This window comes from Oncorhynchus kisutch, unplaced genomic scaffold, assembly GCF_002021735.2.
Source record: "Oncorhynchus kisutch isolate 150728-3 unplaced genomic scaffold, Okis_V2 scaffold1148, whole genome shotgun sequence".
NCBI lineage: Eukaryota > Metazoa > Chordata > Actinopteri > Salmoniformes > Salmonidae > Oncorhynchus > Oncorhynchus kisutch.
Genome location: NW_022263093.1, coordinates 11 through 71,040, shown reverse-complemented (window position 1 = coordinate 71,040; position 71,030 = coordinate 11). Strand labels below are relative to the sequence as shown.

The window sequence follows — 71,030 nt, the reverse complement described above, 5'->3', positions numbered from 1 at the left end:
CCCCAACCAGAAGCCATGAATTACAGGCAACATCTGTACTGAGCTAAAGGGTAGAGCTGCCTCTTTCAAGGAGCGGGACTCTAACCCGGAAGTGTTGTGTATTGATATTCTAGTGTTGTCCCATTAGGGCACCTGTAAACCCCCCTTGCTTACCTACGTTGAAATGCTTGGAATGTTCTCCCTGTGAAATGCATTAAACAATGCCCACGTTAATTTCTACTCCCGTCTCATGTCATGTCCTTATATTAGTTGTATAAGTAATACAGTGTGCTATACAACAGGAAGCTTATAAGAAATCCCACTATGCCCTCCAACGAACCATCAAACAGGCAAAATGTCAATACAGGACTAAGATCGAATCGTACTACACCGGCTCTGACGCTCGTCAGATGTGGCAGGGCTTGCAAACTATTACAGACTACAAAGGGAAGCACAGCCGAGAGCTGCCCAGTGACACGAGCCTACCAGATGAGCTAAATAACTAATATGCTCGCTTCGAGGCAAGTAACAATGAAATATGCATGAGCGCATCAGCTGTTCCGGACGACTGTGTGATCACGCTTTCCGTAGCCGATGTAAGACCTTTAAACAGGACAACATTCACAAGGCCGCAGGGCCAGAAGGATTACCAGGCCGTATACTCCGAGCATGTGCTGACCAACTGGCAAGTGTCTTCACTGACATTTTCAACCTCTCCCTGTCTGAGTCTGTACTACCAACATGTTTCAAGCAGACCACCATAGTCCCTGTGCCCAAGAACACTAAGGTAACCTGCCTAAATGACTACCAACCCGTAGCACTCACATCTGTAGCCATGAAGTGCTTTGAAAGGCTGGTCATGGCTCACATCAACACTATTATCCCAGAAACCCTAGATCCAATCCAATTAGCATACCGGCCCAACAGATCCACAGATGATGCAATCTCCATTGCACTCCACACTGCCATTCACACATGGACAAAAGGAGCACCTATGTGAGAATGCTATTCATTGACTACATCTCAGCGTTTAACACCATAGTGCCCTCAAAGCTCATCACTAAGCTAAGGACCCTGGGACTAAACCCCTCCCTCTACAACTGGATCCTGGACTTCCTGACGGGCCGCCTCCAGGTGGTAAGGTAGGTAACAACACATCCGCCACGCTGATCCTCAACACGGGGGCACCTCTAGGGTGCATGCTCAGTCCCGTCCTGTACTCCCTGTTCAGTCATGACTGCACGGCCAGGCACGACTCCAACACCATCATTAAGTTTGCCGGTGACAACAGTGGTAGGCCTGATCACCGACAACGACGAGAAAGACCATAAGGAGGTCAGAGACATGACAATGTGGTGCAAGGACAACAACCTCTTCCTCAATGTGATCAAGACAAAGGAGATGATTGTGGACTACAGGAAAAGGAGGACTAACCACGCCCCTATTCTCATCGACGGGGCTGTAGTGGAGCAGGTTGAGAGCTTCAAATTCCTTGGTGTCCACATCACCAAACTATCTTGGTCCAAACACACCAAGAGTCGTGAAGAGGGCACAACAAAGCCTATTCCCCCACAAGAGACTGAAAAGATTTGTCACGGGTCCTCAGATCCTCAAAAAATTCTACAGCTGCACCATCGAGAGCATCCTGACTGGTTGAATCACTGCCTGGTATGGCAACTGGTTGGACTTTGACCGCAAGGCACTACAGAGGGTAGTGCGTACGGCCCAGTACATCACTGGAGCCAAGCTTCCTGCCATCCAGGACCTCTATACCAGGCGGTGTCAGAAGAAGGCCCTAAAAACTATCAAAGACTCCAGCCACCCTAGTCATAAAATGTTCTCTCTGCTACCACATGGCAAGCGGTACCGGAACGCCAAGTCTAGGTCCAAAAGACTTCTTAACAGCTTCTACCCCCAAGCCATAAGACTCCTGAACAGCTAATCAAATGGCTACCCAGACTTTTTGCACCCCCCCCCACTGTTTTAAGCTGCTGCTACTCTCTGCATAGTCACTTTACCTCTATTACCTCGACTAACTGGTGCCCCCGCACATTGACTCTGTACCGGTACACCCTGTATATAGCCTCGCAATTGTTATTTTACTGCTGCTCTCTAATTATTTGTTACTTTTATTTAAATTATCTATTTTTTACTTAACACTTATTTTTCTTAAACTGCATTGTTGGTTAAGGGCTTGTATAAATAAGCATTTCACTGTAAGGTTGTATTCAGCGCATGTAACAAATAAAATTGGATTTGAGATTACCTTTGCTGACGAAACAACTTGTGTTAAAGATCTGTCACAAACTACATGCATACCATTTCAGTCCTGGCCAACCAAGCTGTTGAGGTAGTCTTTATGACGTACATAATGCTGAAAGGAGGAAAAGAGAGGAGAGGTCATCGTCATAGGAAATACTCTAACCTGCCTGAAAGGCTATAATAATATTTACATAAGGACAAATCTGACATGAGGCCACTTTGGGATACAAAAACATCTTCCAAGTTTTGATTTTGGGATGAACTATAATACAAGTATTATTACAGTACACCAACAGTGAATAACACTACACACTCAGTCACTCACGTCTATATATGCACTGTTGCTGTTCCGTCTCCTCTGGTCTGACGCCACACCTCCCTCTTCTCCCCCTCGGTCTCAACCTTGGGTGCAAACACACAAAACACAGTAAATGGCTGGGAATGTATGAATTCTGCTACCAAGTAAGTGACCCTTACTTGAGGTAGGGGTAAACCATTATGACTTCAGCAGGTGCGGGTCACTGGCCTGTAGGGCTCCTTGCCTTTGTTGAAGTCTGGTTTGATGGTAACCACTCCATTTCCATCTGCTCTTATCATGCACAACAAGCATTCCTTCTCCATTTGGCCAAGTCTGAGAAATACAATAATAAAATGCCACTTTTCAATGCCTGAATTGGAATCTACTTCAAAGTTATTACATACAAAGCAGTGTAATACGTGTATTGGCTACATAGTGGTTTTTCCCCTTGTGCTACTCACTTGCCCGCTGGTCCCAGGTTCCCCATGATGTGCATGGTCTGTACAGGTGTGTTGACCATGTGGCTGGTCTTCACAAAGTCCTCCGAGGGGTCCCAGGAAATCAGCCTGGACTTGGGGATGGTGCTGTCACTGCAGACCAACAGAATACCATAAACACATTTTGCATACAAGGGTATGGTGTAATGTGAACATACCGGTACACTGTTTGTCTTCAAAGCAGCACGACGCATCAATGCTGCTTCAATTACATTCACTTTAATAATAATTCCCTGTGAGTAACAGGGACCTACACTGGGCGTCTGTCCTGTCGTCTGTGTCTGACATTGGCCATCCTATGTGCCAGTAAGGTAGGATTGGACTTGTCCTGCGTCACCATACTCTGGGAATGCTGTAGTGAGTACATCAAAAACAGCTTTAAAACACTAACGTTTCTTTTGGACAGAAAATAGGTAAATGCTTTGTTTTGAATAATGAAATTGTCACGTCTGCTCCAGCTCCCTCTCTCTGGCGCTCGAGGTCGCCAGGCTGCTCATCATTACGCACACCTGTCACCATTTTTACACGCACCCGCGCTTCATCGGACTCACCTGGACTCCATCACGTCATTGATTACGTCCCCTATATCTGTCACTTCCCCAGTTTCATTCCCATGTCTGCATTGATGTTGTTTTGTTTCTCTTGTCCAGACTCTGTTCGTCTCTATTTTCATGTCTATTTATTAATAAATCCTCCCCCTATACTTGCTTCCTGTCTCCCAGCGTCTTTGGTTACAGAACTGTTACAGAAATTGACATTCTGTTGAAAACCACCCCTTCCCAATTGGTGTAGCAGTCAGAATCGGTGTAGGTGAAAATCCTGCAGTTCCATCTGCCCCTGGTCCGCTCCTGAGCCATGATCTGTGTGGTATTGTCTCTACAGCGGAGTCTGGCATACTGACTCTCTCTGGAACAAAACCACTTCATATTGTGTGCACACACACACACACCTTACAATGCAACATCAAACTATCCTAAACAGTAAATTCTTATTTGTGATAAGGACATTGACTGAACAGCTTCTCCTGCCAGCCTACCACTAATTCCTCATCATTTCTGGCTGAAAACAAAACCAAGATGTTGTGGTCCATATCTAGTCACCACAGAAATGACATCTACTCAACTAAGAAGCATCTGACATCTTTCTGTTTCAAAACATCTAACATCATCTTCCTGTTTCAAAACAGTGTTAACACCTGATTGAGCCTGTGAGTTGAGGGTGTCCAGCTCAATGCCTCCCCTCTCCTGTTGAGTCCAAACCTGCTGCTGAAGGTGTTGGGAGAGGGCTGCTGTGGAGGTGACTCTCTGAATACGGATCCTGTAAACACCATTGTAAATATAAACAAAGTAAACAGGATTCTAGCTAGCTAAATGCCATGTTTTCATGGCAAACTCAGGGATCAGGTCAAGCAATATACTGGGTGTTTATCATCATCATCTGCTTTGAGAGCTAACGACAGTGTCTTGCTTATATGGCAATGCAAGGACTAAAAGCCACACAACGGCCAACTGCAACTTACTTAATTGTAAGGTTTTTGACAGCATCCCGGGAACGATAGGCAGCCTCTCCAGTGTCGGTGCTCCAGCCATCTGCCATGTTGTAACATTAGGAACTTTATTGATGGCTAGCTAACTAGCTAGGTTAGCAACATACACACACGCGCGCTATGTATACAGCAGCAGGCATTTTTGCCAATTTTGTAGCAAGTACTTTTCGCAAGCGTCTGCTCGTTGCATGGTAACAACTGTCTGCCAGCCTGGTTGGGTTTCTGGCGAGCAATACAACTATTTATTGGTTCACTACCGCCACCTACCGTGGGATACAGTCCAGAGCAACAGAATAAATCCCCCCCACTGATAACAGGTAAGATAATATCAGTATAATAATATTCCCTTGATGTAAAAAGTTTAAGAACCCCTGATGTAATTAATTAAGACAAAAATCTGTCTGACACAAATAACTGCAATTTAAAAAGCTTTATTGGAAATGCACTTTTCAAACAGCACAATTCAAGTACAGATAAGTGTAGCTAAATCAGATACATGATAATTTAGTTTAAATGTGATGTATTCCTCCAGTCCCAGTTCATTTCTACTCTTTTGACATGCTTCAGACCAGATGCATGCTCCACTTCAGTGTATAATGGTCCTGAATATGCATATCAATGTGTTTGAAACTTTTACGTTCTGCATCTCTCTGCTGTCTTTCATCTGAAGCCATATCCTCCAGGGTCTAAACAGGTGTAGATTTCCATCTCTGTGTGGGAGACCAGATATTGCAAGGAGACCAGTAAGGGGCCCTCAACTCTTCACTTTGGCCAAAGGAGACCTATGACCCCAATACCAGTGACACTGCCCTAAGGTTGGTGCTGTCCTTTGCTTCTCCTGGCTATATTTCCAAGCCTAAGCATGTAAATCCAATTCATTATCATAGGCTGTATGGGGATCAATATATATGTTTTATTTAAATAATGCTGCATGTCTCAAAATATAAGAATGAGACCAATATATGTATTTTGCTAATCATAGTTCCTGTCTCTGAAATTACATTTGTGTGTGTTGTAGGAATAACCAATACTCAAAATCTGTGTGTGTGTGTGTTAGAAGTAATAGTTGTCCATTATTTCTTTGAACATCTCAGTTTGGACAGCAGCCACTGAAGAAACCTGTCAATTAAAAACCACAGGAGAATAAATAGTATTATAAACTGGGTGGTTCGATCCCTGAATGCTGATTGGCTGAAAGCCGTGGTATATTTAAGGAAAAAGGCACGAGGGGGTGTGGTATATGGCCAATATACCACAGCTAAGGGCTGTTCTTTCGCACAACACAACACGGAGTGCCTGGATACAGCCCTTAGCCGTGGTATATTGGCCATATACCACAAACCCCCAAGGTTTCTTATTGCTATGATGAACTGGTTAATGTAATTAGAGCAGTAAAATTAAATACTTTGTCATGCCTGTGGTATATGGTCTGATATACCACGGCTGTCAGCCAATCAGAATTCAGGGCGCGAACCACCCAGTTTATAACAGACTGTATACCACGGGTATGACAAAACATTTATTTTTACTGCTCTTATTACGTTGGTAACCAGTTAATAATAGCAATAAGGCACCTCGGGGGTTTGTGGTATATGGCCAATATACCACGGCTAAGGGCTGTATCCAGGGACTCCGTGTTGCGTCGTGCTTAAGAACAGCCCTTAGCCGTGATATATTGGCCATATATCACACCTCCTCGTGCCTTATTGCTTAAGTTTGCACGTACACATCAGATAGCTGCTCTTTCTCTGCTACCTCATTCTATTTCTCTAATTCTCTAGTCTAGTATTCCCTGGTTATGTTCCACTTCTCCCTCCTCTATTTCCTCACCTCTTCCTCAGACTCTTCTTTTCCTCTTTCTTGTCCTCCTCCTTACTTTCTCCAACATTTCCCATCTGTTTCGTCTTACTGGCCTTCTCTTGCTTCAATTCATTTTTGGCCTTGCTCTTCTTTTTCTTATTGACCTTCCCTTCCTGAATATTTTGGACAAGCAGATAAAGTAATGTAAGTTTATGGGTTCTCTCTTCTCTTGAGCTACTATACCTAGAGCTATACTATACTAGAGAAGGACTTATGCTATACTATAGAAGGACTTACGGCCAATATTCCCTTCTTGTATTTCCTCTCACCTGTGGGGTCACTCCAGCCATTTCCTGGAGCAGCTTCCTGCCGGTCTCGCTCAGGTTGGTGATGGGAGCCAGGCGAGGGCTGTGGCGGTATGGGAAGTTCTCTGTTCGGGGCGGAGCGATAATGACAGGGTTGAGAGGAGTCCGAGGCCTTGGAACATTTACTGGGTAGGGAGAGCCTACAGCAGAGGGCAGGGCCCGTAGGGCTTCAGCCAGTGTCCGGTGTGCTGAGGTTACAAGAGGAGAGAGGCCATTCTTGACAGATACAGGACCTGAGACCTTCCCTGGGCTCTGTAGGACCAGAAAGTTAGTAACATATCAGGAAAGTGCTATGTTCAACACAATCTGTAGAAATACTTTATAACTACTCTATACACATTGCAGATACATGACTACACTCAATAAGTAATTGTCTGCATCATTTCCAATTCCCCATGTATATATATAAAAATATTTAATATGCAGAACTTACCAGGAAGTCTGACTCATCGAAGGAGTGGAGAGACAGATCATCATCCTCGTCCATATCCCTCACATCAAGCTTTGTCACCTTTCCATTCTCAACTTTCAGCTTTGGTGTCCTCCTTTCATGATCCTCATCATCACACTGTGTATCAGAGTCAAATAGTCAGAGACCATCCTCCTCCCAGTGATGTCACTCAACAAAGACATGGACGGTAGGGTACAACTCTTTTACCTCAGATTCACAGTCAGTGAAGGAGTAGATGGAAAAGTCATCAGAACTGGAGGATGAGATCACGTCATGATATTTTCTCTCTATCAGCCGAGTCACCCTTCCAGACTGAGGAGACAGAGAAAGGCATGTACTCATGGCAGCCATAGAATACATAGAATATGTAGGCAATCCAACATGGTTGTACAAGTAGTGAGTAATACATGGGTAACTGAAAATGCAATAAATGCAACTCCCATAACATTAGGGGTGGGGCAAAAGATCTTCCATAGTACAGGATTCTTTAGCATCTCGAATGGATAATTGTCAATTCAACCAAGCCAACCAAAATGGCCATATGAATCAACAGATTGATCTAACTGTTGTGTCTTTATGGGAACAGCAGAGATGACCTGGCTGAGAGGCTCTAGATTGATGCTCCATCCATCCCCAGATGTCTGGTCCTGCCCATAGCTCACAATGATTGGCTGTTAACAGAAAATAATGAATTCAACACTGCTTTGCTCATATTGGCCTTGAATTGTGTATCAATAAATAATATAAGGACTGTTATGTGGTTGAATTTGACTTACAGGCCTTTTGTGGATCTGAGGGGTCTGCACTGAATTAGACTGTCAAGACAGCATTCAATGAAGTTAGATAGGGATATCTGCATTTGCTATAATTCTGAGAACTGCAGTTTGTACATGCAGAATGCATAACTAATGTGTATGTGTTTTTGTTTCAGGTCAGATATGACTTACAGGCTTTGGCCTTCTGTGCACCTTGCCGGTTGGCCACAACACGGAATCAGGGGTGTTCACCCTCACTGGTTTCAACTGTCAACACAACACTTAATTTAAAATGTGATAATATAACAAAAACAGGACAAAACAAACAAATATTTGATATTTACCACATAAGGGCGGCGTCTTAAAGCTCTTTTGATTCTCTCATCATTACGATCCATCTTTCTTTCTGAGGGAAACATTTCCATCAATTAATAGACACAAAACACATCCTGACTCACACACAGACACACACACAAAGATGGCATCCCAAATGGCACCCTATTCCCTATATATGTATATATATATGTTGGGAAGGAGGTGCCCCAAAAGACCAAAGATTACCTGCAACAACCTGAGTGAAGGAAACTATTGAACAGATTAAATCAAATCTGAACACCGTTTATGTAGTGAATTAATGCATGGTTACGTCATTTTGGGTCACAGCCCTATGACTGCGTTTAACACGTCACAAGAAATACGCTTGGTTGGAGCCGGACTGGTGGTATCATATTTTCACTGGTTGTAGCTCAATAACGAACGTGATGTGCTTATTATATCTTACTGACTGAGTAATGGTTGTATCGATGGTTGGTTGGACGTTTTACATAGATAGACCAACATGATATCAATAGGAAGAAACCATTCCTTGCCAAATATTTTGTTGTATTATTGTTTTACTTTGAGTAACATTAAGGGACCACAATAGAAACCGTTTACTTTATTGTGTTGTCCCTGGCCTGACACGTTTTATTTAATAAACGGGTTTTATTATTTTATGAAATTGTCCAATCAAATATATCTAACTTTCTATCTAACTCACATGAGCTGTTGAGGACTCCTTGGTCATCACATTTCAGGCACAAGCCAGCAGGTGGAAGGAAGTGTATTTAAATGCAGCACTGCCTTTAACGCACTTCATGGTCTGCGCAACAGTATCTTTGTGGTTGTGAAAGTGATTAATCCAAATGCGGAAGTCCAGTACATTTGTTTTGGTTTAGCAAGCTAACTTCTCAAGTCTTGGCTAAAGTGTTGTGCAATATTGGAGGAAAAGTGTCGTTACTGACATTTTGTATTGTGCTTGATTATCCTCTAGTAGTTTGACAAGTATGCACTGAGCATCAACATGATCACCCGAATAGTTTAGAAAGATGTGGTTCAGAGGTTCAAGAGTTTTACTCCTGAGTTCAGGCTAACAAGTGGCATTGTTGCTGTCATTATAGTATTGTAATGAAACAGACAGGGAGCAGGTCTCGAACCCTCGGACCTTCTAGCCCGAGGTCCGGCGCGCTATCGACTGTGCCGCAAAAGCATGCTCGTGCGGCAGAGTCAATTTCCGCGCTTATAAACCCAGGGCCGTTACAGTATCATCAGTTTTGTTTACAGTCACTACATATTTCGGTTTATCAGAAGATGTCTAAAGTCTTGGAACTGCAGTTTTTGCCAATGGGCATGGTACCTTAGCAAGGAGGGGTTGAGTGACTCAAGAATCATGCTCAGTAGCTAGCTAGCCACTTTGAATGGGTCTGTTGTAACGTTATCTAGCGTGCTACAACGTGTAGCTAACGTTAATGACGTAACAGATTGTGCCATTAGGCTACAGCAGCAAGCTAGAGCACAACACATCAATGCCGCTGATGTCTGTCAACCCGATAACATCCGTTTAATCCTCTCATCTTCCTTTGCGGTACACAAGCCCATCACATACTCCTTCCACCACCAGACAGAGACCCAGATACTCCTCAGCATTGGGGTTCTGGTGCTCCTCTGTGGTGGGATTGAGAAGACTGTGGGCACTGTTTGGTTCCTCCTCATGTTTCAGCTGCTCTCTATCAACACAGGGGTGTTGTACACAACCATGGGGCTGGTACTGTTTGGTGCATCTGCCCAGAATCAAGTGGAGGGGTTAGTTCCTGTATCCCCCTCCCTTCTGGGTATGGCCACAATGTACTCACTTATGGTTAAGGGCTTTCTTTTTGGGGTCAGTGTACCCATGTTAGCCCTGGCCTGGCTGTTTCTGGTCATAGTAACACTTTTGGTCCCACACTCTCTTCCTCTGCAACCCCATCATAGCAGGGGGATCTCTATCCTTACTCCAACCTTATTGTGGTTGAAAATAACTGTGATACACTGCAGTATGTCACAGCTTTAAGTGGGCTTAATAGTGTAGTTAAGTGGTAATATGTTTATGTGCGGTGCTGTGGTCTAAGGCACTGCATCTCAGTCTACAGTCCCTGGTTCGAATCCAGGCTGTATCACATCTGGCCGTGATTGGGAATCCCATAGGGCGGTGCACAATTGGCCCAGCTCTGTCCGGGTTTGGCCAGAGTAGGCCATCATTGTAAATAAGAATTTGTTCTTAAACTGACTTGCCTAGTTAAATAAAGGTTCAATTAAAATAAATAATATGCTTGAAATGTGTGTTGAGTCCTCATGCTGAACATAGAGCATCAGTCCTGGATAAGAAGATGCCTTTCAGGCTTCTGAGGGACAACTTTGGTTTTAGAAGTGTTTTTTCTCCCCATCCGGTCAGATAAATAGTCCAAACAGCCAACCCAACCGCATCCTCAAAGCCCTAAAGCACACTTTTGCCTCGTTTTGTATCACCTTTCAATGATACATCTGGGGGGGACAAAAATGCAATTTCAGAATGGGGGGGGATGTCTCCCTGTCCCCAGTGAAAGTTGTGCCCCTGAACATTGATGTCCTGTATGACCCTACATCAATAGAGAAGGAAGACGGTCCACCCACCCTGAGTACTGAGAAAGCACTAGACGCATCATTTATCCTACAAGACGAGAGGTCATTAAATTAACATGATTGCTGGGTGCAAGCCAGAGTACATGATGTACTACAGTATAATGAGCAGTTTCAATAGATGATCCTCAGCTGTAATTGAATACTGTACAATAGGCACCTAGTGGTCCCCCATGATTATTTAGAGAATCACTGTTTAGTTAGATAAGCTCTCTGTAAACTCTCCACATTCTCATTGGTTCCAGAATCATTCCTACCCAGTCCAAGCCTACGCTCCAGTTTCCTCCAACCTACAGGCTACCGAGACCACACCAAAGTCATTTGAAGGCTGGGCCATGGACATAGTCACGGACACAGTCATTGGCAGACATCTGCCTCTCAAACCAGCAGTCACTGGGCTCCAGTGGCTCAACATCTACATTCTCAACATTCTCTCCAGTCTGTCTGTCAGTGCCCCCCAGAGTTTCACAGCAAACATGCCCGAGTCTGTGATGGTTCACCCAGGGGCAACGGTGTCTTCATTGACAGATTGATAACATAGACAACTCGTTGAATGATAGCTCTCTCACATTTGTTATACGTTGAAATGTAAAATACTTGGGCATGGGGTTTGAGGTAGTACTTAAAAGGTACACGGTTTCTTCACTAATGATTTTGGTTTGAAGAGTCAATCAAACTCTGAATGTTCAGGGTCAAATCAATGCAAGACGTTTTTGATTGTCAGTTGAATGAAAGACCACTCCTTTTGGCTTGTACTTTGTGTTGTTCTACACATACGGTAGACATAGCTCTTGGCACTCTTGATTTATACATCCTTTATAAATCCGGCAATTTATATTCCACAGATGTATTCAGTTTTTCTTTCCTTAACTACTTACAGCAATGAAATGAAATAGCATCCACTAGCCAGTAAATTAGATCCATTACATGCAGTTTGTTGGGCAATGCATCATTCAACATTATTGTAAATTCTGGAGCAGGGAGCAGTGGTTGAGGTTATCAAGAGTGTGGGCTACAAGGGCAGATTATGATGTCATCTTTAGAAAATAAGGTAGTTGAGCCTCCCAAGTGGCGCAGCGGTCTAAGGCACTGCATCGCAGTACTTGAGGTGTCACTACAGACCTGGGTTCGATCTCAGGCTGTGTTACAGCCGGCCGTGACCAGGCACAGATGGCCCCGCTGACTTTGGTCACCAGCTGGACGGTGTTTCCTCCAACACATTGGTGCGGCTTCCGGGTTAAGCGAGCAGTGTGTCAAGAAGCAGTGCAGCTTAGCAGGGTCCTGTTTCAGAGGATGCATGGCTCTTGACCTTCGCTTCTCCCGAGTCCATAGGGGAGTTGCAGTGATGGGACAACACTGCAACTACCAATTGAATATCATGAAAATTGGGGGATTAAAAAAAATAAAAGTGTTGTTTGTGTCATTCGTTTCGGGAAAGTACCTGCTTAATTGCTCACCCAACTCACTCAGGTGCTTCGCTATTTTACATTGTCCGTAAGCTGGAGTTCATTTGCACGCAAAAAAAACGTACAATGATGGAAATACCTGTGTGTTGTCCTTGTAATGCTGACAGAGAAGAGCGCCAACTTCTTAATCATAGCCTCAATTTTGTCCCGCACCCTCAAAATTGTTACGGAGTGTCCCTGTAATCTTAGATTCAGATCATTCAGGAGAGAAAAAACATCACCTAGATAGGCCAGTCGTGTGAGAAACTCATCATCATGCAAGCAGTCAGACAAGTGAAAATGATGGTCAGTAAAGAAAACTTTAAGCTCGTCTCTCAATTCTAAAAAAATGTGTCAATAGTTTGCCCCTTGATAACCAGCGCACTTCTGTTTGTTGTACAAACGTTACATGGTCGCTGCCCATATCATTGCAAAGTGCAGATAATACACGAGAGTTCAGGGGCCTTGCTTTAACAAAGTAAACCATTTTCCCAGTAGTGTCCAAAATGTCTTTCAAGCTGTCAGGCATCCCTTTGGCAGCAAGAGCCTCTCGGTGGATGCTGCAGTGTACCGAAGTGGCATCGGGAGCTAACTGCTTGCATGCGCATTACCACTCCACTAGGTCTCCATGTCATGGCTTTTGCGCCATCAGTACAGTAGATACCAACACAGTACAGATACCAGCCACATGCACACACGCACGCTATGCATACAGCAGCCAATTTTGGAACTAGTACTTTTCACAAGTATCTCCTCGTTGCATGGTAACAAAAGTCTCTGCCTGCCTTCTTGGGTTTTTGGTGAAAAATCCAACTATTTATTGGTGCTCTACCACCACCTACTGTGGGATATAGACCAGAACAGCAGATTAAACACCCCCCACTGGTAACATTTAGGTAATGTCAGTACAATAATATTCCCTTGCTGTAAAAAGTTTAAGAACCCCTGATGTAATTCATTAAGACAAATCTGTCTGACACAAATAATTGGAATATAAAAAGCTTTATTGGAAAGTCACATTACAAACAAAAAAGTACAGATGAGTGTATCTAAATTAGATACATGCTAATTTAGTTTACATGTGATGTATTCCTCCAGTCCCAGTTCATTTCTACTCTTTTGACATGCTTCAGACCAGATGCATGCTCCACTTAAGAGTTCAATGGTCCTGCATTTGCATATCAATGTGTTTGAAGCTTTTACGTTCTGCATCTCTCTGCTGTCTTTCATCTGAAGCCATATCCTCCAGGGTCTAAACAGGTGTAGGTTTCCATCTCTGTGTGGGAGACCAGATATTGCTAGGAGACCAGTAAAGGGCCTCTTCTCTTCCCTTTGTCCAAATGAGACCTAAGACCCCAATACCAGTGACACTGCCCTAAGGTTGGTGCTGTCCTTTGGATGAGACTGTGGAGACAGAGGTCTTATCTCTCTGTGGTTACTAAATATGTCATGGCACTTATGGCATGAGTAGAGGTGTTGACCCTGCTTCTCCTGGCAAAAATTTTCCAAGCCTAAGAATGTGAAAGCGCTTCTAAGCACTATGTAAATCCAACTCATTATCACAAGCCACCTGGCTAGGCAGTATGGGGACCAATATCTTCTTTTTTTTAAAGAATGATGCATGTCTCAAAATATAAGAACGAGACCAATATAAGTATTTGCTAATCATAGTTCCTGTCTCTGAAATTACATTTGTGTGTGTTGTAGGAGTAACCAATACTCAAAATCTGTGTGTGTGTTTACAACAGACCGTATACAACGGGTATGACAAAACATAATTTTTACTGCTCTAATTACGTTGGTAACCAGTTAATAATAGTATTAAGGCACCTCAGATAACTGCTCTTTCTCTACTACCTCATTCTATTTCTATAATTTTCTAGTCTAGTATTCCCTGGTTATGTTCCACTTCTCCCTCTATTTCCTCACCTCTTCCTCAGACTCTTCTTTTCCTCTTTCTTGCCCTCCTCCTTACTTCCTCCAACATTGTCCATCTGTTGCATCTTACCGGCCTTCTTTTGCTTCACTACTTTTTTGGCCTTGCATTGACCTTCCCTTCCTGAATATTTTGGACAAGGAGATAAAGTAATGTAAGCTTATGGGTTTTCTCTTCTCTTGAGCTACTATACCTAGAGCTATACTATACTAGAGAAGGACTTACGGGAAATATACCCTTCTTGTATTTCCTCTCACCTGTGGGGGCGGTTACACTCAGGTTGGTTGTGGGGGCCAGCCAAGGGCTGCGGCGGTATGGGAAGTTCTCTGTAGAGGACGGAGTGATAATGACTGGGCTGAGAGGAGTCAGAGGCCTCGGGAAATTATCTGGGGAGGGAGGGGCCACAGCAGAGGGCAGGGCCCATAGGGCTTCAGCCAGGGTCCGGGGTGCTGAGGTCACAAGAGGAGAGAGGCCAGTCTTGCCAGACACAGGACCAGAGACCTTCCCTGGGCTCTGTAGGACCAGAAACAAGTCAAATATCAAGAAAGTGCTATGTTAAAAACAAACACATTAAACACATTGTAGATACATGACTACACTCAATAAGTAGGAGTAACTTACAAAGCTCTGGACATGGTTATTTTCTTCAGACTTGAGGAGCCTGTTCTCGACTATACTGGACTGCATTTCTGCCATGCTGTCTATAATTTCAGCCATCTCTCCAGTGCATTTCTTGAATGCCACTTTCAACCTCCAAGTCATTCAGCCAACTGTCCAGGTCTACTGCCTTAAGATCACCTTCACTGCAGTTTCTCTTCATCACTTGGATCAGTGCCCTCACCTTCTCACACATCCTCTTACCACCCTAGCCATTTCTTCATCCCTCAGTCTATCCTTCCTCCTCCCCATCCACTTTGCAATCCATCCTCTACAGCATCCCTCATTCTTCTTCGGCCTCTTGATTGATGTCCTGACCATCATTGTGCATCTTCAGATCTTCCTCCAGGTTGAGTTCTATTGAGGTCAGGTTCTCTTTGATCCTCCTCAGACTCTCCTCGTTGGTGTTGGTCCACTGTGTCTTCTTATCCAGCTGCTGTCCGCAGGGCCGGACAGTGGGGACCACCTCAATCTGGCGTGACACCTTATTCATTGAACTCACAGAGGCAGGGAGGAGGAGGTTGGCCTTGGCCACAATAATCTCTACAGACATAGGGTTAAACCATTGAGATGTGACACACACACACAAATTGAAAAGATGCCTACCAGTCGATGGTCCTTCAGTGGTCCTTGTGGTTCCTTTGGAGGCTCTGGACTGTCCTCAGTAGAGGCATCATTGCCATCATCGAGCTGTGTGTCAGAGAGCTAGCTGGTCATAGTCCATTCTCCACATTCAGCAAGAGTTATTCAAAAACGTGTGTGGGGGAGAGGGGGGGTAGATCTGCTTTAATATTGCAGATACATTTTGAGATCTGTCAATATAATTGTCTGTATCATTTCCAATCCCCCATGCAATATGCAGAACTAACCAGGAAGTCTGACTCGTCGTAGGAGTGGAGAGACAGATCGTCGTCTTCTACCATATAACTCACTTCAAGCTTTGTCATCTTTTATATCCTCCTCATCCTTAACTTTCAGCGGTGGTGTCCTCCTTACATGATCCTCATCATCACACTGTGTATTAGTCAACTTGTCAGAGACCATCCTCCTCACAGTGATGTCACTCAAGAAAGACATGTACGGTGGGGTACAACTCTTTTATCTCAGATTCACAGTCAGTGAAGGAGTAGATGGAAAAGTCATCAGAATAGGAGGACGAGTTCACCTCATCATATTTCCTCTATCAGCCAAGTCACCCTTCCAGACTGAGGAGACAGAAAGGCATGTACTCATGGCAGCCATAGAATACACTGGCATTTACTCTCAAGGACCTTCCATAGTATATGATTCTTTAGCATCTTGAATGGATGATTGTCAATTCAACCAAGCCAACCAAAATGGCCATATGAATCAACAGATTGATCTATCTGTTGTGTCTCTATGGGAATAGCAGAGATGACCTGCCCACAGCTCACAATGATTGGCGGTAAACAGTAAAGAACAAATTAAACACGGCTTTTCTCATTGCAGAATGCATAACTAATGTTTGTGTTATTGTTTTTAGATCAGATACAGTGGGGCAAAAAAGTATTTAGTCAGCCACCAATTGTGCAAGTTCTCCCACTTAAAAAAATGAGAGAGGCCTGTAAATTTCATCATATATACACTTCAACTATGACAGACAAAATTAGAAAAAAAATCCAGAAAATAACATTGTAGGATTTTTAATGAATTTATTTGCAAATTATGGTGGAAAATAAGTATTTGGTCAATAACAAAAGTTTATCTCAATACTTTGTTATATACCCTTTGTTGGCAATGACAGAGGTCAAACGTTTTCTGTAAGTCTTCACAAGGTTTTCACACACTGTTGCTGGTATTTTGGCCCATTCCTCCCATGCAGATCTCCTCTAGAGCAGTGATGTTTTGGGGCTGTTGCTGGGCAACACAGACTTTCAACTCCCTCCAAAGTTTTTATATGGGGTTGAGATCTGGAGACTGGATACGCCACTCCAGGACCTTGAAATTAGTTTGTTTCCCGGTCGGTGTGTTTGGGATCATTGTCATGCTGAAAGACCCAGCCACATTTAATCTTCAATGTCCTTGCTGATGGTAGGCTTTGTTACTTTGGTCCCAGCTCTCTGCAGCTCATTCACTAGGTCCCCCCGTGTGGTTCTGGGATTTTTGCTCACCGTTCTTGTGATCATTTTGACCCCACGGGGTGAGATCTTGCGTGGAGCCCCAGATCGAGGGAGATTATCATTGGTCTTGTATGTCTTCCATTTCCTAATAATTGCTCCCACAGTTGATTTCTTCAAACCAAGCTGATTACCTATTGCAGATTCAGTCTTCCCAGCCTGGTGCAGGTCTACAATGTTGTTTCTGGTGTCCTTTGACAGCTCTTTGGTCTTGGCCATAGTGGAGTTTGGAATGTGACTGTTTGAGGTTGTGGACAGGTGTCTTTTATAGTGATAACAAGTTCAAACAGGTGCCATTAAAACAGGTAACAAGTGGAGGACAGAAGAGCCTCTTAAAGAAGAAGTTACAGGTCTGTGAGAGCCAGAAGTCTTGCTTGTTTGTAGGTGACCAAATACTTATTTTCCACCATAATTTGCAAATAAATTCATTAAAAATCCTACAATGTGATTTTCAGTATTTATTTTATCATATTGTCTGTCATAGTTGAAGTGTACCTATGATGAAAATTACAGGTCTCTCATCTTTTTAAGTGGGAGAACTTGCACAATGGATGGCTGACTAAATACTTTTTTGCCCCACTGTATGTTTGTTCTGACAATCACTACCTCTGGTGTGTAGTATACAAAACATTAGGAACACCTCCCCAATATTAGTAACAGCCTCAATTTGTCAGGTATGGACTCTACAAGGTGTTGAAAGCGTTCCACAGAGATGCTGGCCCATGTTGTCTCCAATGCTTCCCACAGTAGTCAAGTTGTCTGGATGTCCTTTGGGTGGTGGACCATTCTTGATACACACGGGAAACTGTTGAGCGCTAAAAACCCAGTAGCGTTGCAGTTCTTGACACAATGAACCCGATGCACCTGACACCTACTACTATGCCACTCAGTAAGTATTTTATCGAGGTGTCTTTCTATGCTGTTGGTTGGTGGTCCGATACAAAATATTTACTTCAACTTGAGGTTCTGCTGAACATTAACTGTATGAAATGGATGATATAAGGGTGATGTTCAGCAGTTTCTTTTAATAGAGAAACCCCTAAACTATTGTAGTGATATGGCAGGGTTCATGTTTTCATTTGTGTGCCTTTGAACTTTTTCTCTTGCATTACTGATATTGAATAACGTGTTCCATCATGACCTGTTACATGACTATTACCACTTCATCCAGTTGTTTATGCAAAATAGCTATTTGTATATGAACAGTGTAACTTGAAGACATGCAATTGTAAATAAATAATAATTATTGATTTGCTATACTTAGACTAGGGAGTAATTTATGGCTTCTCTTTACTGTGCACAACGACCAATTTATTATAAAAATGTTTTGGTGCTTTTAAACATTTTTTTGTGACATCCAATTGGTAGTTACAGTTTGTCCCATCGCTGCAACTCCTCTACGGACTTGGGAAAGGCAAAGGTCGAGAGCCATGCGTCCTCCGAAACACAACCCTGCCAAGCCACACTGCTTCTTCACACAGAAGCCAGCCGCACCAATGTGTTGGGAGGAAACTGGCGACTGCAGAGTGCATCAGTTATTTGGAGTAAGGATACAGATCCTGCCCTGTGATGATGACCTTGCAGAGTAAGACAATGTGTGGGACTAAAAATGTTATGAGCAGAAACAGCCAGGGCAGGGCTAACATGGGTACACTGACCCCAAAAAGGAAGCTCTTAATCATAAGTGAGTACACTGTGGCCATACCCATAAGGGAGAAGGATACAGGAACTAACCCCTCCACTTGATTCTGGGCAGATGCACCAAACAGTACCAGCCCCAGAATTGTGTACAACACCCCTGTGCTGATCGAGAGCAGCTGAAACATGAGGAGTAACCAAACAGTGCCCACACTCTTCTCAATCCCACCACAGAGGAGCACCAGAAGCCCAATGCTGAGGAGTATCTGGGTCACTGTCTTGTGGTGGAAGGGGTATGTGATGAGCTTGTGTCACTCAGACCCTCCTTGCTAACTTACCATGCCCATTGCAAAGAACTGTAGTTCCAAGACTGAAGGCATCCTTTGATAACCTGAGACATGTATTGACAATAAACAAAACAAATTACATGATAATAACAGGATCAATGCCACTCGTTAGCCTCAACTCAGGAGTAAAACTCTTGAACCTCTGAACCACAGTTGTGGAAAATTCTATTCCAAGATTAAGGCAGGGTTTACTTACTGACTTTATTGTCCCCATGGGGAAATGTTGTTGCAGTGTCATGTACACGTTTAAAGTGGCGTTTAAATACAAAACAACATTTACAATACAACTTTCATAACAGTTACATACCAATGAAACATTTAAAAAATGACTAGCCTGCTGGGCTTACTGATTTGATAGGAACATCAGCCCGAGCTATTTAGGAGGGATATCACACCTGGCACAAATGAGTGTCTAGTTCTGTTTTTCTTGCTGAGGGGTGCCCTATACCTGTGCCCAGTGGGGAGTAGTTCAAAGTCCCGGGACAAGGGGTGGCTTGGGTCTAAAATGATTTTGTGAGACTTGCGGAGGGCCCTGACCTTAAAAGTACTTTGCTTGCTGTGGTGATAATCCTATATTTAACAATGTAATAAACATATTTAATACAAGCAGCTGCAGAGGAGAGCCATCTCTAATTTCACAGCAAGGATGAAATGGTTACATGTCCCTTATATAGTGGGAGGTGATAATACAATCATATTGTATTCACACAACAGTTTCTTCTATAAATCAATAGTTCCGGAACACAATGGCCTTGTGTTAGGACGCAGACATACCAGTAGTCTATGAAACGCATAACATCATAGTCCAACACAGAACATATCCCTTGAGAAGTTACAACAGCTCACCCCAAATTCTTCCACATCTTTCAAAACTGATTTTTGATGCTCAGTACATATGTCAAACTAATACCAGTGGATAATCAAGCACAATACAAAAATGTCAGTTACGACACCTGTCCTCCAATATTGCACGACACTTTAACTAAGACAGGGTAGATAGATTGCTAAACCAAATCAAATGTAATGGATTTCCGCATTTTTATTAATAACGTTCACAACCAAAGTTATTTGATGCGCAGATCATGAAGTGCACTAAGGCAGTGCTGCATTTAAAGACACTGCCACCTGCTGGCTTGTGCCTGAAATGTGATGATCAGAGTTCCCAACAGCCCATTTGAGTTAGATAGAAAGTGAGATAGATATATTTGACAGTTTAGTAAAAACAACAACTGTTTAATAAAATGTGTCAGGGACAACGCAATAAAATCAACGAATTCCATTGTGGTCCCTTAGTGCTTGTTACTCAAAGTGCAAAATTATTTTTTGGGGGGCAAGGAATGGTTTCTTTCTATTGATATCCTGTTAGCCTATCTATGTAAAAAAAAAAACATCCAACCAACCATCGATACAACCATTACTCAGTCAGTAGGAAATATGTACATCACTTTCATTATTCAGCTAGCTACAACCAGTGAGAAGACAATACCACTAGTTAGGCTCCAAACAATCCTTTCTCTTGCGATGTATTATGTATTATGTAACTTCAGCCCTGCCCCTAGGAGCCTGTTTCAAACCATCCTCACCCTGCACTTCACCTCAGCTGCATTTGCCATTATTTTTGTAGGTTAACTGCCTTGATTCATATGGCCATTTTGGTTGGCTTGGTTGAATTGACAATCATCCATTCGAGAATCCTATACTATGGAAGGTCTTTAGCTCCACCCCTAATGTTATGCCAGTTTTCAGTTACCCATGTAACTGCATTTTCAGTTACCCATGTATTACTCACTACTTGTACAACCATGTTGGATTGCCTACATATTCTACATTTCCTTGAGGGTCAATGCCAGTGTATTCTATGGCTGCCATGAGTACATGCCTTTCTCTGTCTCCTCAGTCTGGAAGGGTGACTCGGCTGATAGAGAGAAAATATAATGATGTGATCTCATCCTCCATTTCTGATGACTTTTCCATCTACTCCTTCACTGACTGTGAATTGGAGGTAGAAGAGTTGTACCCTACCGTACATGTCTGTTGAGTGACATCACTGTTAGGAGAATGGTCTCTGACATGTTGACTCTGATACACAGTGTGATGATGAGGATCATGAAAAGAGGACACCACCGCTGAAAGTTGAGGATGGAAAAGTGACAAGTTTGAAGTGAGGGAAATGGACGAGGATGATGACCTGTCTATCCCCACTTACACACGCACACACACACATTTTTGAGTAACTCTTTCACTGAATGTGGAGAATGGACTATGACCAGCTAGCTCTCTGACACACAGCTCGATGATGGCAATGACGCCTCTACTGAGGACAGTCCAGAGCCTCCAAAGGAACCACAAGGACCACTGAAGGACCATCGACTGGTAGGCATCTTTTAAATTTGTGTGTGTGCGTGTCACATCTCAGTGGTTTGACCCTATATCTGTTGAGATTATTGTGGCCAAGCCCAACATCCTCCCCCCTGCCTCTGTGAGTGCCCTGAAGAAGGTGTCACACCAGATGGAGGTGGTCCCCACTGTCCGGCCCTGCAGGCAGCAGCTGGACAAGAAGACACAGTGGACCAACACCAACGAGGAGAGTCTGAGGAGGATCAAAGAGAACCTGACCTCAATAGAACTCAACCTGGAGGAAGGTCTGAAGACGCACAATTTTATTTTTTTATTTTTTTTATTTCACCTTTATTTAACCAGGTAGGCTAGTTGAGAACAAGTTCTCATTTGCAACTGCGACCTGGCCAAGATAAAGCATAGCAGTGTGAGCAGACAACAAAGAGTTACACATGGAGTAAACAATTAACAAGTCAATAACACAGTAGAAACCAAAGGGGGAGTCTATATACAATGTGTGCAAAAGGCATGAGGAGGTAGGCAAATAATTACAATTTTGCAGATTAACACTGGAGTGATGAATGATCAGATGGTCATGTACAGGTAGAGATATTGGTGTGCAAAAGAGCAGAAAAGTAAATAAATAAAAACAGTATGGGGATGAGGTAGGTGAAAAAGGGTGGGCTATTTACCAATAGACTATGTACAGCTGCAGCGATCGGTTAGCTGCTCAGATAGCTGATGTTTGAAGTTGGTGAGGGAGATAAAAGTCTCCAACTTCAGCGATTTTTGCAATTCGTTCCAGTCACAGGCAGCAGAGTACTGGAACGAAAGGCGGCCAAATGAGGTGTTGGCTTTAGGGATGATCAGTGAGATACACCTGCTGGAGCGCGTGCTACGGATGGGTGTTGCCATCGTGACCAGTGAGCTGAGATAAGGCGGAGCTTTACCTAGCATGGACTTGTAGATGACCTGGAGCCATTGGGTCTGGCGACGAATATGTAGCGAGGGCCAGCCGACTAGAGCATACAAGTCGCAGTGGTGGGTGGTATAAGGTGCTTTAGTGACGAAACGGATGGCACTGTGATAGACTGCATCCAGTTTGCTGAGTAGAGTGTTGGAAGCCATTTTGTAGATGACATCGCCGAAGTCGAGGATCGGTAGGATAGTCAGTTTTACTAGGGTAAGCTTGGCGGCGTGAGTGAAGGAGGCTTTGTTGCGGAATAGAAAGCCGACTCTTGATTTGATTTTCGATTGGAGATGTTTGATATGAGTCTGGAAGGAGAGTTTGCAGTCTAGCCAGACACCTAGGTACTTATAGACGTCCACATATTCTAGGTCGGAACCATCCAGGGTGGTGATGCTAGTTGGGCATGCGGGTGCAGGCAGCGACCGGTTGAAAAGCATGCATTTGGTTTTACTAGCGTTTAAGAGCAGTTGGAGGCCACGGAAGGAGTGTTGTATGGCATTGAAGCTTGTTTGGAGGTTAGATAGCACAGTGTCCAAAGACGGGCCGAAGGTATATAGAATGGTGTCGTCTGCGTAGAGGTGGATCAGGGAATCGCCCGCAGCAAGAGCAACATCATTGATATACACAGAGAAAAAGAGTCGGCCCGAGAATTGAACCCTGTGGCACCCCCATAGAGACTGCCAGAGGACCAGACAGCATGCCCTCCGATTTGACGCACTGAACTCTGTCTGCAAAGTAATTGGTGAACCAGGCAAGGCAGTCATCCGAAAAACCGAGGCTCCTGAGTCTGCCGATAAGAATATGGTGATTGACAGAGTCGAAAGCCTTGGCAAGGTCGATGAAGACGGCTGCACAGTACTGTCTTTTATCGATGGCGGTTATGATAACGTTGAGTACCTTGAGTGTGGCTGAGGTTCACCCATGACCGGCTCGGAAACCAGATTGCACAGCGGAGAAGGTGCGGTGGGATTCGAGATGGTCAGTGACCTGTTTGTTGACTTGGCTTTCGAAGACCTTAGATAGGCAGGGCAGGATGGATATAGGTCTGTAACAGTTTGGGTCCAGGGTGTCTCCCCCTTTGAAGAGGGGGATGACTGCGGCAGCTTTCCAATCCTTGGGGATCTCAGACGATATGAAAGAGAGGTTGAACAGGCTGGTAATAGGGGTTGCGACAATGGTGGCAGATAGTTTCAGAAATAGAGGGTCCAGATTGTCAAGCCCAGCTGATTTGTACGGGTCCAGGTTTTGCAGCTCTTTCAGAACATCTGCTATCTGGATTTGGTTAAAGGAGAACCTGGAGAGGCTTGGGCGAGGAGCTGCGGGGGGGGCGGAGCTGTTGGCCGAGGTTGAAGTAGCCAGGCGGAAGGCATGGCCAGCCGTTGAGAAATGCTTATTGAAGTTTTCGATAATCATGGATTTATCAGTGGTGACCGTGTTACCTAGCCTCAGTGCAGTGGGCAGCTGGGAGGAGGTGCTCTTGTTCTCCATGGACTTCACGGTGTCCCAGAACTTTTTGGAGTTGGAGCTACAGGATGCAAACTTCTGCCTGAAGAAGCTGGCCTTAGCTTTCCTGACTGACTGCGTGTATTGGTTCCGGACTTCCCTGAACAGTTGCATATCACGGGGACTATTCGATGCTATTGCAGTCCGCCACAGGATGTTTTTGTGCTGGTCGAGGGCAGTCAGGTCTGGGGTGAACCAAGGGCTGTATCTGTTCTTAGTTCTGCATTTTTTGAACGGAGCATGCTTATCTAAAATGGTGAGGAAGTTACTTTTGAAGAATGACCAGGCATCCTCAACTGACGGGATGAGGTCAATGTCCTTCCAGGATACCCGGGCCAGGTCGATTAGAAAGGCCTGCTCACAGAAGTGTTTTAGGGAGCGTTTGACAGTGATGAGGGGTGGTCGTTTGACTGCGGCTCCGTAGCGGATACAGGCAATGAGGCAGTGATCGCTGAGATCCTGGTTGAAGACAGCGGAGGTGTATTTGGAGGGCCAGTTGGTCAGGATGACGTCTATGAGGGTGCCCTTGTTTACAGAGTTAGGGTTGTACCTGGTGGGTTCCTTGATGATTTGTGTGAGATTGAGGGCATCTAGCTTAGATTGTAGGACTGGCGAGGTGTTAAGCATATCCCAGTTTAGGTCACCTAACAGAACAAACTCTGAAGCTAGATGGGGGGCGATCAATTCACAAATGGTGTCCAGGGCACAGCTGGGAGCTGAGGGGGGTCGGTAGCAGGCGGCAACCGTGAGAGACTTATTTCTGGAGAGAGTAATTTTCAAAATTAGTAGTTCGAACTGTTTGGGTATGGACCTGGAAAGTATGACATTACTTTGCAGGCTATCTCTGCAGTAAACTGCAACTCCGCCCCCTTTGGCAGTTCTATCTTGACGGAAGATGTTATAGTTGGGTATGGAAATCTCTGAATTTTTGGTGGCCTTCCTGAGCCAGGATTCAGACACAGCAAGGACATCAGGGTTAGCAGAGTGTGCTAAAGCAGTGAGTAAAACAAACTTAGGGAGGAGGCTTCTGATGTTGACATGCATGAAACCAAGGCTTTTTCGATCACAGAAGTCAACAAATGAGGGTGCCTGGGGACATGCAGGGCCTGGGTTTACCTCCACATCACCCGCGGAACAGAGAAGGAGTAGTATGAGGGTGCGGCTAAAGGCTATCAAAACTGGTCGCCTAGAGTGTTGGGGACAGAGAATAAGAGGAGCAGGTTTCTGGGCATGGTAGAATATATTCAGGGCATAATGCGCAGACAGGGGTATGGTGGGGTGCGGGTACAGCGGAGGTAAGCCCAGGCACTGGGTGATGATGAGGGAGGTTGTATCTCTGGACATGCTGGTAGTAATGGGTGAGGTCACCGCATGTGTGGGAGGTGGGACAAAGGAGTTATCAGGGGCGTGAAGAGTGGAACTAGGGGCTCCATTGTGAACTAAAACAATGATAACTAACCTGAACAACAGTATACAAGGCATGTTGACATTTGAGGGAGACATACAGCGAGGCATACAGTAATCACAGGTGTTGAATTGGGAAAGCTAGCTAAAACAGTAGGTGAGACAACAGCTAATCAGCTAGCACAACAACAGCAGGTAAATGGCGTAGACTAGGCAACGGGGCCAACAGATAGAACAAACAAGCAGAATGGAGTACCGTGATTAATGGACAGTCCAGCGTGCATCAGCTATGTAGCCAAGAGATCAGTGTCCAGGGGGAAGCGGTGGATGGGGCAGGGAAGCTGGCCTGGCGAGTGTTATCCAGGTAAAAAATAAAATAAAAAAACTAACAATGACTAAATAGCTTGTAGCTAGTTAGCTGGTTAGCTTCTGGAGGTTCTTGAGTGTGTTCTAAAAATAAATTTAAAAAATAATAGCGATTCCGTATCACATTGGGTGAGGCAGGTTTCCGGAAGGTATAAACAAATTAAAAGTCAAAAGAGATAGAAAGTAAATATGGGTCCGGTGAGCGTTTGAGATGCGGCGATTCAGGCGGTTAGCAGACCTGTGCTAACAAGCTAACAGTTTGTAGGCCCGGGCTAGACAAGGTAGCAGTTAGCGGGCCGGAGCTGGACAAGCTAGCAGTTAGCAGGCCGAATTAGCAAGCAGGGAGATAGCGAGGGCTAGAGAGTTAGCCTTTGGGGGACGTCGCGATGGGGTGAGTCTGTTTATTCCTCTTCATGCGATGACATCGGTAGACCGGTCGTGGGCCCGGGTATTGTAGCTCAGGAGTATGCTACGGTGGTAGCGCAGGTGCTACGGCCGGGCTAGCTTCAAGCTAAGTGGCTGGAAACGCTAGCCAGGAGTAATCCGAGGTTGCGGTTTAGCTAGATAGCTAGTTGCTGAAAAATCCAGCTGAAAGATGTTCCGTTTGCGGTGGGAATCCGGGGATGAAAAATAAATAGGTCCGTTGTGCTCTGGTTAAAGTCGCGTTGTACGAACAGGCGAGAGATTTCCGAACTACAGGTTAGCTGATGACCGGTTAGCTGGAGACCGCTAGCATACCCGCTGGTTAGCTGGCTAGCTTCAGTTGAGGGGTCCGAAGTAAATATAAATACTTTAGGAAAAATAGCTACATTGGGTGAGTCGGGTTGCAGGAGAGTATTTGGAAGCTTAGGGTTTAGCAAAATGTTTTCAAAGAGATATGCGGAGAAAATATGTAAAATGAAAAATAAACGATATATACAGGGACACGACAGGACAGGACGACCTACTGCTACGCCATCTTGGATCACAACCAATGATGGTCAGCACATCAACCAAGAGGCAGAAGAAGAATGAGGGATGCTGTAGAGGATGGATTGCGAAGTGAATGGGGAGGAGGAAGGAGAGACTGAGGGATGAAGACGTGGCTAGGGAGGTCAAGAGGATGGGCGAGCAGGTGAGGGCACTGATCCAAGTGATGAAGAGAAACTGCAGTGAAGGTGATCTTAAGGCAGTAGACCTGGACAGTTGGCTGAATGACTTGGAGGTTGAAAGTGGCATTCAAGAAATGCACTGGAGAGATGGCTGAAATTATAGACAGCATGGCAGAAATGCAGACCAGTATAGTCGAGAACAGGCTCCTCAAGTCATAAAAAAAGAACAATGTCCAGAGCATTGTAAGTTACTCCAACTCCTCTTTGTAAGTAACTTATTTTTATTTCTACTTTGCACATTCTTCCATTGCAAAACTACCATTCCAGTGTTTTACTTGCTATATTGTATTTACTTTGCCACCATGGCCTTTTTTGCCTTTACCTCCCTTCTCACCTCATTTGCTCACATTGTATATAGACTTGTTTATACTGTATTATTGACTGTATGTTTGTTTTACTCCATGTGTAACTCTGTGTCGTTTTATCTGTCGAACTGCTTTGCTTTATCTTGGCCAGGTCGCAATTGTAAATGAGAACTTGTTCTCAACTTGCCTACCTGGTTAAATAAAGGTAAAATTAAAAATGTAAATTAAATTGAGTGTAGTCATGTATCTGCAATGTGTATAGAGTAGTTATAAAGTATATCTACAGATTGTTTTTAACATAGCCTTTTCCTGATATTTTACTTTACTTTCTGGTCCTACAAAGCCCAGGGAAGGTCTCTGGTCCTGTGTCTGGCAAGACTAGCCTCTCTGCTCTTGTGACCTCAGCACCTTGACCCTTGCTGAAGCCCTACAGGCCCTGCCCTCTGCTGTGGCCCCTCCCTCCCCAGAGAATGTCCCAAGGCCTCGGACTCCTCTCAGCTCTGTCATTAACACGCCGTCCGCTACAGAGAACTTCCCATACCGCCACATGCCTCACCTGGCCCCCATCACCAACCTGAGCCAGACCGGCAGGAAGCGGCTCCAGGAAATGGCAGTAGTGGCCCCACAGGTGGGAGGAAATACAAGAAGGGTATATTGGCCACATGTCCTTCTACAGTATCGCATAGCTCTAGATTTTGCAGATCAAGAGAAGAGAACCCATAAACTTACATTACTTTATCTCCTTGTCCAAAGAATTCAGGAAGGGAAGGTCAAAAAGACAAAGGGCAAAGCAAAAAAAGTTGTGAAGCAAGAGAAGGCCAGTAAGATACAACAGATGGAAAATGTTGGAGAAAGCAAGGAGGAGGAAAAGAAAGAGGAAAAGAAGTCTGTGATCCCTTATTGATGTCACTTGTAGATGAAGGGGACAGGACAGGTTAAAGAATGATTTTTAAGCCTGGAGACAATTGAGACATGGATAGTGTAGGTGTGCCATTCAGAGGGTGAACAGGCAAGACAAAAGATTTAAGTGTCTTTGAACGGAGTATGGTAGTAGGTGCCAGGCACACCGGTTTGTGTCAAGAACTGCAACACTGATGGGTTTTTCACGCTCATGTTCCGTTCCACCAACCAAAGGACATCCAGCCAACTTGGCAACTATGGGAAGCATTGGCTTCAACATGGGCCTGCATCCCTGTGGAACGCATTCAACACCTTGTAGAATCCATACCCCGATAAATTGAGGCTGTTCTGAGGACAAAATGGGGTGGGGGGCTAACTTTGTACACTCAGTGTATAACCTATAGGCTACACTGCGCAGTTAAGGGCAGTCTGTAAAGGGACTATCTTTACCAGCATCATAAAAGCTGATATTATTTCATGGGCCTATTGCAACGAAGATTGGCCACTAGAATATTGCCAGTTTATATTCATAACTAAAAGTTCACCTAATTGTATCTTCTGTTATAAAGACCATATTCAAATGAATAAAAATGAAAATAGAAAACGGTTTCCCATCTCAAGAGATTAAATTTTAAAAAACGACTACAATAAGTGCCTATTAAGTAAAGGCTGACCATAACAGGGTTTCATATTATATTTTTTTGTTAATATTTTTCTTGTAACCCCTTTAGCTCCCCAATTTTTGTTGTATCCAATTGGTAGTTACAGTCTTGTCTCATTGCTGCAACTCCCTACGGACTCGGTAGAGGCGAAGGTAGAGAGGCATGCGTTCTCCACGAAACACAACCCTGACAAGCTGCACTGCTTCCTGACACAATGCCCGCTTAACCCGGAAGCCAGCCACACCAATGTGTCGGAGGAAACACCGTACACCTGGCGACCGTGTCAGCATGCATGCGCCCGGCCCGCCACAGGAGTTGCTAGAGCGCAATGGGACAAGGACATCCCTGCCAGACAAACCCTCCCCTAACCAGGACGATGCTGGGACAATTGTGCGCCAACCGATGGGTCTCCGGGTCGCAGCCGGCTGCGACAGAGCCTGGACTCGAACCAGGATCTATAGCGGCACAGCTAGCAACTGCAATGCAGTGCCTAAGACCACTGCGCCACTCGGGAGGCAGGGTTTCATATTAAATCATGCATAAATTCCTTGTGACAAGGGGAATGGAAGCTTTTGAATTGGACGTTTCAGACAAAAAATGAAATTGCAAAAAAATGTCTAGCCCCTTTATCTATTGGTAACAGGGTTGACGTATTATGCTCGACACACTAAGTTTTCCACCACAAACAAAAATAAAATAAAAAAACAGCAGAACTAGCTCACGAGCTCAACTAGCACCTGCATTTTGGAGCTATGTCTAAAAAGCTTTTTGTCTTTTACAACTCTCCCATTCACCTGTGTGAACTTCATCTTCGTGGCATGCTAGCCTTTTACCGGCTACGGAGAGCCTTTTCTGTTTCCATTTTGTTGTGCACCAGGTTTTCATGTCTTTCCATGTTCTGTTTGTGAGAGCTGGCTCTGACCCATAACAGTCAATCCTCTTTGCCGGGAACCTTCTTTAGCACTTTACATTTTCCCAAATGCTTCCAAACTGATGCTTTCTCACAGCTGCTCTTATTCTTGGGTTGAGAAGTCATTCTCCAAACCTAATCGTAAACAAAGAAACGATTAAACCACATGACGGTCCAACACAATAGGGGAGGGGGGCATAGGGAAGGTAAGGGAGAGGAGATAAAAAGAAAAGACTTCCTCCGTGTCAGGTAAGCAGTCTCGAAGTGTACCCTCACCAACTTAACGGACTGAGTGAGTTCTGAACATCCCTCGCTGTCCTCTGTTCCTGCGTCCAAGTCTTCTTGGGCCTCTTTCTGGTGTCTGTCTTGACTCTTTAGTACGTTTTCTCAGTTCTTTCCCAGGCTTGCCTGAAAAACACAAAAGGATGAAACATACATAAGAGTAACAACAAATCCACATATTAGCAAGCAACAACATTACATTTTTGTTCAGAACTCACTCAGCCTGGTAAGTTTGACGGTAGACTGCGGATGGTCCCTTGCTTACGAAAGCAGCCGGTGTCTACCGTCACAGAATTACCAGGCTGTGTGAGTTCTGAACACCTGTCACTCAAGCTTTTGCTGTCAGGTTCATACTCACAGATGCAGCCGGTGTCACTCAGCTGGTGTTTTGTATCATATTTGTACAACAGCTGATGAAACTATGAAAAAATGTTATCAGTGTAACTTCCTGATAGTTGCTGATTGAAAATACAATCTACATAAGACATTCTAAATCAGCAGGTTTTGTATTGGTGGAGTTTTGGCTTGCTTGGTGACATCACCAGGTGGTCTAAGTTAATAGACCAATTACAAAGAGTTTGAAATCTCTCTGCCAATAACAGCTCATTTTGAGGCTACATTTCCCTCCCATTAGTGGATTGATCCATGTTTAACCATGTTTTGAGGCTATAGAGTGTTTGTTTACATGTACTTTGTTTACCCACATTGAAGTAAAACAAGCTTATATGCTGAGTTCTGATGGGGTACAACTGTTGAACTAAGCTCATGAGGCATTTATAAGTTATATTCTTCAAGAATCAATGGGTATATATCATTCAATTGCAGGTTCAAAAATGGATTTTGCAACTGCCGATTGCAACTTTAAAATGCAGGAAATGAGGAGGTGGTTGACGGTTGGCTACATACCTTGGCACGAGAGATTCCTGCTTTTAGATTACAATTTTAAAATAATTCATTAATAAATGTATAGTATGACAGCAACAACTGTCTCTCCAAATCAAATCTTCCCTTCTAGCACCGCACTGCCTCTGCCAGTCCTGCAGCAAATAAAACATGTTTTCACAAAAAAAGAAATGTAATTGGACCATCCGGATATCCATATTTGAATAGTGAAATATTCCAAATGCCTTTCCCTAGCTGCCATTTCAAAATACAATCACCCACCTCTAAACAAAATGTCTCACATTGTGACTTGCGCAAATAACTCGGCATGTCACAGGAAAGCAACCGAGCTAGGACAACATTTGTATTACAATGTAGGTAGCTACCAGTAGCTAGTTTAACATTACTCCTATGGAGTTATTTAACATTATGCACAACACAACATTCTTCCATATGAGAACATCTAAGACATCATAGCAAAGATAAGCAATGCAATAATAATCCATTCCGAAATGTATTAATGTCTACTCCAGCAACCTTTAGCAGCTAGCTGGCTAATTAACCAGTATAGCCAGGAAAAATGGCTCGCTAGCTAACAAAATGCTACAACAGAGCTAATACTTTTCCATGCATCGACGAAATGTAGCCCGCTACAGCTACATTGGCCGAGTTATTGTTGAATAATAACGAAGCTAGGTAAATTCATTTAAAATAATATCGCTAGTAACTGCAAAATACTTACAGCTAAAATACACTGCTGTTTTCTTTATGAGCATGGTGAACTGAGGAAGCCGCATCCACGTGTAGTGTTGTGGGGGAGGGGACAAGTTCCCCAAATAGACCCTGGCTTTGGATCAGGTTTGAATTCCCCCCGCTAATGGTCCTTGTTAGGTTTGGGGAGGGGAAGCTGATTCTAGATCTGTATCTAGGGGAAACTTCGCCGCAGCACATGCAAAGAAAGAGAGTTGGGGAGAGTTGGGGAGAAGGGGAGGAGAGAGAGCGTCGCTCTCAGGATTGACAGATCATGTTCAAAATATACCAGTAAGAAATTGGTTTCAGAATGTAATATATTACCTTTAGCAGTTCAAATGTTTTCATTTGACCCATTTCATTAGTCTTTGTTGATTGATTGCTGATATCTAGTTTCACAGAAAAGATGGTGTTGATGAAGAGCATCCATCCATGTATAGACATATAGTTCATACTGGTGGTCCTACCCATTATCCACTTCACTCCATTAACCCTAAACTTGCTGCTCACATGGTGGTTTGTCTAAATGTATTTGACTTTAGGTTAGTTAAGGTTAAGAAGGTAAAGATTGTGTTTTGCTGTGTTGGGAGCACTAAGTGGCAATGCTGCCTCACCCAGATCACACATTACCCTATATACGTATATATTGTAGCAAGCTTAACCCAACACTTACCACCTTCTGATCTCTTGGTGTAATGAATAAAGGTGTTGGCTTGCTAGTCGCTGGACTGGGGTTCGAGTCCCAGTTGGAGCTACCCCCAAGTTTGTTACACTGGTATCAGAAGTGGGATAGTGCCTGTGAAGCCATCAAAGATGTGTGTACACGTGAGAGACTTGCTATAAAGAAGTGTGGCGGCATGCTCTCCCCAAGGAAGGAGATCTCAGCTGACTCACATTCTGGAGCAACTTTAATCCAACACCGAGTGAACACATCGAGAGGTTTGGACATATTGGAGTAGCACTTAAGGTGTTGGCTTGACAGTTGATGGACCCAGGTACAAAACCTGTTTTGGGGCGACCGCCTGAATTTACAACAATATATTTGTTTGCCTATGGCAGTCCTTCTCGAATAGTGGGGCACGCCGCCCTGGGGGGGCTCGGAGCAATGCCAGGGGGAGCGTGTGATCCCGGGGAACATGCTTTTTTTTGCTGCAGGGAGTAGGTTTTTTTTGCACTGAACAAGAGCACACAGTACAGAGCAGGAGATATGAAGTGCAGATAACAAACCCTTAAGAGACACCATGGAAAAATATTTAACAGGGATGAAAGGAAAGGCGGAGAGAGACGGAGATAATGAGACAAACGTAAGTCTCCCGAAAGCTAAGACGAAGCGTATGTAGCGCTTGGCTTCACTGTGACTACAGTGGGAGACGAGGAAAGACCGGTATGTTTACTGTGTATAAAAATGTTGGCAGCGGACAGCATGAAGCCAAATAAATGAAGGCGTCACTTAAAGACATTACACCCCAATCAAGCCGCTTGAGTTTTTTCAGCGAAAACGTGCCGAATATTGCCAACAATCGTCCCGCTTTGTGAATGCTACTTCAGTAAACCAGCGAGCACTGTTAGCATCATATAAGGTGGCATACCAAATTGCACAGTGCAAAAAAAAACACTCCATAGCAGAGGAGCTGATACTGCCTGCAGCATTAGACATGGTCTCTGTCATGCTGGATGACGCAAGTGCTGCAAAAATAAAAACTATCCCTCTGTCCAATGACACTGTCGCCAGACGTATAAATGACATTGCTAACGATCTTAAAGAACAGCTGGTAGATAAACTCAAAGACAAACGTTTTGCCTTACAGTTCGATGAAGCAACTGACAGCAACAAAGACTGGTTGTTTATCGCTTATGTACGTTTTGACATGACAAACTCCCTGTGAGAGGATCTACTTTTTTGTAAATATGTCAGAGACAGAGCCACAGCTGAAGAGCTATTCAAAATGCTGGACTGCTTCCTGACTGAGAATGGGCTAAAGTGGGAGAACTGCATTGGTGTTTGCAGTGATGGTGCACAGACCATGGCAGGGATGAGAAAAGGACTTCGGGCACTCATCAAGAAGGCCTCACCTAATGCTGAGTGGACACACTGTGTTATACACAGAGAAGCACTGGCATCAAGGCACCTTTCCTCTGAATTAAGTGAGGTTATGACTGACATTGTATGTGTAGTCAATTTTATAAAGACCAGACCACTAAAAACAAGAGTCTTCTCCGCTATCTGTGAGGAGATGGGAGCTGAACATCAAGCTGTGCTGTTTCACAGTGAAGCAAGGTGGCTGTCACGAGGAAAAGTCTTGTCCAGAGTTTTTGAGCTCAGAGAGCAGATAAGAATGTTTTCGGAGCAGGAGCACAAGTATGACCTCGCAGAAAAATTTAGTGATGAGAACTTCCTGGCAAAACTGGCCTACCTGAGTGACATATTTTGAAAACTAAATGAACTAAATCTACAGCTTCAAGGGAAAGATACACACCTCCCTCAGGTCACAGACAAGATCAGTTCTTTCACTCGAAAGCTTGCAATGTGGGGCAGGCAACTTGATGAAGGAAATACTGATTCATTCGAGAACCTGCATGAATTTGTTGACACTACTGACTATGATGCCACCTCAGTGATTCCATATATTAAGGAGCATATTTCATCACTGATGGGATTCTTTAAAAAGTACTTCCCTGAAAACAGTTCCCAATATGACTTGGTGAGAGATCCTTTCAATGCACCAGCTCCAACTGGTTTCAGCTCTGCAGAGGAGGACCAGTTCATTGATATGACGTCTGACTCCACATTGAGACTGAGGTTCACATCACAGACACTGAGTGAATTCTGGCTGAGTGTAGAGAGGCAGTATCCACTCTTAGGGCAGAGGGCAATGGGCATTCTTCTTCCTTTTGCAACATCTTATCTTTGTGAGACTGGCTTCTCTGCTGTTGCTGCACTGAAGACCAAGTAAAGGTCCCAGCTAAACATTGAGCAGGAGCTGAGAGTTCTAGTATCATGCTTCAAACCCCGCTTCGAAAAGCTGTGCTCTGCAAAACGTGCTCTTTGTAGCCATTAATCCTGACTTCCTCATTTTGATTTTAAAAAATCAGCGCAAATTGTTTTATTCATTTTTGTTTTATAGGCCAAAGTGTTTCATATATTGTGCTCCTGAGTTAATGTTGCTGATCAATTTTTTATAAATAATAATTTTATTATTATAAATTGATACACTTTAAGTCTTTTCTGTTACAGACTAAAAAACTATGTCAATAAAAGTATTATTTGTTGTAAGTTGATCTATATTTCTTTCTTTTTCTTTTTTTGTTTTCTTTAATGTTAATAAGGATACAATGTTATGTAGAGGTGTACTTATAACAATTTTATAGACAAATGATGCTATTTACAGTCGCGGCGGAGAGTTGGGGGGCGCGAAATGTTTACTTCTTTCTAGGGGGGGCATAACAGAAAATAATTGAGAAGCACTGGCCTACGGGCAGGGAGACCCGGGTTTGAGACAAAAAGGGGCATTACACCATTGCTGTTTGCAAAAAAACACTACATTGGTGGAAGCAGTGGAATTGTGCTTTGGGAGAGGTGTGCACATTTCATGGGCAGGATCTGTACCTGAGCCTCCTATGGGAAAAACCAGTGTCTTGACCATTAGACCAAGAGGTCAGTGTCTTGAGCTGAGGGTGACACTGATTTTAAAGTTGCACGCAGGACTACCTCATTACCAGGTCATGAGAGAGACTCATGTTTGATAGAGAATTAGTCCAGTAACTGAAAGGTCACTGTTTTGAGTCCTGAGTCAGGCAACAAAACGTGCGATTTGATCTGAACTGGCAGATCTGTGACCAACCCCTTCAGAAAAACAAATTCCCTTTGTTCCCCGTAACATGGACAAATAAATTTAACTGGCGCCAGAGAGGATGGCTGCCGTTTTATTGGCTCTTAACCAACCATGCTATTTTGTCAGATTTTTCGCTTTGATTGAAACTTATTTTGTACATAATGTTGCTGCTACCGTCTCTTATGACCGAAAAGAGCTTCTGGACATCAGAACAGCGATTACCCACCTTGAATTGGACAAAGAATTGTTGTTTAATGAGTCAGACGAGAGGGATTTACTCCAGACACCTGAACAGGCCCTCATCCCCGTCATTTGTAGGAAAATAATATGTAGATTTCGCAGAAGGAGATCGGGGTGGCATGTGAGGATTTATCGACAAGTGGCTAATCTGCCTTGCCATCCGTACTGTTGGCCAACGTACAATAGCTGGAAAATAAATGGGACAAACTAAAAGCACGTATATCCTACCAACGGGACATTAAGAACTGTAATATCTTATGTTTCACAGAGTCGTGGCTGAACGACATCATAACATACAGCTGGCGGGTTTTACACTATCGGCAGGGTAGAAAAGCATCCTCTGGTAAGACAAGGGGTGGCGGTCTATGTATATTTGTAAACAACAGCTGGTGCCCGATATCTAAGGAAGTCTCAAGGTTTTGCTCGCCTGAGCTAGAGTATCTCATGATAAGCTGCAGACCACACTATCTACCTAGAGAGTTTTCATCTGTATTTTAGGTAGCTGTCTACACATCACCACAGAACGATGCTGGCACTAAGATCGCACTCAATGAGCTGTATACCGCCATAAGCAAACAGGAAACCGCTCATCCAGAGGCGGCACTCCTAGTGGCCGGGGACATTAATGGAGGGAAACTTAAATCAGTTTGACCTCATTTCTACCAGCATGTTAAATGTCCATCCAGAGGGGGAAAAAACTTTAGAACAACTTTACTCCACACACAGAGATGCGTACAAAGCTCTCCCTCGCCCTCCATTTGGCAAATCTGATCATAATTTTAACCTCCTGATTCCTGCTAACAAGCAAAAAATAAAGCAGGAAACATTGGTGACTCGGTCAATAAAAAAGTGCTCAGATGAAGCAGATGCTAAACTACAGGACTGTCTTGCTTGCACAGACTGGAATATGTTCCTGGGATTCTTCCGATGGCACCACATTAGTCACCGGCCTCATCAATAAGTGCATTGATGACGTCGTCCCCACAATGACTGTACGTACATACCCCAACCAGAAGCCATGAATTACAGGCAACATCTGCACTGAGCTAAAGGGTAGAGCTGCCTCTTTCAAGGAGCGGGACTCTAACCCGGAAGTGTTGTGTATTGATATTCTAGTGTTGTCCCATTAGGGCACCTGTAAACCCCCCTTGCTTACCTACGTTGAAATGCTTGGAATGTTCTCCCTGTGAAATGCATTAAACAATGCCCACGTTAATTTCTACTCCCGTCTCATGTCATGTCCTTATATTAGTTGTATAAGTAATACAGTGTGCTATACAACAGGAAGCTTATAAGAAATCCCACTATGCCCTCCGACGAACCATCAAACAGGCAAAATGTCAATACAGGACTAAGATCGAATCGTACTACACCGGCTCTGACGCTCGTCAGATGTGGCAGGGCTTGCAAACTATTACAGACTACAAAGGGAAGCACAGCCGAGAGCTGCCCAGTGACACGAGCCTACCAGACGAGCTAAATAACTAATATGCTCGCTTCGAGGCAAGTAACAATGAAACATGCATGAGAGCATCAGCTGTTCCGGACGACTGTGTGATCACGCTTTCCCGCAGCCGATGTAAGACCTTTAAACAGGTCAACATTCACAAGGCCGCAGGGCCAGAAGGATTACCAGGCCGTATACTCCGAGCATGCGCTGACCAACTGGCAAGTGTCTTCACTGACATTTTCAACCTCTCCCTGTCTGAGTCTGTACTACTAACATGTTTCAAGCAGACCACCATAGGCCCTGTGCCCAAGAACACTAAGGTAACCTGCCTAAATGACTACCAACCCGTAGCACTCACGTCTGTAGCCATGAAGTGCTTTGAAAGGCTGGTCATGGCTCACATCAACACCATTATCCCAGAAACCCTAGATCCAATCCAATTAGCATACCGGCCCAACAGATCCACAGATGATGCAATCTCCATTGCACTCCACACTGCCATTCACACATGGACAAAAGGAGCACCTATGTGAGAATGCTATTCATTGACTACATCTCAGCGTTTAACACCATAGTGCCCTCAAAGCTCATCACTAAGCTAAGGACCCTGGGACTAAACCCCTCCCTCTACAACTGGATCCTGGACTTCCTGACGGGCCGCCCCCAGGTGGTAAGGTAGGTAACAACACATCCGCCACGCTGATCCTCAACACGGGGGAACCTCTAGGGTGCATGCTCAGTCCCGTCCTGTACTCCCTGTTCAGTCATGACTGCACGGCCAGGCACGACTCCAACACCATCATTAAGTTTGCCGGTGACAACAGTGGTAGGCCTGATCATCGACAACGACGAGAAAGACCATAAGGAGGTCAGAGACATGACAATGTGGTGCAAGGACAACAACCTCTTCCTCAATGTGATCAAGACAAAGGAGATGATTTTGGACTACAGGAAAAGGAGGACTAATCACGCCCCTATTCTCATCGACGGGGCTGTAGTGGAGCAGGTTGAGAGCTTCAAGTTCCTTGGTGTCCACATCACCAAACTATCTTGGTCCAAACACACCAAGAGTCGTGAAGAGGGCACAACAAAGCCTATTCCCCCACAAGAGACTGAAAAGATTTGTCATGGGTCCTCAGATCCTCAAAAAATTCTACAACTGCACCATCGAGAGCATCCTGACTGGTTGAATCACTGCCTGGTATGGCAACTGGTCGGATTTCGACCGCAAGGCACTACAGAGGGTAGTGCGTACGGCCCAGTACATCACTGGAGCCAAGCTTCCTGCCATCCAGGACCTCTATACCAGGCGGTGTCAGAAGAAGGCCCTAAAAAGACTCCAGCCACCCTAGTCATAAAATGTTCTCTCTGCTACCACATGGCAAGCGGTACCAGAACGCCAAGTCTAGGTCCAAAAGACTTCTTAACAGCTTCTACCCCCAAGCCATAAGACTCCTGAACAGCTAATCAAATGGCTACCCAGACTTTTTGCACCCCCCCACTGTTTTAAGCTGCTGCTACTCTCTGCATAGTCACTTTACCTCTATTACCTCGACTAACTGGTGCCCCCGCACATTGACTCTGTACCGGTACACCCTGTATATAGCCTCGCAATTGTTATTTTACTGCTGCTCTCTAATTATTTGTTACTTTTATTTAAATGATCTATTTTTTACTTAACACTTATTTTTCTTAAACTGCATTGTTGGTTAAGGGCTTGTAAATAAGCATTTCACTGTAAGGTTGTATTCGGCGCATGTGACAAATAAAATTGGATTTGAGATGACCTTTGCTGATGAAACAACTTGTATTAAAGATCTGTCACAAACTACATGCATACCATTTCAGTCCTGGCCAACCAAGCTGTTGAGGTAGTCTTTATGACGTACATAACGCTGAAAGGAGGAAAAGAGAGGAGAGGTCATTGTCATAGAAAAGACTCTAACCTGCCTGAAAGACTATAATAATATTTCATCAGTGTACTGTATGTACATCACTTACATGCATAAGGACAAATCTGACATTAGGCCACTTTGGGTTACAAAAACATCTTCCAAGTTTTGATTTTGCATGAACTATAATACAAGTATTGTTACAGTGCACCAACAGTGAATAACACTACACACTCAGTCACTCACGCCCATATGCGGCCCGCTAACCGTTAGCTGTCTTATCGGCTGCTATCTGAATAGACAATCGGACAATTTATTTATTTATTTATATTATTATTTTTCTTCTTGGGCCTCTATAACTATATCTATAGTTTTTTTGTGTGATTTGGATTAATCCCCTCTACCACACGGAACCCCACTAATCTACTGACGGAACGCAAGAGGTGGCTAATAACAGACCTCCATCCTATGCTAGCTTGCTACCGATGGCCTGGCTAGCTGTCTAAATCGCCGTGACCCCCCAATCAACCTCTCTACTCACTCGACTAAGCATGCCTCTCCTTAATGTCAATATGCCTTGTCCATTGCTGTTCTGTTTAGTGTTTATTGGCTTATTTCACTGCAGAGCCTCTAGTCCTGCTCACTATACCTTATCCAACCTATTAGTTCCACCACCCACACATGCAATGACGTCTCCTGGTTTCAATGTTTCTAGAGACAATATCTCTCTCTTCATCACTCAATACCTAGGTTTACCTCCACTGTATTCACATCCTACCATACATTTGTCTGTACATTATCCCTTGATGCTATTTTATCGCCTCCAGAAACCTCCTTTTACTCTCTGTTCCAGACGTTCTAGACGACCAATTCTTATTGCTTTTAGCCGCACCCTTATTCTACTCCTCCTCTGTTCCTCTGGCGATGTAGAGGTGAATCCAGGCCCTGCAGTGCCTAGCTCCACTCCTATTCCCCAGGCGCTCTCTTTTGACGACTTCTGTAACCGTAATAGCCTTGGTTTCATGCATGTTAACATTAGAAGCCTCCTCCCTAAGTTTGTTTTATTCACTGCTTTAGCACACTCTGCCAACAGGGATGTTCTAGCTGTGTCTGAATCCTGGCTTAGGAAGACCACCAAAAATTCTGAAATTTTAATTCCAAACTACAACATTTTCAGACAAGATAGAACTGCCAAAGAGGGCGGTGTTGCAATCTACTGCAAAGATAGCCTGCAGAGTTCTGTCCTACTATCCAGGTCTGTACCCAAACAATTTGAACTTCTACTTTTAAAAATCCACCTCTCTAAAAACAAGTCTCTCACCGTTGCCGCCTGCTATAGACCACCCTCTGCCCCCAGCTGTGCTCTGGACACCATATGTGAACTGATTGCCCCCCATCTATCTTCAGAGCTAGTGCTGCTAGGCGACCTAAACTGGAACATGCTTAACACCCCAGCCATCCTACAATCTAAACTTGATGCCCTCAATCTCACACAAATTATCAATGAACCTACCAGGTACCTCCCCAAAGCCTTAAACACGGGCACCCTCATAGATATCATCCTAACCAACTTGCCCTCTAAATACACCTCTGCTGTCTTCAAACAAGATCTCAGCGATCACTGCCTCATTGCCTGCATCCGTAATGGGTCAGCGGTCAAACGACCCCCACTGATCACTGTCAAACGCTCCCTGAAACACTTCAGCGAGCAGGCCTTTCTAATCGACCTGGCCGGGGTATCCTGGAAGGATATTGATCTCATCCCGTCAGTAGAGGATGCCTGGATATTTAAAAAACATGCCTTCCTAACCATCTTAAATAAACATGCCCCATTCAAGAAATTTAGAACCAGGAACAGATATAGCCCTTGGTTCTCCCCAGACCTGACTGCCCTTAACCAACACAAAAACATCCTATGGCGTTCTGCATTAGCATCGAACAGCCCCCGTGATATGCAGCTGTTCAGGGAAGCTAGAAACCATTATACACAGGCAGTTAGAAAAGCCAAGGCTAGCTTTTTCAAGCAGAAATTTGCTTCCTGCAACACTAACTCAAAAAAGTTCCGGGACACTGTAAAGTCCATGGAGAATAAGAACACCTCCTCCCAGCTGCCCACTGCACTGAAGATAGGAAACACTGTCACCACTGATAAATCCACCATAATTGAGAATTTCATGAAGCATTTTTCTACGGCTGGCCATGCTTTCCACCTGGCTACTCCTACCCCGGTCAACAGCACTGCACCCCCCACAGCAACTCGCCCAAGCCTTCCCCATTTCTCCTTCTCCCAAATCCGTTCAGCTGATGTTCTGAAAGAGCTGTAAAATCTGGACCCCTACAAATCAGCCGGGCTAGACAATCTGGACCCTTTCTTTCTAAAATTATCTGCCGAAATTGTTGCCACCCCTATTACTAGCCTGTTCAACCTCTCTTTCGTGTCGTCTGAGATTCCCAAAGATTGGAAAGCAGCTGCGGTCATCCCCCTCTTCAAAGGGGGGGACACTCTTGACCCAAACTGCTACAGACCTATATCTATCCTACCATGCCTTTCTAAGGTCTTCGAAAGCCAAGTCAACAAACAGATTACCGACCATTTCGAATCTCACCATACCTTCTCTGCTATGCAATCTGGTTTCAGAGCTGGTCATGGGTGCACCTCAGCCACGCTCAAGGTCCTAAACGATATCTTAACTGCCATCGATAAGAAACATTACTGTGCAGCCGTATTCATTGATCTGGCCAAGGCTTTCGACTCTGTCAATCACCACATCCTCATCGGCAGACTCGACAGCCTTGGTTTCTCAAATGATTGCCTCGCCTGGTTCACCAACTACTTCTCTGATAGAGTTCAGTGTGTCAAATCGGAGGGTCTGCTGTCCGGACCTCTGGCAGTCTCTATGGGGGTGCCACAGGGTTCAATTCTTGGACCGACTCTCTTCTCTGTATACATCAATGAGGTCGCTCTTGCTGCTGGTGAGTCTCTGATCCACCTCTACGCAGACGACACCATTCTGTATACTTCTGGCCCTTCTTTGGAAACTGTGTTAACAACCCTCCAGGCAAGCTTCAATGCCATACAACTCTCCTTCCGTGGCCTCCAATTGCTCTTAAATACAAGTAAAACTAAATGCATGCTTTTCAACCGATCGCTACCTGCACCTGCCCGCCTGTCCAACATCACTACTCTGGACGGCTCTGACTTAGAATACGTGGACAACTACAAATACTTAGGTGTCTGGTTAGACTGTAAACTCTCCTTCCAGACCCATATCAAACATCTCCAATCCAAAGTTAAATCTAGAATTGGCTTCCTATTTCGCAACAAAGCATCCTTCACTCATGCTTCCAAACATACCCTTGTAAAACTGACCATCCTACCAATCCTCGACTTTGGCGATGCCATTTACAAAATAGCCTCCAATACCCTACTCAACAAATTGGATGCAGTCTATCACAGTGCAATCCGTTTTGTCACCAAAGCCCCATATACTACCCACCATTGCGACCTGTACGCACTCGTTGGTTGGCCCTCGCTTCATACTCGTCGACAAACCCACTGGCTCCATGTCATCTACAAGACCCTGCTAGGTAAAGTCCCCCCTTATCTCAGCTCGCTGGTCACCATAGCATCTCCCACCTGTAGCACACGCTCCAGCAGGTATATCTCTCTAGTCACCCTCAAAACCAATTATTTCTTTGGCCGCCTCTCCTTACAGTTCTCTGCTGCCAATGACTGGAACGAACTACAAAAATCTCTGAAACTGGAAACACTTATCTCCCTCACTAGCTTTAAGCACCAACTGTCAGAGCAGCTCACAGATTACTGCACCTGTACATAGCCCACCTATAATTTAGCCCAAACAACTACCTCTTTCCCTACTGTATTTAATTTATTTATTTTGCTCCTTTACACCCCATTATTTTTATTTCTACTTTGCACTTTCTTCCATTGCAAATCTACCATTCCAGTGTTTTACTTGCTATATTGTATTTACTTTGCCACCACAGCCTTTTTTTGCCTTTACCTCCCTTATCTCACCTCATTTGCTCACATCGTATATAGACTTGTTTATACTGTATTATTGACTGTATGTTTGTTTTACTCCATGTGTAACTCTGTGTCGTTGTATGTGTCGAACTGCTTTGCTTTATCTTGGCCAGGTCGCAATTGTAAATGAGCGGGGCGTCTGTCCTGTCGTCTGTGTCTGACATTGGCCATCCTATGTGCCAGTAAGGTAGGATTGGACTTGACCTGCGTCACCATACTCTGGGAATGCTGTAGTGAGTACATCAAAAACAGCTTTAAAACACTAACGTTTCTTTTGGACAGAAAATAGGTAAATGCTTTGTTTTGAATAATGAAATTGCCACGTCTGCTCCAGCTCCCCCTATAAAATCCTCCCCCTATACTGCTCCGTCTCCCAGAGTCTTTGGTTACAGAACCGTTACAGAAATGGAGATTCTGTTGAAAACCACCCCTTCCCAATTGGTGTAGCAGTCAGAATCGGTGTAGGTGAAAATCCTGCAGTTCTGTCTGCCCCTGGTCCGCTCCTGAGCCATGATCTCTGTGTGGTATTGTCTCTCCAGCGGAGTCTGGCATACTGACTCTCTCTGGAACAAAACCACTTCATATTGTGCACACACACACACACCTTACTATGCAACAAACTATCCTAAACAGTAAATTCTTATTTGTTATAAGGACACTGACTGAACAGCTTCTCCTGCCAGCCTACCACTAACTCCTCATCATTTCTGGCTGAAACAAAACCAAGATGTTGTGGTCCGTATCTAGTCACCACGAAAATGACATCTACTCAACTAAGAAGCATCTGACATCTTTCTGTTTCAAAACATCTAACATCATCTTCCTGTTTCAAAACAGTGTTAACACCTGATTGAGTCTGTGAGTTGAGGGTGTCCAGCTCAATGCCTCCCCTCTCCTGTTGAGTCCAAACCTGCTGCTGAAGGTGTTGGGAGAGGGCTGCTGTGGAGGTGACTCTCTGAATACGGATCCTGTAAACACCATTGTAAATATAAACAAAGTAAACAGGATTCTAGCTAGCTAAATGCCATGTTTTCATGGCAAACTCAGGGATCAGGTCAAGCAATATACTGGGTGTTGATCATCATCATCTGCTTTGAGAGCTAACGACAGTGTCTTGCTTATATGGCAATGCAAGGACTAAAAGCCACACAACGGCCAACTGCAACTTACTTAATTGTAAGGTTTTTGACAGCATCCCGGGAACGATAGGCAGCCTCTCCGGTGTCGGTGCTCCAGCCGTCTGCCATGTTGTAACATTGGGAACTTTATTGATGGCTAGCTAACTAGCTAGGTTAGCAACATACACACACGCGCGCTATGTATACAGCAGCTGGTTGCATGGTAACAACTGCCTGCCAGCCTGGTTGGGTTTCTGGCGAGCAATACAACTATTTATTGGTTCACTACAGCCACCTACCGTGGGATACAGTCCAGAGCAACAGAATAAATCACCCCCACTGATAACAGGTAAGATAATATCAGTATAATAATATTCCCTTGATGTAAAAAGTTTAAGAACCTCTGATGTAATTAATTATGACAAAAATCTGTCTGACACAAATAACCCCAATTTAAAAAACTTTATTGGAAATGCACTTTTCAAACAGCACTATAAAAGTACAGATGAGTGTAGCTAAATCAGATACATGATAATTTAGTTTAAATGTGATGTATTCCTCCAGTCCCAGTTCATTTCTACTCTTTTGACATGCTTCAGACCAGATGCATGCTCCACTTCAGTTTATAATGGTCCTGTATTTGCATATCAATGTGTTTGAAGCTTTTACGTTCTGCATCTCTCTGCTGTCTTTCATCTGAAGCCATATCCTCCAGGGTCTAAACAGGTGTAGATTTCCATCTCTGTGTGGGAGACCAGATATTGCAAGGAGACCAGTAAGGGGCCCTCAACTCTTCACTTTGGCCAAAGGAGACCTAAGACCCCAATACCAGTGACACTGCCCTAAGGTTGGTGCTGTCCTTTGCTTCTCCTGGCTATATTTCCAAGCCTAAGCATGTAAATCCAATTCATTATCATAGGCTGTATGGGGATCAATATATATATATTTTTTAAATAATGCTGCATGTCTCAAAATATAAGAATGAGACCAATATATGTATTTTGCTAATCATAGTTCCTGTCTCTGAAATTACATTTGTGTGTGTTGTAGGAATAACCAATACTCAAATCATTGTGTGTGTGTGGTAGAAGTAATAGTTGTCCATTATTTCTTTGAACATCTCAGTTTGGACAGCAGCCACTGAAGAAACCTGTCAATTAAAAACCACAGGAGAATAAATAGTATTATAAACTGGGTGGTTCGATCCCTGAATGCTGATTGCCTGAAAGCCGTGGTATATTTAAGGAAAAAGGCACGAGGGGGTGTGGTATATGGCCAATATACCACAGCTAAGGGCTGTTCTTTCGCACAACACAACACGGAGTGCCTGGATACAGCCCTTAGCCGTGGTATATTGGCCATATACCACAAACCCCCAAGTTTTCTTATTGCTATGATGAACTGGTTAATGTAATTAGAGCAGTAAAATTAAATACTTTGTCATGCCTGTGGTATATGGTCTGATATACCACGGCTGTCAGCCAATCAGCATTCAGGGCGCGAACCACCCAGTTTATAACAGACCGTATACCACGGGTATGACAAAACATTTATTTTTACTGCTCTTATTACGTTGGTAACCAGTTAATAATAGCAATAAGGCACCTCGGGGGTTTGTGGTATATGGCCAATATACCACGGCTAAGGGCTGTATCCAGGCACTCCGTGTTGCGTCGTGCTTAAGAACAGCCCTTAGCCGTGATATATTGGCCATATATCACACCTCCTCGTGCCTTATTGCTTAAGTTTGCACTTACACATCAGATAGCTGCTCTTTCTCTGCTACCTCATTCTATTTCTCTAATTCTCTAGTCTAGTATTCCCTGGTTATGTTCCACTTCTCCCTCCTCTATTTCCTCACCTCTTCCTCAGACTCTTCTTTTCCTCTTTCTTGTCCTCCTCCTTACTTTCTCCAACATTTCCCATCTGTTTCGTCTCACTGGCCTTCTCTTGCTTCAATTCTTTTTTGGCCTTGCTCTTCTTTTTCTTATTGACATTCCCTTCCTGAATATTTTGGACAAGCAGATAAAGTAATGTAAGTTTATGGGTTCTCTCTTCTCTTGAGCTACTATACCTAGAGCTATACTATACTAGAGAAGGACTTATGCTATACTATAGAAGGACTTACGGCCAATATTCCCTTCTTGTATTTCCTCTCACCTGTGGGGTCACTCCAGCCATTTCCTGGAGCAGCTTCCTGCCGGTCTCGCTCAGGTTGGTGATGGGAGCCAGGCGAGGGCAGTGGCGGTATGGGAAGTTCTCTGTTCTGGGCGGAGCGATAATGACAGGGTTGAGAGGAGTCCGAGGCCTTGGAACATTTACTGGGTAGGGAGAGCCTACAGCAGAGGGCAGGGCCCATAGGGCTTCAGCCAGTGTCCGGTGTGCTGAGGTTACAAGAGGAGAGAGGCCATTCTTGATAGATACAGGACCTGAGACCTTCCCTGGGCTCTGTAGGACCAGAAAGTTAGTAACATATCAGGAAAGTGCTATGTTCAACACAATCTGTAGAAATACTTTATAACTACTCTATACACATTGCAGATACATGACTACACTCAATAAGTAATTGTCTGCATCATTTCCAATCCCCCATGTATATATATAAAAAATATTTAATATGCAGAACTTACCAGGAAGTCTGACTCATCGAAGGAGTGGAGAGACAGATCATCATCCTCGTCCATATCCCTCACATCAAGCTTTGTCACCTTTCCATTCTCAACTTTCAGCTTTGGGGTCCTCCTTTCATGATCCTCATCATCACACTGTGTATCAGAGTCAAATAGTCAAGAGACCATCCTCCTCCCAGTGATGTCACTCAATAAAGACATGGACGGTAGGGTACAACTCTTTTACCTCAGATTCACAGTCAGTGAAGGAGTAGATGGAAAAGTCATCAGAACTGGAGGATGAGATCACGTCATCATATTTTCTCTCTATCAGCCTAGTCACCCTTCCAGACTGAGGAGACAGAGAAAGGCATGTACTCATGGCAGCCATAGAATACATAGAATATGTAGGCAATCCAACATGGTTGTACAAGTAGTGAGTAATACATGGGTAACTGAAAATGCAATAAATGCAACTCCCATAACATTAGGGGTGGGGCAAAAGATCTTCCATAGTACAGGATTCTTTAGCATCTCGAATGGATAATTGTCAATTCAACCAAGCCAACCAAAATGGCCATATGAATCAACAGATTGATCTAACTGTTGTGTCTTTATGGGAACAGCAGAGATGACCTGGCTGAGAGGCTCTAGATTGATGCTCCATCCATCCCCAGATGTCTGGTCCTGCCCATAGCTCACAATGATTGGCTGTTAACAGTAAAGAATGAATTCAACACTGCTTTGCTCATATTGGCCTTGAATTGTGTATCAATAAATAATATAAGGACTGTTATGTGGTTGAATTTGACTTACAGGCCTTTTGTGGATCTGAGGGGTCTGCACTGAATTAGACTGTCAAGACAGCATTCAATGAAGTTAGATAGGGATATCTGCATTTGTTATAATTCTGAGAACTGCAGTTTGTACATGCAGAATGCATAACTAATGTGTATGTGTTTTTGTTTCAGGTCAGATATGACTTACAGGCTTTGGCCTTCTGTGCACCTTGCCGGTTGGCCACAACACCGAATCAGGGGTGTTCACCCTCACTGGTTTCAACTGTCAACACAACACTTAATTTAAAATGTGATAATATAACAAAAACAGGACAAAACAAACAAATATTTGATATTTACCACATAAGGGCGGCGTCTTAAAGCTCTTTTGATTCTCTCATCATTACGATCCATCTTTCTTTCTGAGGGAAACATTTCCATCAATTAATAGACACAAAACACATCCTGACTCACACACAGACAGACACACAAAGATGGCATCCCAAATGGCACCCTATTCCCTATATATGTATATATATGTTGGGAAGGAGGTGCCCCAAAAGGCCAAAGATTACCTGCAACAACCTGAGTGAAGAAAACTATTGAACAGATTAAATCAAATCTGAACACCGTTTATGTAGTGAATTAATGCATGGTTACGTCATTTTGGGTCACAGCTTTATGACTGCGCTTAATACGTCACAAGAAAAACGCTTGTTTGGAGCCGGACTAGTGGTATCATATTTTCACTGGTTGTAGCTCAATAACGAACGTGATGTGCTTATTATATCTTACTGACTGAGTAATGGTTGTATCGATGGTTGGTTGGACGTTTTACATAGATAGACCAACATGATATCAATAGGAAGAAACCATTCCTTGCCAAATATTTTGTTGTATTATTGTTTTACTTTGAGTAACATTAAGGGACCACAATAGAAACCGTTTACTTTATTGTGTTGTCCCTGGCCTGACACGTTTTATTTAATTCAACGGGTTTTATTATTTTATTAAATTGTCCAATCAAATATATCTAACTTTCTATCTAACTCACATGAGCTGTTGAGGACTCCTTGGTCATCACATTTCAGGCACAAGCCAGCAGGTGGAAGGAAGTGTCTTTAAATGCAGCACTGCCTTTAACGCACTTCATGGTCTGCGCAACAGTATCTTTGTGGTTGTGAAAGTGATTAATCCAAATGCGGAAGTTCAGTACATTTGTTTTTGTTTAGCAAGCTAGCTTCTCAAGTCTTGGCTAAAGTGTTGTGCAATATTGGAAGAAAAGTGTCGTTAGTGACATTTTGTATTGTGCTTGATTATCCTCTAGTAGTTTGACAAGTTTGTACTGAGCATCAACATGATCACCCGAATAGTTTAGAAAGATGTGGTTCAGAGGTTCAAGAGTTTTACTCCTGAGTTCAGGCTAACAAGTGGCATTGTTGCTGTCATTATAGTATTGTAATGAAACAGACAGGGAGCAGGTCTCGAACCCTCGGACCTTCTAGCCCGAGGTCCGGCGCGCTATCGACTGTGCCCCAAAAGCATGCTCGTGCGGCAGAGTCAATTTCCGCGCTTATAAACCCAGGGCCGTTACAGTATCATCAGTTTTGTTTACAGTCACTACATATTTCGGTTTATCAGAAGATGTCTAAAGTCTTGTAACTACAGTTTTTGCCAATGGGCATGGTACCTTAGCAAGGAGGGGTTGAGTGACTCAAGAATCATGCTCAGTAGCTAGCTAGCCACTTTGAATGGGTCTGTTGTAACGTTATCTAGCGGCGTGCTACAACGTGTAGCTAACGTTAATGACGTAACAGATTGTGCCATTAGGCTACAGCAGCAAGCTAGAGCACAACACATCAATGCCGCTGATGTCTGTCAACCCGATAACATCCGTTTAATCCTCTCCTCTTCCTTTGCGGTACACAAGCCCATCACATACTCCTTCCACCACCAGACAGAGACCCAGATACTCCTCAGCATTGGGGTTCTGGTGCTCCTCTGTGGTGGGATTGAGAAGACTGTGGGCACCGTTTGGTTCCTCCTCATGTTTCAGCTGCTCTCTATCAACACAGGGGTTTTTACACAACCTTGGGGCTGGTACTGTTTGGTGCATCTGCCCAGAATCAAGTGGAGGGGTTAGTTCCTGTATCCCCCTCCCTTCTGGGTATGGCCACAGTGTACTCACTTATGGTTAAGGGCTTTCTTTTTGGGGTCAGTGTACCCATGTTAGCCCTGGCCTGGCTGTTTCTGGTCATAGTAACACTTTTGGTCCCACACTCTCTTCCTCTGCAACCCCATCATAGCAGGGGGGATCTCTATCCTTACTCCAACCTTATTGTGGTTGAAAATAACTGTGATACACTGCAGTATGTCACAGCTTTAAGTGGGCTTAATAGTGTAGTTAAATGGTAATATGTTTATGTGCGGTGCTGTGGTCTAAGGCACTGCATCTCAGTCTACAGTCCCTGGTTTGAATCCAGGCTGTATCACATCTGGCCGTGATTGGGAATCCCATAGGGCGGTACACAATTGGCCCAGCTCTGTCCGGGTTTGGCCAGGGTAGGCCATCATTGTAAATAAGAATTTGTTCTTAAACTGACTTGCCTAGTTAAATAAAGGTTCAATTAAAATAAATAATATGCTTGAAATGTGTGTTGAGTCCTCATGCTGAACATAGAGCATCAGTCCTGGATAAGAAGATGCCTTTCAGGCTTCTGAGGGACAACTTTGGTTTTAGAAGTGTTTTTTCTCCCCATCCGGTCAGATAAATAGTCCAAACAGCCAACCCAACCGCATCCTCAAGGCCCTAAAGCACACTTTTGCCTCGTTTTGTATCACCTTTCAATGATACATCTGGGGGGGACAAAAATGCAATTTCAGAATGGGGGGGGATGTCTCCCTGTCCCCAGTGAAAGTTGTGCCCCTGAACATTGATGTCCTGTATGACCCTACATCAATAGAGAAGGAAGACAGTCCACCCACCCTGAGTACTGAGAAAGCACTAGATGCATCATTTATCCTACAAGACGAGAGGTCATTAAATGAACATGATTGCTGGGTGCAAGCCAGAGTACATGATGTACTACAGTATAATGAGCAGTTTCAATAGATGATCCTCAGCTGTAATTGAATACTGTACAATAGGCACCTAGTGGTCCCCCATGATTAGTTAGAGAATCACTGTTTAGTTAGATAAGCTCTCTGTAAACTCTCCACATTCTCATTGGTTCCAGAATCATTCCTACCCAGTCCAAGCCTACGCTCCAGTTTCCTCCAACCTACAGGCTACCGAGACCACACCAAAGACATTTGAAGGCTGGGCCATGGACATAGTCACGGACACAGTCATTGGCAGACATCTGCCTCTCAAACCAGCAGTCACTGGGCTCCAGTGGCTCAACATCTACATTCTCAACATTCTCTCCAGTCTGTCTGTCAGTGCCCCCCAGAGTTTCACAGCAAACATGCCCGAGTCTGTGATGGTTCACCCAGGGGCACCGGTGTCTTCATTGACAGATTGATAACATAGACAACTCGTTGAATGATAGCTCTCTCACATTTGTTATACGTTGAAATGTAAAATACTTGGACATGGGGTTTGAAGTACTATAAGGTAGTACTTAAAAGGTACACGGTTTCTTCACTGATGATTTTGGTTTGAAGAGTCAATCAAACTCTGAATGTTCAGGGTCAAATCAATGCAAGACGTTTTTGATTGTCAGTTGAATGAAAGACCACTCCTTTTGGCTTGTACTTTGTGTTGTTCTACACATATGGTAGACATAGCTCTTGGCACTCTTGATTTATACATCCTTTATAAATCCGGCAATTTATATTCCACAGATGTATTCAGTTTTTCTTTCCTTAACTACTTACAGCAATGAAATGAAATAGCATCCACTCACCAGTAAATTAGATCCATTACATGCAGTTTGTTGGGCAATGTATAATTGCCCAATTCTGGAGCAGGGAGCAGTGGTTGAGGTTATCAAGAGTGTGGGCTACAAGGGCAGATTATGATGTCATCTTTAGAAAATAAGGTAGTTGGGCCTCCCAAGTGGCGCAGCGGTCTAAGGCACTGCATCGCAGTACTTGAGGTGTCACTACAAACCTGGGTTCGAGCCGGCCGTGACCAGGAGTCCCATGAGGCGGCGCACAGATGGCCCCGCTGACTTTGGTCACCAGCTGCACGGTGTTTCCTCCAACACATTGGTGCGGCTTCCGGGTTAAGCGAGCAGTGTGTCAAGAAGCAGTGCAGCTTAGCAGGGTCCTGTTTCGGAGGATGCATGGCTCTTGACCTTCGCTTCTCCCGAGTCCATAGGGGAGTTGCAGAGATGGGACAACACTGCAACTACCAATTGAATATCATGAAAATTGGGGGATTAAAAAAAGATAAAAGTACAAAAAATATATAAATAATAAATTGGTCGTTTTGCACAGTAAAGAGAAGCCATAAATTACAACCAAGACTAAGTATAGCACATCAATTATTATAATTTCTTTACAAGTGCATGTGTACAAGTTATACTGTTTATATACAAATAGCTATTTTGCATAAACAACTGGATCAAGTGGTAATAGTCATGTAACAGGTCATGATGGAACACGTTATTCAATATCAGTAATGCAAGAGAAAAAGTTCAAAGGAACACCATTTTTACAGTTTACCATGACTTAATCAAAGACCTATTCTTTAATGAACCGATGAAAAACAAAGCACAATGACTGAATAGTTACTGCAATTTAAATGTATGAATTGAACAATACATGGTACAATATGAATGTGCTACAAGTATGGATATTTTACTCTAATTGAACTCTTCTCTCTGTATTTACACAACCTTCCTAGAGCATCTGAATAGGCAGCCATGTTGAATTTTGTAAATACATTTACAGACAGCAAAAATAGAATGCCTTCAATACCTTACATTTGAAATGAGTTCATATACAAGAAGGATCTTCACAGCATGATAGATGTCCTGATGCAATATTTCATATCATAATCACCTCTGTTTTTGCCTACTTTCACTTACAAATCATATCAAAGTTGAGAACTTCCGGCGCCGACAGAGATGGCGCCGGAAGGAAACTATGCAGTTATTTCTTACATTAGTGCCCCAGGTCATCTTAGGTTTCATTACATACAGTCGAGAAGAACTACTGAATATAAGAGCAGCGTCAACTCACCATCAGTACGACCAAGAATATGACTTTCGCGAAGCGGATCCTGTGTTCTGCCTTTCACCCAGGACAACGGAATGGATCCCAGCCGGCGACCCCAAAAAACGACTTCGTAAAAGAGAGAAACGTAGCGGTCTTCTGGTCAGACTCCGGAGACGGGCACATCGTGCACCACTCCCCAGTATACTTCTCGCCAATGTCCAGTCTCTTGACAACAAGGTTGATGAAATCCGAGCAAGGGTAGCATTCCAGAGGGACATCAGAGACTGTAACGTTCTTTGCTTCACGGAAACATGGCTCACTGGAGAGACGCTATCGGAGTCGGTGCAGCCAGCTGGTTTCTCCACAAATCGTGCCGACAGAAACAAACATCTTTCTGGTAAGAAGAGAGGCGGGGGCGTATGCCTTATGGCTAACGAGACGTGGTGTGGTCACAAATGCATACAGGAACTCAAGTCCTTCTGTTCACCTGAGAATTAGAATTCCTCACAATCAAATGTCGACCGCATTATCTACCAAGGGAATTCTCTTCGATTATAATCACAGCCATATATATTCCCCCCCAAGCAGACACATCGATGGCTCTGAACAAACTTTATTTGACTCTTTGCAAACTGGAATCCATACATCCTGAGGCTGCATTCATTGTAGCTGGGGATTTTAACAAGGCTAATCTGAAAACAAGACTCCCTAAATTGTATCAGCATATCGACTGCGCAACCAGGGCTGGCAAAACCTTGGATCACTGCTATTCTAACTTCCGCGACGCATATAAGGCCCTGCCCCGCCCTCCTTTCGGAAAAGCTGACCACGACTCCATTTTGTTATTCCCTGCCTACAGACAGAAACTAAAACAAGAAGCTCCCACGCTGAGGTCTGTTCAACGCTGGTCCGACCAATCTGATTCCACACTCCAAGACTGCTTCCATCACGTGGACTGGGATATGTTTCATATTGCGTCAGACAACAACATCATTAGAACGTGCGTTGAAGATGTCGTTCCCATAGCAACGATTAAAACATTCCCAAACCAGAAACCGTGGATTGATGGCAGCATTCGCGTGGAACTGAAAGCGCGAACCACTGCTTTTAATCAGGGCAAGGTGACCAGAAACATGACTGAATACAAACAGTGCAGCTATTCCCTCCGCAAGGCAATCAAACAAGCTAAGCGTCAGTATAGAGACAAAGTAGAATCTCAATTCAACGGCTCAGACACAAGAGGTATGTGGCAGGGTCTACAGTCAATCACGGATTACAAAAAGAAAACCAGCCCCGTCACGGACCAGGATGTCTTGCTCCCAGGCAGACTAAATAACTTTTTTGCCCGCTTTGAGGACAATACAGTGCCACTGACACAGCCTGCAACCAAAACATGCGGCCTCTCCTTCACTGCAGCTGAGGTGAGTAAAACATTTAAACGTGTTAACCCTCGCAAGGCTGCAGGCCCTGACGGCATCCCCAGCCGTGCCCTCAGAGCATGCGCAGACCAGCTGGCTGGTGTGTTTACGGACATATTCAATCAATCCCTATCCCAGTCTGCTGTTCTCACATGCTTCAAAAGGGCCACCATTGTTCCTGTTCCCAAGAAAGCTAAGGTAACTGAGCTAAACGACTACCGCCCCGTAGCACTCACTTCCGTCATCATGAAGTGCTTAGTCAAGGACCATATCACCTCCACCCTACCTGACACCCTAGACCCACTCCAATTTACTTACCGCCCAAATAGGTCCACAGACGATGCAATCTCAACCACACTGCACACTGCCCTAACCCATCTGGACAAGAGGAATACCTATGTGAGAATGCTGTTCATTGACTACAGCTCGGCATTTAACACCATAGTACCCTCCAAGCTCGTCATCAAGCTCGAGACCCTGGGTCCCTGGGTACTGGACTTCCTGACGGGCCGCCTCCAGGTGGTGAGGGTAGGCAACAACATCTCCACCCCGCTGATCCTCAACACTGGGGCCCCACAAGGGTGCGTTCTGAGCCCTCTCCTGTACTCCCTGTTCACCCACGACTGCGTGGCCACACACGCCTCCAACTCAATCATCAAGTTTGCGGACGACACAACAGTGGTAGGCTTGATTACACCGCCTGGTGTAGAGGTCCTGGATGGCAGGCAGCTTAACCCCAGTGATGTACTGGGCCGTACGCACAACCCTCTGTAGTGCCTTGCGGTTGGAGGCCGAGCAGTTGCCGTACCATGCAGTGATGCAACGCTCTCGATGTTGCAGCTGTAGAACCTCCACTACAGCCCCATTGATGAGAATGGGGGCGTGCTTGATCCTCCTTTTCCTGTAGTCCACAATCATCTCCTTAGTCTTGGTTACGTTGAGGGATAGGTTGATATTCTGGCACCACCCGTCCAGGTCTCTGAACCCTCCCTATAGGCTGTCTCGTCGTTGTTGGTGATTTGGCCTACCACTGTTGCATAGTCTGCAATCTTAATGATGGTGTTGGAGTCGTGCATGGCCAAGCAGTCGTGAGTGAACAGGGAGTACAGGAGGGGACTGAGCACACACCCCTGAGGGGCTCCAGTGTTGAGGATCAGCGTGTTGTACAGGTGGGAAAGGGCAGTGTGGAGTGCAATAGAGATTGCATCCCCTGTGGATCTGTTTGGGCAGTATGCAAATTGGAGTGGGTCTACAAAAACAATGTGTAACATTTAATGTATATTATCTCCAACTTTTCTAATCTGATGGGAAACAACAAAGGTCTGGCTGCACTCTTTATTTTATAACAAAAATCTATCGGTTTATTCCAAAATAGAGAATCATTTTTTTCCCCATAATAACCCCTCACCCAAATGAAATAGGTTAACATCTAGGGCAGTGGTTCCCAAACTTTTTATAGTCCCGTACCCATTCAAATATTCAACCTCCAGCTACGTACCCCCTCTAGCATCAGGTTCAGCGCACTCTCAAATGTTGTTGTTTGCCATCACTGTAAGCCTGCCACACACACACTATACGATACATTTATTAAACATAAGAACGAGTGTGAGTTTGTCACAACTCGGCTCGTGGAAAGTGACAATGAGCTCTTATAGGACCAGGGCACAAATAAGAATATATTAATTATCAATAATTTTGCTCTTTATTTAGCTATCTTACATATAAAACTTTATTTGTTCATCGAAAATTGTGAATAACTCACCACAGGTTAATGAGAAGGGTGTGCTTGATAGGATGCACATATCTCTGCAATGTTGGGTTGTATTGGAGAGAGTCTAAGTCTTAAGTCATTTTCCACACACAGTCTGTGCCTGTATTTAGTTTTCATGCTAGTGAGGGATGAGAATCCACTCTCACATGGGTACGTGGTTGCAAAGTGCATCAGTGTCTTAACAGGCGATTTGCCAAGGCAGGATACTCTGAGCGCAGCCCAATCCAGAAATCTGGCAATGGCTTCTGATTAAATTCCATTTTCACAGAAGCGGTTGTTGCAATTTCTCTTGTTCAGATAAAGGTAAGTGGACTGGAGGCAGGGCATGAAAGGGATAATGAATCCAGTTGTTTGTGTCATTCGTTTCGGGAAAGTACCTGCTTAATTGCTCACCCAACTCACTCAGGTGCTTCGCTATATCACATTTGACATTGTCCGTAAGCTGTAGTTCATTTGCACGCAAAAAAATCATACAATGATGGAAGTACCTGTGTGTTGTCCTTGTAATGCTGACAGAGAAGAGCGCCAACTTCTTAATCATAGCCTCAATTTTGTCCCGCACCCTCAAAATTGTTACGGAGTGTCCCTGTAATCTTAGATTCAGATCATTCAGGAGAGAAAAAACATCACCTAGATAGGCCAGTCGTGTGAGAAACTCATCATCATGCAAGCGGTCAGACAAGTGAAAATGATGGTCAGTAAAGAAAACTTTAAGCTCGTCTCTCAATTCTAAAAGAATGTGTCAATACTTTGCCCCTTGATAACCAGCACACTTCTGTTTGTTGTACAAACGTTACATGGTCGCTGCCCATATCATTGCATAGTGCAGATAATACACGAGAGATCAGGGGCCTTGCTTTAACAAAGTAAACCATTTGCCCAGTAGTGTCCAAAATGTCTTTCAAGCTGTCAGGCATTCCTTTGGCAGCAAGAGCCTCTCGGTGGATGCTGCAGTGTACCGAAATGGCATCGGGAGCAACTGCTTGCATGCCTTCTTGGGTTTCTGGTGAAAAATCCAACTATTTATTGGTGCTCTACCACCACCTACCGTGGGATATAGACCAGAACAGCAGATTAAACACCCCCCACTGATAACATTTAGGTAATGTCAGTACAATAATATTCCCTTGCTGTAAAAAGTTTAAGAACCCCTGATGTAATTCATTAAGACAAATCTGTCTGACACAAATAATTGGAATATAAAAAGCTTTATTGGAAAGTCCCATTTCAAACAAAAAAGTACAGATGAGTGTATCTAAATTAGATACATGATAATTTAGTTTAAATGTGATGTATTCCTCCAGTCCCAATTCATTTCTACTCTTTTGACATGCTTCAGACCAGATGCATGCTCCACTTCAGAGTACAATGGTCCTGAATTTGCATATAAATGTGTTTGAAGCTTTTACGTTCTGCATCTCTCTGCTGTCTTTCATCTGAAGCCATATCCTCCAGGGTCTAAACAGGTGTAGGTTTCCATCTCTGTGTGGGAGACCAGATATTGCAAGGAGACCAGTAAAGGGCATCTTCTCTTCCCTTTGTCCAAATGAGACCTAAGACCCCAATACCAGTGACACTGCCCTAAGGTTGGTGCTGTCCTTTGGATGAGAATGTGGAGACAGAGGTCTTATCTCTCTGTGGTTACTAAATATGTCATGGCACTTATGGCATGAGTAGAGGTGTTGACCCTGCTTCTCCTGGCTATATTTCCAAGCCTAAGAATGTGAAAGCGCTTCTAAGCACTATGTAAATCCAACTCATTATCACAAGCCACCTGGCTAGGCAGTATGGGGACCAATATATATATTTTTTTTAAGAATGATGCACGTCTCAAAATATAAGAACGAGACCAATATAAGTATTTGCTAATCATAGTTCCTGTCTCTGAAATTACATTTGTGTGTGTTGTAGGAGTAACCAATACTCAAAATCTGTGTGTGTGTTTACAACAATATACTACGGGTATGACAAAACATTATTTTTACTGCTCTAATTACATTGGTAACCAGTTAATAATAGTATTAAGGCACCTCAGATAGCTGCTCTTTCTCTGCTACCTCATTCTATTTCTAGAATTTTCTAGTCTAGTATTCCCTGGTTATGTTCCACTTCTCCCTCTATTTCCTCTTCTTGTCCTCCTCCTTACTTCCTCCAACATTTTCCATCTGTTGCATCTTACCGGCCTTCTTTTGCTTAACTACTTTTTTGGCCTTGCACTTCTTTTTCTTATTGACCTTCCCTTCCTGAATATTTTGGACAAGGAGATAAAGTAATGTAAGCTTATGGGTTTTCTCTTCTCTTGAGCTACTATACCTAGGACTTCCGGGAAATATACCCTTCTTGTATTTCCTCTCACCTGTGGGGGCGGTTACACTCAGGTTGGTTATGGGGGCCAGCCGAGGGCTGCGGCGGTATGGGAAGTTCTCTGTAGAGGACGGAGTGATAACTACAGGGCTGAGAGGAGTCAGAGGCCTTGGGACATTATCTGGGGAGGGAGGGGCCACAGCAGAGGGCAGGGCCCGTAGGGCTTCAGCCAGGGTCCGGGGTGCTGAGGTCTCAAGAGGAGAGAGGCCAGTCTTGCCAGACACAGGACCAGAGACCTTCCCTGGGCTCTGTAGGACCAGAAACAAGTCAAATATCAAGAAAGTGCTATGTTAAAAACAAACACATTAAACACATTGCAGATACATGACTACACTCAATAAGTAGGAGTAACTTACAAAACTCTGGACATTGTTATTTTTTTCAGACTTGAGGAGCCTGTTCGACTATAATGGTCTGCATTTCTGCCATGCTGTCTATAATTTCAACCTCCATGTCATTCAGCCAACTGTCCAGGTCTACTGCCTTAAGATCACCTTCACTGCAGTTCTCTTCATCACTTGGATCAGTGCCCTCACCTTCTCACCCATCCTCTTGACCTCCCTAGCCATGTCTTTGTCCCTCAGTCTCTCCTTCCTCCTCCCCATCCACTTTGCAATCCATCCTCTACAGCATCCCTCATTCTTCTTCGGCCTCTTGATTGATGTCCTGACCATCATTGTGCATCTTCAGACCTTCCTCCAGGTTGAATTCTATTGAGGTCAGGTTCTCTTTGATCCTCCTCAGACTCTCCTCGTTGGTGTTGGTCCACTGTGTCTTCTTGTCCAGCTGCTGTCCGCAGGGCCGGACAGTGGGGACCACCTCAAGCTGGTGTGACACCTTATTCAGTGAACTCACAGAGGCAGGGAGGAGGAGGTTGGCCTTGGCCACAATAATCTCTACAGACATAGGGTCAAACCATTGAGATGTGACACACACACACAAATTTAAAAGATGCCTACCAGTCGATGGTCCTTCACTGGTCCTTGTGGTTCCTTTGGAGGCTCTGGACTGTCCTCAGTAGAGGCGTCATTGCCATCATCAAGCTGTGTGTCAGAGAGCTAGCTGGTCATAGTCCATTCTCCACATTCAGCAAGAGTTATTCAAAAACGTGTGTGTGGGGGAGAGATCTGCTTTAATATTGCAGATACATTTTGAGATCTATCAATATAATTGTCTGTATCATTTCCAATCCCCCATGCAATATGCAGAACTAACCAGGAAGTCTGACTCGTCGTAGGAGTGGAGAGACAGATCGTCGTCTTCTACCATATAACTCACTTCAAGCTTTGTTACCTTTTATATCCTCCTCATCCTTAACTTTCAGCGGTGGTGTCCTCCTTACATGATCCTCATCATCACACTGGGTATCAGTCAACTTGTCAGAGACCATCCTCCTCACAGTGATGTCACTCAACAAAGACAAGGACGGTAGGGTACAACTCTTTTACCTCAGATTCACAGTCAGTGAAGGAGTAGATGGAAAAGTCCTCAGAATAGGAGGACGAGTTCACCTCATCATATTTTCTCTATCAGCCGAGTCACCCTTCCAGACTGAGGAGACAGAAAGGCATGTACTCATGGCAGCCATAGAATACACTGGCATTTACTCTCAAGGACCTTCCATAGTATATGATTCTTTAGCCCTGTAGTATACAAAACATTAGGAACACCTCCCCAATATTAATAACAGCCTCAATTCGTCAGGTATGGACTCTACAAGGTGTTGAAAGCGTTCCACAGAGATGCTGGCCCATGTTGTCTCCAATGCTTCCCACAGTAGTCAAGTTGTCTGGATGTCCTTTGGGTGGTGGACCATTCTTGATACACGCGGGAAACTGTTGAGCGCTAAAAACCCAGTAGTGTTGCAGTTCTTGACACAATGAACCCGATGCACCTGACACCTACTACTATGCCACTCAGTAAGTATTTTATCGAGGTGTCTTTCTATGCTGTTGGTTGGTGGTCCGATACAAAATATTTACTTCAACTTGAGGTTCTGCTGAACATTAACTGTATGAAATGGATGATATAAGGGTGATGTTCAGCAGTTTCTTTTAATAGAGAAACCCCTAAACTATTGTAGTGATATGGCAGGGTTCATGTTTTCATTTGTGTGCCTTTGAACTTTTTCTCTTGCATTACATATATTGAATAACGTGTTCCATCATGACCTGTTGCATGACTATTACCACTTGATCCAGTTGTTTATGCAAAATAGCTATTTGTATATAAACATTATAACTTGAAGACATGCAATTGTAAATAAATAATAATGATTGAATTGCTATACTTAGACTAGGGAGTAATTTATGGCTTCTCTTTACTGTGCACAACGACCAATTAATTATAGAAATGTTTTGGTGCTTTTAAATTTTTTTTTGTGACATCCAATTGGTAGTTACAGTTTGTCCCATCGCTGCAACTCCTCTACGGACTTGAAAAAGCCAATGGTCGAGAGCCATGCGTCCTCCGAAACACAACCCTGCCAAGCCACACTGCTTCTTCACACAGAAGCCAGCTGCACCAATGTGTTGGCAGGAAACTGGCGACTGCCGACTGCTTCAGTTATTTGGAGTAAGGATACAGATCCTGCCCTGTGATGATGACGTTGCAGAGTAAGACAGTGTGTGGGACCAAAAATGTTATGAGCAGAAACAGCCAGGGCAGGGCTAACATGGGTACACTGACCCCAAAAAGAAAGCCCTTAACCATAAGTGAGTACACTGTGGCCATACCCATAAGGGAGAGGGATACAGGAACTAACCCCTCCACTTGATTCTGGGCAGATGCACCAAACACTACCAGCCCCAGAATTGTGTACAACACCCCTGTGCTGATAGAGAGCAGCTGAAACATGAGGAGTAACCAAACAGTGCCCACACTCTTCTCAATCCCACCACAGAGGAGCACCAGAAGCCCAATGCTGAGGAGTATCTGGGTCACTTTCTTGTGGTGGAAGGGGTATGTGATGAGCTTGTGTCACTCAGCCCCTCCTTGCTAACTTACCATGCCCATTGCCAAAAACTGTACTTCCAAGACTGAAGGCATCCTTTGATAACCTGAGACATGTATTGACAATAAACAAAACAAATTACATGATAATAACAGGATCAATGCCACTCGTTAGCCTCAACTCAGGAGTAAAACTCTTGAATCTCTGAACCACAGTTGTGGAAAATTTTATTCCAAGATTAAGGCAGGGTTTACTTACTGACTTTATTGTCCCCATGGGGAAATGTTGTTGCAGTGTCATGTACACGTTTAAAGTGGCGTTTTAATACAAAACAACATTTACAATACAACTTTCATAACAGTTACATACCAATGAAACATTTAAAAAATGACTAGCCTGCTGGCCTTACTGATTCGATAGGAACATCAGCCCGAGCTATTTAGGAGGGATATCACACCTGGCACAAATGAGTGTCTAGTTCTGTTTTTCTTGCTGAGGGGTGCCCTATACCTGTGCCCAGTGGGGAGTAGTTCAAAGCCTGGGTACAAGGGGTGGCTTGGGTCTAAAATGATTTTGTGAGACTTGGAGGGCCCTGACCTAAAAGATCTCATCCAGGCCTGTCTGTTTGACTCCAAGTACTTTGCTTGCTGTGGTGATAATCCTATATTTAACAATGTAATAAACATATTTAATACAAGCAGCTGCAGAGGAGAGCCATCTCTAATTTCACAGCAAGGATGAAATGGTTACATGTCCCTTATATAGTGGGAGGTGATAATACAATCATATTGTATTCACACAACAGTTTCTTCTATAAATCAATAGTTCCGGAACACAATGGCCTTGTGTTAGGACGCAGACATACCAGTAGTCTATGAAACGCATAACATCACAGTCCAACACAGAACATATCCCTTGAGAAGTTACAACAGCTCACCCCAAATTCTTCCACATCTTTCAAAACTGATTTTTGATGCTCAGTACATATGTCAAACTAATACCAGTGGATAATCAAGCACAATACAAAAATGTCAGTTACGACACCTGTCCTCCAATATTGCACAACACTTTAACTAAGACAGGGTAGATAAATTGCTAAACCAAAGCAAATGTAATGGATTTCCGCATTTTTATTAACCACGTTCACAACCAAAGTTATTTGATGCTCAGATCATCAAATCAAATCAAATTTATTTATATAGCCCTTCGTACATCAGCTGATATCTCAAAGTGCTGTACAGAAACCCAGCCTAAAACCCCAAACAGCAAGCAATGCAGGTGTAGAAGCACTAAGGCAGTGCTGCATTTAAAGACACTGCCACCTGCTGGCTTGTGCCTGAAATGTGATGATCAGAGTTCTCAACAGCCCATTTGAGTTAGATAGAAAGTGAGATAGATATATTTGACAGTTTAGTAAAAAAAATAAAACTGTTTAATAAAATAAAACGTGTCAGGGACAACGCAATAAAATCAACGAATTCCATTGTGGTCCCTTAGTGCTTGTTACTCAAAGTGCAAAATTATTTTTGGGGGGCAAGGAATGGTTTCTTTCTATTGATATCCTGTTAGCCTATCTATGTAAAAAAAAAAACATCCAACCAACCATCGATACAACCATTACTCAGTCAGTAGGAAATATGTACATCACTTTCGTTATTCAGCTAGCTACAACCAGTGAGAAGACAATACCACTAGTTAGACTCCAAACAAGCCTTTCTCTTGCGATGTATTATGCGCAGTCATAAAGCTGTGACGTATTATGACGTAACCAAGCATTAATTCCCTACATACACTGTGTTCAGATTAGATTTCATCTGTATAATCTCTTTCCTCACTCAGGTTGTTGCAGGTAACCTTTGGCCTTTTGGTGCACAGCCTTCCCAACCTGTATACAGGGTACCACATACACTCAGAGCTCTGGAAAGAATTAACAAATGTTACTGTAATCAGAATCTCTACATGTATGGCAGAAATTCCATTCCAGTGTCTGTTGATTTCCCACACAGGCACACCTCATTCTACTGAATGGGGTACTGATTAGGTGGTCACCTGAACCAAATCTTATTTAACGAGGAAAAGTATAAAAACCGCTGTGGTCATCACTATCCTCTTGGAATAGGACCAGCTGGATGTTTAAATCAGTGCTAGTAGTACCTCAAAAGTAATTGGGAATCAAAAAATAACCATTAACTATGCCAGAAGAGTTGAAAAGGAACATTTTGAGTGAGGAAAAGAAGGGCTTTACTGGCAGAGGGATACAGGATGCTTCCATCCTTAACATTTCAAAGACAGCAGTTCATTGGGGTGGCAGGTAGCCTAGTGGTTAGAGCGTTGGACTAGTAACCAAAAGGTTTCAAGATCGAATCCCAGAGTTGACAAGGTAAACATCTGTCATTCTGCCCCTGAACAAGGCAGTTTGCCATTATTTTTGTAGGTTAATGCAGCTGAGGTGAAGCGCACGGTGAGGATGGTTTGAAACAGGCTCCTAGGGGCAGGGCTGAAGTTGTGTAAAGCTAGAAAAAAGCCCTTCATCAATGAGAAGCAAAGAAGTGCCAGGCTGAGGTTTTCAAAAGACCATAGTAGAGGACTGGAGTAAGGTCATCTTCTCCGATGAGTCCAATTTTCAGCTTTGCCCAACACCTGGTCGTCTAATGGTTAGACGTAGACCTGGAAAGGCCTACAAGCCAGTGTCTCGCACCCACTGTGAAATTTTGTGGAGGATGGAATCGGGCAGATTTATCTTTGTGAAGGACGCATGAATCAAGCCACGTACAAGGTTGTCCTGGACGAAAACTTGCTTCCTTCTGCTCTGACAATGTTCACCAACTCTGAGGATTGGTTTTTCCAGTAGGACAATGATCCATGCCACACAGTCAAGTCAATCAAGGTGTGGATGGAGGACCACCAGATCAAGACCCTGTCACGGCCAGCCCAGTCTCCAGACCTGAACCCCATTGAAAACGTCTGGAATGTGATCAAGAGGAAGATGGATGGTCACAAGCCATCAAACAAAGCCAAGCTGCTTGGATTTTTGAGCCAGGATGGCATAAAGTCACCCAACACCAACGTAAAAGACTGGTGGCCAAGACGCATGAAAGCTGTGATTGAAAATCAGGGTTATTCCTCCAATTAATGATTTCAGAACTCTTCCTAAGTTAAAATATTAGTATTAAGGGCCTCCCGGGTGGCGCAGTGGTTAAGGGCCCAGGCTCTGTCGTAACCGGCCGCGACCGGGAGGTCCGTTGGGCGATGCACAATTGGCCTAGCGTCGCCCGGGTTAGGGAGGGCTTGGTTGGTAGGGGTGTCCTTGTCTCATCGCGCACCAGCGACTCCTGTGGCGGGCTGGGCGCAGTGTGCGCTAACCAAGGTGGCCAGGTGCACGGTGTTTCCTCCGGCGCATTGGTGCGGCTGGCTTCCGGGTTGGATGCGCGCTGTGTTAAAGAAGCAGTGCGGCTTGGTTGGGTTGTGTATCGGAGGACACATGACTTTCAACCTTCGTCTCTCCCGAGCACGTACGGGAGTTGTAGCGATGAGACAAGATAGTAGCTACTACAACAATTGGATACCACAAAATTGGGGAGAAAAAGGAGTAAAATTCACATTTTTTTTTACAAAAACAAAATATATATATATAAGTATTATTCGAGGTCTGACAACACCGCATCTGTTTTTGTTATTTTGATCAGTTGTAATTTTCTGCAAATAAATGCTCTAAATGACAAAAATTTTATTTGGAATTTGGGAGAAATGTCAGTAGTTTATAGAATAAAACAAAAATTTTCATTTTACCCAAACGCATACCTATAAATAGTAAACCCAGAGAAACTGATCATTTTGCAGTGGTCTCTTAAGTTAATGTTATCCAAATCTGTGTATATACACACTCACACATATATTATATATACATACAATATTGATGGAAATGTTTCCCCCAGAAAGCAATGGATCGTAATAATGAGAGAATCAAAAGAGCTTTAAGACGCAGCTCTTATGTGGTAAATTTACAATACATGTCTGTTTTGTCCTGTTTTTGTTATATTATCACCTTTTAAATTGAGTGATGTGTTGACGGATGAATCCAATGAGGGTAAACACCCCTGATTCTGTGATGTGGCCAACCGACAAGGTGTACAGAAGAACAAAACCTGTAAGTCATTTCAAACTGAAATCAGTAACATATGCACATTAGTTATACATTCTGCAATGAGCAAAGCAGTGTTTAGTTCATTCTTTACTGTTTATAGCCAATCATTGTGAGCTGTGGGCAGGACCAGACATCTAGGGACGGATGGAACATCAATCCAGAGCCTCTTAGCCAGGTCATCTCTGCTGTTCCATTAGACACAACAGTTAGATCAATCTGTTGATTCATATGGCCATTTTGGTTGGCTTGGTTGAATTGACAATCATCCATTCGAGATGCTAAAGAATCCTATTCTATGGAAGGTCTTTAGCCCCACCCCTAATGTTATGAGAGTTGCATTTATTGCATTTTCAGTTACCCATGTATTACTCACTACTTGTACAACCATGTTGAATTGCCTACATATTCTACATGTCCTTGAGGGTCAATGCCAGTGTATTCTATGGCTGCCATGAGTACATGCCTTTCTCTGTCTCCTCAGTCTGGAAGGGTGACTCGGCTGATAGAGAGAAAATATGATGACGTGATCTCATCCTCCAGTTCTGATGACTTTTCCATCTACTCCTTCACTGACTGTGAATCTGAGGTAAAAGATGATCCAAGAGATGAAGAGAAACTGCAGTAATGGTGATCCTAAGGCAGTAGACCTGGACAGTTGGCTGAATGACTTGGAGGTTGAAAGTGGCATTCAAGAAATGCACAGGAGAGATGGCCGAAAATATAGACAGCATGGCAGAAATGCAGACCAGTATAGCCGAGAACAGGCTCCTCAAGTCATAAAAAAATACCTATGTCCAGAGCTTTTTGTAAGTTACTCCTACTTATTGAGTGTAGTCAAGGTCCTAAACAATCTTAACCGCCATTGATAAGAAACATTACAGTGCAGTCATATTCATTGATCTGGCCAAGTCTTTCGACTCTGTCAATCACCACATCTTCATCGGCAGACTCGACAGCCTTGGTTTCTCAAATGATTGCCTCGCCTGGATCACCAACTACTTCTCTGATAGAGTTCAATGTGTCAAATCGGAGGGTCTGCTGTCCGGACCTCTGGGAGTCTCTATGGGGGTGCCACAGGGTTCAATTCTTGGACCGACTCTCTTCTCTGTTTACATCAATGATGTCGCTCTCGCTGCTGGTGAGTCTCTGATCCACCTCTACGCAGACGACACCATTCTGTATATTTCTGGCCCTTCTTTGGACACTGTGTTAACAACCCTCCAGGCAAGCTTCAATGCCATACAACTCTTCCTTTGTGGCCTCCAATTGCTCTTAAATAGAAGTAAAACTAAATGCATGCTCTTCAACCGATTGCTGCCTGCACCTGTCCAACATCACTACTCTGGACGGCTCTGGCTTAGAATACGTGGACAACTACAAATACCTAGGTGTCTGGTTAGAATGTAAACATCCTTCACTCATGCTGCCAAACACACCCTTGTAAAACTGACCATCCTACCAATCCTAAACTTTGGAGATGTCATTTACAAAATAGCCTCCAATACCCTACTCAACAAATTGGATGCAGTCTATCACAGTGCAATCCGTTTTGTCACCAAAGCCCCATATACTACCCACCATTGCGACCTGTACGCTCTCGTTGGTTGGCCCTCGCTTTATACTCGTCGCCAAACCCACTGGCTCCATGTCATCTACAAGACCCTGCTAGGTAAAGTCCCCCCTTATCTCAGCTCGCTGGTCACCATAGCATCTCCCACCTGTAGCACACGCTCCAGCAGGTATATCTCTCTAGTCACCCTCAAAACCAATTATTTCTTTGGCCGCCTCTCCTTACAGTTCTCTGCTGCCAATGACTGGAACGAACTACAAAAATCTCTGAAACTGGAAACACTTATCTCCCTCACTAGCTTTAAGCACCAACTGTCAGAGCAGCTCACAGATTACTGCACCTGTACATAGCACACCTATAATTTAGCCCAAACAACTACCTCTTTCCCTACTGTATTTAATTTATTTATTTTGCTCCTTTACACCCCATTATTTTTATTTCTACTTTGCACTTTCTTCCATTGCAAATCTACCATTCCAGTGTTTTACTTGCTATATTGCATTTACTTTGCCACCACGGCCTTTTTTTGCCTTTACCTCCCTTATCTCACCTCATTTGCTCACATCGTATATAGACTTGTTTATACTGTATTATTGACTGTATGTTTGTTTTACTCCATGTGTAACTCTGTGTCGTTGTATGTGTCGAACTGCTTTGCTTTATCTTGGCCAGGTCGCAATTGTAAATGAGAACTTGTTCTCAACTTGCCTACCTGGTTAAATAAAGGTGAAAAAATATATGCACTGCTGCTGTTCTGTCGCCACACCTCCCTCTTCTCCCCCTCCGTCTCAACCTTGGGTGCAAACAAACAGCATCATATCACAGTAAATGGCTGGGAATGTATAAATTCTGCTACCAAGTAAGTGACCCTTACTTGAGCTAGGGGTAAAATATTTTGACTTCAGCGGGTGCAGGTCACTGGCCTGTAGTGCTCCTTGCCTTTGTTGAAGTCTGGTTTGATGGTAACCACTCCATTTCCATCTGCTCTTATCGTGCACAAGCATTCCTTCTCCTTTTGGCCAAGTCTGAGAAATACAATAATAAAATGCCACTTTTCAATGCCTGAATTGGAATCTACTTCAAAGTTATTACATACAAAGCAGTGTAATAAGTGTATAGGCTACATAGTGGTTTTTCCCCTTGTGCTACTCACTTGCCTGCTGGTCCCAGGTCCCCCATGATGTGCATGGTCTGTACAGGTGTGTTGACCATGTGGCTGGTCTTCACAAAGTCCTACAAGGGCTCCCAGGTAATCAGCCTGGACTTGGGGATGGTGCTGTCACTGCAGACCAACAGAATACCATAAACACATTTTGCATAGAAGGGTATGGTGTAATGTGAACATACCGGTACACTGTCTTCAAAGCAGCACGACGCATCAATGCTGCTTCAATTACATTCACTTTAATAATAATTAACTTTGGTGAGTAACAGGGACCTACACTGGGCGTCTGTCCTGTCGTCTGTGTCTGACATTGGCCATCCTATGTGCCAGTAAGGTAGGATTGGACTTGACCTGCGTCACCATACTCTGGGAATGCTGTAGTGAGTACATCAAAAACAGCTTTAAAACACTAACGTTTCTTTTGGACAGAAAATAGGTAAATGCTTTGTTTTGAATAATGAAATTGTCACGTCTGCTCCAGCTCCCCCTATAAAATCCTCCCCCTATACTTGCTTCCCGTCTCCCAGAGTCTTTGGTTACAGAACCGTTACAGAAATGGAGATTCTGTTGAAAACCACCCCTTCCCAATTGGTGTAGCAGTCAGAATCGGTGTAGGTGAAAATCCTGCAGTTCCGTCTGCCCCTGGTCCGCTCCTGAGCCATGATGTCTGTGTGGTATTGTCTCTCCAGCGGAGTCTGGCATACTGACCACTTCATATTGTGCACACACACACACACACCTTACTATGCAACAAACTATCCTAAACAGTAAATTCTTATTTGTTATAAGGACACTGACTGAACAGCTTCTCCTGCCAGCCTACCACTAACTCCTCATAATTTCTGGCTGAAACAAAACCAAGATGTTGTGGTCCATATCTAGTCACCACGAAAATGACATCTACTCAACTAAGAAGCATCTGACATCTTTCTGTTTCAAAACATCTAACATCATCTTCCTGTTTCAAAACAGTGTTAACACCTGATTGAGTCTGTGAGTTGAGGGTGTCCAGCTCAATGCCTCCCCTCTCCTGTTGAGTCCAAACCTGCTGCTGAAGGTGTTGGGAGAGGGCTGCTGTGGAGGTGACTCTCTGAATACGGATCCTGTAAACACCATTGTAAATATAAACAAAGTAAACAGGATTCTAGCTAGCTAAATGCCATGTTTTCATGGCAAACTCAGGGATCAGGTCAAGCAATATACTGGGTGTTGATCATCATCATCTGCTTTGAGAGCTAACGACAGTGTCTTGCTTATATGGCAATGCAAGGACTAAAAGCCACACAACGGCCAACTGCAACTTACTTAATTGTAAGGTTTTTGACAGCATCCCGGGAACGATAGGCAGCCTCTCCGGTGTCGGTGCTCCAGCCGTCTGCCATGTTGTAACATTGGGAACTTTATTGATGGCTAGCTAACTAGCTAGGTTAGCAACATACACACACGCGCGCTATGTATACAGCAGCAGGCAATTTTGCCAATTGTGTAGCAAGTACTTTTCGCAAGCGTCTGCTCGTTGCATGGTAACAACTGTCTGCCAGCCTGGTTGGGTTTCTGGCGAGCAATACAACTATTTATTGGTTCACTACCGCCACCTACCGTGGGATACAGTCCAGAGCAACAGAATAAATCCCCCCACTGATAACAGGTAAGATAATATCAGTATAATAATATTCCTTGATGTAAAAAGTTTAAGAACCCCTGATGTAATTAATTAAGACAAAAATCTGTCTGACACAATAACTGCAATTTAAAAAGCTTTATTGAAATGCACTTTTCAAACAGCACAATTCAAGTACAGATAAGTGTAGCTAAATCAGATACATGATAATTTAGTTTAAATGTGATGTATTCCTCCAGTCCCAGTTCATTTCTACTCTTTTGACATGCTTCAGACCAGATGCATGCTCCACTTCAGTGTATAATGGTCCTGAATTTGCATATCAATGTGTTTGAAACTTTTACGTTCTGCATCTCTCTGCTGTCTTTCATCTGAGCATATCCTCCAGGGTCTAAACAGGTGTAGATTTCCATCTCTGTGTGGGAGACCAGATATTGCAAGGAGACCAGTAAGGGGCCTCAACTCTTCACTTTGGCCAAAGGAGACCTATGACCCCAATACCAGTGACACTGCCCTAAGGTTGGTGCTGTCCTTTGCTTCTCTGGCTATATTTCCAAGCCTAAGCATGTAAATCCAATTCATTATCATAGGCTGTATGGGGATCAATATATGTTTATTTAAATAATGCTGCATGTCTCAATATAAGAATGAGACCAATATATGTATTTTGCTAATCATAGTTCCTGTCTCTGAAATTACATTTGTGTGTGTTGTAGGAATAACCAATACTCAAAATCTGTGTGTGTGTGTGGTAGAAGTAATAGTTGTCCATTTTTCTTTGAACATCTCAGTTTGGACAGCAGCCACTGAAGAAACCTGTCAATTAAAAACCACAGGAGAATAAATAGTATTATAAACTGGGTGGTTCGATCCCTGAATGCTGATTGGCTGAAAGCCGTGGTATATTTAAGGAAAAAGGCACGAGGGGTGTGGTATATGGCCAATATACCACAGCTAAGGGCTGTTCTTTCGCACAACACAACACGGAGTGCCTGGATACAGCCTTAGCCGTGGTATATTGGCCATATACCAAAAACCCCAAGGTTTCTTATTGCTATGATGAACTGGTTAATGTAATTAGAGCAGTAAAATTAAATACTTTGTCTTCCTGTGGTATATGGTCTGATATACCACGGCTGTCAGCCAATCACAGCATTCAGGGCGCGAACCACCAGTTTATAACAGACCGTATACCACGGGTATGACAAAACATTTATTTTTACTGCTCTTATTACGTTGGTAACCAGTTAATATACAGTAAGGCACCTCGGGGGTTTGTGGTATATGGCCAATATACCACGGCTAAGGGCTGTATCCAGCACTCCGTGTTGCGTCGTGCTTAGAACAGCCCTTAGCCGTGATAATTGGCCATATATCACC

General features: G+C 43.9%; 4 protein-coding genes and 1 long non-coding RNA gene across 11 annotated transcripts; all 5 read right to left on the bottom strand.

The window, feature by feature from the left end:
• Window positions 1-5,019: 5,019 nt before the first annotated feature.
• On the bottom strand, window positions 5,020-9,041 carry LOC116364997 (uncharacterized). Of its 2 annotated transcripts, XM_031817780.1 has the most exons (10): window positions 8,993-9,041; window positions 8,298-8,359; window positions 8,146-8,220; window positions 7,975-8,013; window positions 7,795-7,869; window positions 7,406-7,510; window positions 7,181-7,315; window positions 6,712-6,999; window positions 6,413-6,555; window positions 5,020-5,701 (listed from the first exon to the last, which is right to left on the bottom strand). In XM_031817780.1, exons 2-10 carry the CDS (start codon window positions 8,349-8,351, stop codon window positions 5,656-5,658), a joined length of 960 nt encoding a protein of 319 aa, XP_031673640.1. In that variant the 5' UTR covers window positions 8,352-8,359; window positions 8,993-9,041; the 3' UTR covers window positions 5,020-5,655. The 2 variants fall into 2 exon arrangements, with proteins under 2 accessions (XP_031673640.1, XP_031673641.1); XM_031817781.1 differs by lacking the exon at window positions 6,413-6,555.
• A 34,009-nt stretch (window positions 9,042-43,050) lies between these two features.
• LOC109892840 (Meckel syndrome type 1 protein homolog) lies at window positions 43,051-44,339 on the bottom strand. Its single transcript, XM_031817783.1, has 3 exons — window positions 44,143-44,339; window positions 43,819-43,940; window positions 43,051-43,200 (listed from the first exon to the last, which is right to left on the bottom strand). The coding sequence occupies exons 1-3, from the start codon at window positions 44,217-44,219 to the stop codon at window positions 43,145-43,147; spliced, it is 255 nt and encodes an 84-aa protein (XP_031673643.1). The 5' UTR covers window positions 44,220-44,339; the 3' UTR covers window positions 43,051-43,144.
• Window positions 44,340-44,607: 268 nt separating this feature from the next.
• On the bottom strand, window positions 44,608-48,635 carry LOC116364998 (uncharacterized). The gene is made up of 8 exons (XM_031817782.1): window positions 48,533-48,635; window positions 47,839-47,900; window positions 47,687-47,761; window positions 47,516-47,554; window positions 46,947-47,410; window positions 46,721-46,855; window positions 46,251-46,538; window positions 44,608-45,240 (listed from the first exon to the last, which is right to left on the bottom strand). Exons 5-8 carry the CDS (start codon window positions 47,097-47,099, stop codon window positions 45,154-45,156), a joined length of 663 nt encoding a protein of 220 aa, XP_031673642.1. The 5' UTR covers window positions 47,100-47,410; window positions 47,516-47,554; window positions 47,687-47,761; window positions 47,839-47,900; window positions 48,533-48,635; the 3' UTR covers window positions 44,608-45,153.
• A 9,031-nt stretch (window positions 48,636-57,666) lies between these two features.
• LOC116364996 (uncharacterized) lies at window positions 57,667-59,857 on the bottom strand. 6 transcript variants are annotated; one of them, XR_004208056.1, is made up of 3 exons: window positions 59,491-59,857; window positions 59,157-59,240; window positions 57,667-58,445 (listed from the first exon to the last, which is right to left on the bottom strand). XR_004208056.1 is itself a non-coding variant. In XM_031817779.1 (3 exons), exons 1-3 carry the CDS (start codon window positions 58,872-58,874, stop codon window positions 58,060-58,062), a joined length of 414 nt encoding a protein of 137 aa, XP_031673639.1. In that variant the 5' UTR covers window positions 58,875-59,856; the 3' UTR covers window positions 57,667-58,059. The 6 variants fall into 6 exon arrangements, 5 of the variants coding, with proteins under 5 accessions (XP_031673639.1, XP_031673636.1, XP_031673638.1 ...); XM_031817779.1 differs by having other exon boundaries at window positions 57,667-58,076; window positions 58,190-58,445; window positions 58,734-59,856; XM_031817776.1 differs by having other exon boundaries at window positions 58,734-59,240; window positions 59,413-59,853.
• A 7,740-nt stretch (window positions 59,858-67,597) lies between these two features.
• Window positions 67,598-69,564, bottom strand: LOC116365000 (uncharacterized). Its single transcript, XR_004208058.1, has 5 exons — window positions 69,335-69,564; window positions 69,011-69,132; window positions 68,307-68,404; window positions 68,018-68,146; window positions 67,598-67,889 (listed from the first exon to the last, which is right to left on the bottom strand). It is a non-coding gene; the product is annotated as an uncharacterized LOC116365000 (long non-coding RNA).
• Window positions 69,565-71,030: the final 1,466 nt, after the last annotated feature.

What these genes read in the sequence shown, in the direction of transcription:
- LOC109892840 (XM_031817783.1), bottom strand. Translation starts at nt 44,219, where the DNA reads ATGGCAGACGGCTGGAGCACCGACACCGGAGAGGCTGCCTATCGTTCC. An exon ending in GTCAAAAACCTTACAATTAA is followed by an intron (nt 43,941 to 44,142) that starts GTAAGTTGCAGT and finishes TGGTGTTTACAG; the next exon opens with GATCCGTATTCAGAGAGTCA. An exon ending in CAACTCACAGACTCAATCAG is followed by an intron (nt 43,201 to 43,818) that starts GTGTTAACACTG and finishes TACTCACTACAG; the next exon opens with CATTCCCAGAGTATGGTGAC.
- LOC116364996 (XM_031817775.1), bottom strand. Translation starts at nt 58,874, where the DNA reads ATGATGGTCAGGACATCAATCAAGAGGCCGAAGAAGAATGAGGGATGC. An exon ending in TCAAGAGGATGGGTGAGAAG is followed by an intron (nt 58,446 to 58,733) that starts GTGAGGGCACTG and finishes CTGGTCCTACAG; the next exon opens with AGCCCAGGGAAGGTCTCTGG.
- LOC116364998 (XM_031817782.1), bottom strand. Translation starts at nt 47,099, where the DNA reads ATGTATTCTATGGCTGCCATGAGTACATGCCTTTCTCTGTCTCCTCAG. An exon ending in TCACTGACTGTGAATCTGAG is followed by an intron (nt 46,856 to 46,946) that starts GTAAAAGAGTTG and finishes TCTGATACACAG; the next exon opens with TGTGATGATGAGGATCATGA. An exon ending in TGGCTGGAGTGACCCCACAG is followed by an intron (nt 45,241 to 46,250) that starts GTGAGAGGAAAT and finishes TTTAATTGACAG; the next exon opens with GTTTCTTCAGTGGCTGCTGT.
- LOC116364997 (XM_031817780.1), bottom strand. Translation starts at nt 8,351, where the DNA reads ATGGATCGTAATGATGAGAGAATCAAAAGAGCTTTAAGACGCCGCCCT. An exon ending in TGCACAGAAGGCCAAAGCCT is followed by an intron (nt 8,014 to 8,145) that starts GTAAGTCATATC and finishes CTGTCTTGACAG; the next exon opens with TCTAATTCAGTGCAGACCCC. An exon ending in TCACTGACTGTGAATCTGAG is followed by an intron (nt 7,316 to 7,405) that starts GTAAAAGAGTTG and finishes TCTGATACACAG; the next exon opens with TGTGATGATGAGGATCATGA.